Here is a 69,143-nt window from a genome sequence, read left to right on the forward strand (position 1 = left end):
AATAAATAATTCCTTCAAAATTTTACAAAATCAAGTTTTCAACTATTAATTCATCTCCTTTGGAGTGAAAAATATTCTCCTAGAGAATGTCTTCTCTTATATGAGTTTAATTTACACTCATGTATTCAGAATCGAATTAGTGAATCAAAAAAAAGATTTACAACTATTTTATTGTAGTATAAAATAAACTAAGCAAATACGAGAAAGTGGAAAGATATTAATCAAAATAAGATTAAGAATTGATTTTACTAAGATTAAGAGAGAAATTCAAATCAAATTACGAAAAAAAATATTCAATGTCTTGTAGCTTTCTATTCAAAATTACAAAATTACTCTATACTTCGTGATTTGCGACTGAAGATGTTGTAATTAAGTTAATTTTATTAGAATTAGCATTATAGATTTGGAATTGGGACTTCAGCCGTAAGCTTTTAGCCATTTTATCACAAAAAAAAAAAGCTTTGTTATATTTGAAATTCACATTATATAATAGTATATTTTACACATAAATTTAATCAATACGTTTTGATATCTTTCAATTTATTTTTGTCAAATTTAAAATCTATCATAATTATTCTATATAATTATAAATTCATAAAAAAAACTACTACTATTTTATTAAAAAAAAACTAACAAAAAAAATTCATAAGAACACCATCGAAGGATATAGTGCAGTTGATAAGACTGTTCCTTCTCTATTCAAAAGTCTCTAATCGAGCCTGATATGAAAAAAGTATGGGATGTTTTACCTGAATGGAGCCTCACGTAGGTGAATCCCAGTTAGCTGGGCTTTATACCTAATGGAAAACCAAAAAAAAAAAAACATGGAGGACCCTTAGTTGCAGGAGTCGTTGATTCTTTTAAAGATCCAGATCGTGAATATAGATTGAAGTATCAACAAAGCTGGAATAGCTCAGTTGGTTAGAGCGTATGGCTGTTAACCATAAGGTCGGAGGTTCGACCCCTCCTTCTAGCGATTCATTAATTTTTGCATTAAGTGTTATGTTTTTTTATTACTTCAGTTGTGCTCATAAATGTTAATTTGGTCTGCTTTAATATCTGAATTTCTTTGAGATTTAATTAGGTATTTTTCCATATAACAACTATTGATTCGCTCCACTTTGGCATGGATTTTGAAGTTGAAAATTTGAGTTTTTGAAGTTGCGATATCTGAAATTAGAAGTTATGTTTGGACATCTAGGAAAAAAATTAATATTTCGTAAGTGGAAGTTGGGGCTCAAACTGGTTCTAGCCCATTTTAGGGAACTTGAAAAATAAAATCTGATCAAACAGATATTTGCTAATAAATTTTCAAAAACTATCCCAAAAATCTATCTCCAAACGCCATTTGATTCTTTGCGTTTATTTATTCTACCATTATAGCAGTCGACAGACAAATATGTTTGAATTATATCCTCAGTTTAATTTGTAGATAAAGGAAACAAGAGACATGTTCTATAAGACTGAATTTTTAGATTCTGTTTATAAATTGGAACCAACTAGAACGCGATGAAAGACACGAAGGATGATATGAAGATGCATTTTTTGTGATTGTTTTATGTTAATATGCTTCAACATCATTGCTCTTTTATGCTCAGCATATATTTCCAGGTTGTAGACTTGTAATTGCAGAGAAATTGAGCACTATGAATATGCAGGGAGTTGTTGATAGGCTCTTGAATTTGAAAATCGCACGACGGGAACTTGATCAGAAACAGAACGTATTTAATCTGCTGGAATACCAGTGAAAGTGCCCGTCAAGAATGCAGCTTCTTGACCTCACTTGCTATTGAGAAGTGATATATGTTCTCTTTACCAATCACTACATTGCATTACTTGTCCTGTTTTTTTTTTATGGCTGCTGTTTATCATGCCTAATTACTTTGATTAAAAAATTATGGTGAATATAGATTTAACCATGCAATCTCATGAATTACTCCTAAAGGTTGACATCAAACTAGTACTAGTTGATGAGAGTTACTTCGGAAACAAAAAGGTCTAGTCAAATTTCTCTGCTACTATTATCTCAATTCCAATAAAATATAATCGAGTAAACTATGAGTTTGCCATCAGAACTTATAACGGGATTTCAAAACATAAGTAATTTCTACTAGGTTTTTTATCCCATTTTTAGGTTCATTATAGGCTTCTTATTAGTTAGAACTTCCAATAATCTTGGTAGAAATTTGTTATCTTTTTTTTCCGCCTCAGCAAATCATTTTTTCCACAAAAAATCGTGATGTATTGTTTTCCTTCACCTTATAAAAACAGTTTAGTCCTCTTATCTACCTTTGCATTTGGATTTATACTCAACTATTTGGATAATTACTTGTCTTATTATTCTAATGACGTCCGTTTGTCACACTTAGATTGAGAAATTAAACTATGATGAATTGTCTTCTTTGACACTTCTATAAGACTTGTCAATATGATTTTATCTCTTTATATAATATGTTGCAGCCTTTGTAGAAAATTGGGCTTGTATACTTAGCCATGACACTGATGTTTGTGGAGAAAGGGATTTCTCTTTTTAACTTCATCTGGTCAAAGTATGCCATTTATAGTTAGTATATTTTATGCATGACATATGATAAAATAATTAATATATGAACAGCTAAATCTTATACATGTATTTTCTCATAACTAATATTTCTATTATTAATATCTATAAAAAATAATACATAAAATTTTTCATAATTGATTTCTATATTGTTAATACCTACTTAACTCTAACCGTTATATACAAATGGAACGTTCAATATTTATCCATTATTCAGTATGTTTGACCAATAAACATGATGGGCTAGGTAGAAACATTGGGCCTCGAAAATATACAAAACAAAAACAGAATGGGCTGTTAATTCGAGTTAGGCCCAATTAATTCAAACCGCACAACGTCTCATCCGGCCCGTTTATTATTCCTTTAGTAATACACAAGTAGAAAATACATAATGGACTGATAGAGAAGTATGTTGCGGATAAAGTGTGGGTAAAAATAAGAAAATAAAAAAATATCCAATCGCTTTGGCATATTATCAAACGCCTTAAAGTCATCACTTATCTATAAACAGAGAGAGAAGAAACATAACATAAATTATTTTTTTTAAAAAAAAGAAAAAACATAACATCAATCATCATCTCACTATCAACAGAGAAACCACAAATATCCAACACTGAAAGTGGGAAATATAAATACCCAGCAAGCCATCAAATATGAGAAAGATAAGATTACATATATATAATATATATATATATTTAAATATAAGATTATATATGTCCAATATAGTATGTCCAATATATAGAACAACACTATTGAAAAAAAAGAAAACTCACCAGAAATTAACAACAGTTAAATGGGAAAAAATCTACAGTAGCGATTGCCACAAGGAATTACAGAAAAATAGAAAAACTAAAGTATTTGTCGGGAGAAGAGGGAACCTTTAATACCCAACAAACAAAGATGGTAAATTAGTTTAATTAAGAAAGAAATTTGTGAAATAAGCCCAACAAAATTAATACAGTAAGGGGTCGTTTGGTGTGAGGGATAATACCAAATAATCCCGGGATTAAATTATAGTACCGCTTATTTTGTTGTTTGGTTGGTAAGTTCGGGATAATTTATCCTGGGNTGTCCAATATAGTATGTCCAATATATAGAACAACACTATTGAAAAAAAAGAAAACTCACCAGAAATTAACAACAGTTAAATGGGAAAAAATCTACAGTAGCGATTGCTACAAGAAATTACAGAAAAATAGAAAAACTAAAGTATATGTCGGGAGAAGAGGGAACCTTTAATACCCAACAAACAAAGATGGTAAATAAGTTTAATTAAGAAAGAAATTTGTGAAATAAGCCCAACAAAATTAATACAGTAAGTAACAAAGTCTAAATTGCTAAAACATTGAAGATCTAGCTTAATTAGGGTAATAGAAAGGGAGGAGGAGAAATAGAGAATAGTTCCTAAAAAAGTTTAATTGAGAGAAAGACTAGAGTAATTTATTCAACTACACGTGTCGTCATAAATTCACTAAAGGGTACTACTTATACTACTTTTGGTACAATTAATAGATGTTGTGTTCGTCCAAGCCTTGTTGGCTTATTAAATAGGGTAATAAAATAATAATAATAATTTAACTCTCCAAACCTAGAGTTTTTATCTTCTGTCAGAGCAAGTGATTCCGGCACCCTCGCAGATCTGTCCGCCATCGCCGAACGCTCAGAGGTACTCTTCTCATCCATTTTTCTTACCTCTTCATACTGACTTCTCTTCAATTATATGCCAAATTTCAATTTCGTTTTTAGCGGCGTCTTGCAAGTATGATAATCATAGTAAACCGAAGGATATGATACCTGACAATGTTCTATATGTTTCTATTGCATTTTACTCCTTTGATGATAAGTACATGAATTAATTTAATTGAGGTTTGTCATCTGATTGCTGAAGTAATAGATATTAATAAAGAACGAACGGCCAATGCTTAAATATCTGTAATATAGTAATGTTTCTGCGATTTCACTGATGAAATAATTGAAGCAGCTAGACTAGATTTTATATGTCAAAGTCCCGTTCATTTCGATCACCAGGATAGAACTTTATATCTCAATGCTGGTATGGTTTCAAAGTCGTTTTTGTTGTATCGCCGGGATTGAAATTTATAAATCAATGCTGGTATGGTTTCAAAGTCGTTCGTGTTGAATCGTCAGAATGGAGATTATATCTTAATGCCTGTATGTTTTCAAAGTCTTTTTATTGTCAGGATAGAGATTTATATCTCAATGCTAGAGTTTTACATCTCTATGCTTTTATGATTTGAAAGCTGTTCATTTCATATAAGAAATTTTAGAGAAGGAGTGTTGTATTTTTGTTTGTTTAGTTTTGTCAATTGGTTTCTACATAAGCTATATAGTGATGGTTAGGTTTGTATTTCTAATATGTTAATTGATTAGATCTGTGAAGATGTACAAATAAAAAAATAGTCAAATTGATTATCACGAAATGAAATATGACAAGTACAAGTGAACAAAAGGAGTATATAGGAGGATACAATTTCCTATGTCTAATTGGGAAAACAATTTTTGAAAGTATCTTGTATTTTTTACATTCTTTTAAGAACAAAAAATTAGACAGAGAAGAAGCTAAAAGAAAAAACTAAGAGGGAAAAAGAGAGAAAATTAACAGTAGTAAACCAGAGAGCATTGTATCCTCAAAAGAAAGCTGAGAACAACCATCGACAATATCAGTTATCAATTCATCTTTCTACTCTTTCTTATGCTAGTAAGTATTAATCTTCACATCAGTATTTTTTCTTCTGGGTTTTAGTTGTATTAATGGTAGTACAAATTGGTGAGATGTTAGTACTTTTTGAGGCATTACTTCGTCCTAAACTAGTTTGAAGAAAGGCGAAAGTTTTACTATTTTCAATCCCAAATCCGGCAACCTTAGCTATCTGATTTTTATGCAATAACTATACACAATCCAATTTTTATGCAACAATTCACAGAAATAAAAGCAAGGATCCATTCATTCGTCTATTTGGAGCAGAAATAATAGTAAATAAACAAGTAAAAGGTTCAAGAATAATGTATATTTCCAGAAATGAATGAAATAAAGAGATTGAATTATTATTTGGAGCAGAAATAATAGTAAATAATGTATATTCCGTGAAATGAAAGCTATTTTTTCCCTTTCTTTCTCTCTATCTACTTTCTTTCCCCAATCACTGTATCACATGTTGCTGGCTTACTACTGTACTTCACATAATTTGATTATTAATTACACTTAATCTATTTGAATATTGTTTACACCTATTGGTAGAACTGGTGTTCTAATTTTGTAATGCTTGTGTTATGTCTATTCGTGGATTATATCGTATTTGACTTTCTCATTCCTATCACAGAATCTTTTCCAAATATGGCTGCATCGTCTTCTTCTTCTCGGTTGGTTCGTGGTAAGGGGCTTTACTTGCTTTGATTGCTAATATGGAGCAGTATGATATACATTTGTGTGAGATGTGACTCTCATTCTTTTTCAATGATAATATATTAAAATGCCAATGATATTCTCTCTCCCCCCTGCCTCATGGGAAAACGTGATGTTGTTTCAGGCAGATAAACTAATGAAAAAAGGAGTGTATAAGAGTACGTTTTAGGGGTTACAGGCTGGGATACTCCATTTTTTTATCTGTAGAAAGGCAGTTTACATCTTTGCTCATTGGTGGATAGTCTAATGAACTCAGAATAGGTTTTGCATGTACATGTTCTAGTTATTCTCCACACAACAAACTCATTTTATATTTCTTGCACGGAGCAGCTCATAAACAGGAACTACATGTTTTGTCTCTAGTGATATAATGTATTACTGCCCCCTCCCAATTTGTATGGCACTTTCTGTATCCTGAGAGTATGACTAATCTGTGATTGGATTAGATCAACTCAACATTTTATAATTATAATTTAGATTCACAAACTATATGAAAAGTACCACAAATTGCAATTCTTCTCATGTCAACATTACAAAGAAATACATTTTAAAGTGAGGTCAAAGTTTACATAGTTTGGATGTCGAAAAGCAAAAAGGGTCACATATAAATTGGGTAAGAGGGAGTAGTTACATGTTGGACCATTTTTCCCTTTTTCTTTCTCTGGAATTTTTCCATCGGAACCAGAGAAACAATTAAGTAGTGCATTTGTCACTATTACCGACTAATCTACTCATTCAGTGGGGTTTGGTAGTAAAATATTTGAGCAGTGAATGTCATTTTCATTCTTCAAGTAAAACTTAGATTTATAGTTGTAAAGGGAGGGACTTTACCCATTTACTGTAAAGTCTGGATCGTTGGAGATTTATTCTCTCGTGTGAATAAGACTTCTGCTGAATCAATTTGCTCCATTCCAACTTGTATACCCTCATTGTCCTAAATGATGTTTATGGACTCGTTTTTTTTACTTGATACAGCTTTTCATTCTTGTTTCTTTTTAATGTTCTTAAAGGATTTTTTTTTTTACTGATACTTGGTCTCAAAGTTGCAGTGTGAAACTTCTACACCTATAAGCTTATTTAATCATTTTAAAGTTGAACATGATAATTCAATTTGGAAAAAGGAGGTAGTGTGATTTTTATCAGCCATAAAGTCACCAAGAAATTTTGCACTTGGACAATTTTGTGGAAATGGTTAATCCAATATTGATGGTTTTATGTGCATTACGAAGCCCGTTAGCAACTGCAACTGGATAGTATGCTCCCTGTACCAGCTCATTGAATCCACTGCCTTCCTGTGCTATCCACATTGCCTAATCATCAGCTCTTCCTTATTTCCTTGTCTATATGCATGACCTGTGCTTTAAAAAATTTATGATGAATTTGCAGCAGTGGGTCGTTCATTGTTCAGTGGTCTTTGCAACAATGCTGATGGTTTAGTGAGATCAACACACGAGATGATGGGCAATCATTTGTTATTCCAGGTTCGTCTGCTATGCTGTTTAATTCTCACCCCCAATACCCTAATCTTTTTCCAGTTTGCAATCTTAATCAGTCATTTAGCGTGAAATTTGGATGTTGCGTGCATTTTGTCAACGCATGATATTATATAATATTGCAAGCTACATCATTCATAAATCATACCTCACATTATGATAAACCCCTCTTAGTACTGATCAAAAATTTCAAATGCTTATTTTTATCAAAGGAAGCAACTTAATAACATCACATGGTTGAGTTGCTATGAAAAAGGTCTTGAAACTTATGAGTCGACTCTGCTAATTGAGTAGTATTTGAATTGTCCCTTGTTACAATGATTGTAAAGTTTTTCACTTGTTTTTGGTCCTTTCAGCAACAAAGAACTTTCATACAAATGAGGACGAGTCTGAAAGTGGTAGACAATTCAGGTGCAAAGAGAGTGGCGTGCATCCAAGCACTAAAGGGAAAGAAAGGAGCAAGATTAGGAGACACCATAGTTTGCTCAGTGAAGGAAGCTCAGCCAGGTGGTAAGGTGAAGAAAGGAGAAGTGCATTATGGTGTTGTTGTTCGTGCTGCTATGCCAAGGGGCCGCTGTGATGGGAGCGAAGTAAAGTTTGATGACAATGCCGTGGTACTCATCAACAAGCATGGTGAACCCATTGGAACCAGAGTTTTTGGTCCAGTGCCCCATGAGTTGAGGAAAAAGAAGCATGTTAAGATTCTTAGTCTTGCAGAGCATATTGCCTAATGTTTCTGCCTCTTGGTTGTTAGGTACCTCTACTCAATGATTATTCATTCGCGCGAGCCGATTGGAAGACAATTTTGAATTTATTGTATTTGTAGGAATCTGTTGTTTTCCAATCAAATTTCTTACTTTTGCAATGTGGATTAGGCATTTCTTTATTTTTGGATGGGCTGGAATTCCGCAAATCATTAGTGTATTGTTCATACTAGAGAGGCTTGTTTCAACATGCCTGCTTCATTGCTGTAAAGAGTATTTCTGTCTTTTCACGTATCTGTTATAGCTGCGTGTCTTCCTCCTGTGTTATCAATTTACACCTCACTTTGGGTGTGTCATCGTTTATACTCCAGCACTTCAAGGTTCTGCCATTTCCTTCAGCATTCCATCTAGGTAAGACTCTTCGAGGTTTTCATTGAGTTTTTCTTGCATCATCTTTCTTTTCCTCAAAATTGAAGTTCGGGAACCAAATTTGATCTAGGTGTGTGAATATACCAAATTTGATTTGGGTGTATGAAAATTTGCTTCTTTTTCCATGTTATTCCAGTAATTTTAATCGATATGCTTTCAATTTTGGCTGGGTGATTATGGTTTCCGTGTTCTGTTTTGAATTCCCGTTTCAGATTTTGTTGTGTTTTCTCACATGCAGTAAATTTTTGTTGTGTTTTGTGGTTTATTTTAGTTGGGTTTTCTATGCAGTAAATTTTTGTTGTGTTTTGTGGTTTATTTTAGTTGGGATTTCTTTATAGAAACTATTTACAATCAATTTTCTGGGTTTTTGTAATATATACATTATAGCTGTGGTTGTTTAAAAACCATATGGATATCAATCCATTTAAGAAATTCAATTGCTGCTTCGAAACCACTGTTACCTAAGGCTATCATCTCTCAACTGATTTTGTAGACACACAGGAAAAACTTAAAATGCTCAGAATAAACTGCTTTCCTTTATGTTTTCTGGCATAGACCAACTGATGCCCCTTATATTCATGAAAATCTGCCAAAGTTTTACTGTCTCTTTGCAATGTCACCTTGAAAGGCACCTTAGCTTTCTAGATCATTTTGCATGGACAGCAACTTGGTTGACTGTCTGTCTTCTGTGGGTTCATGTAAGCTGCTCCAACTGAGAATCTCCCTTTCTTTTGTTTAATGTTATTGTGTTGCTTTTTGTAAGAAAAGTTTTACCTCTAAATAGTAATCTGCAAAATCATGAACTTTTGAATATCTATACTAACTATCTCTTATTTCTGTTGCATTATATTTTTCTAACTTAACTACTTTTCTAATAGGAAACTCAAATACAAGTTACCATGTACGGTAAAGATGTCACTTATGAAAGAGAGTTTGTTCCTTTCCAAACATATTTGCTATCAATGGCATATGTCACTGAATCAACCAAGGCGTACGGAAATCCTCTTCATGAATTCACCTGGACAATTGATAAGGGCACAATTGTTGAACCAATAGAACAGGTTATACCCCCTGAACCACCATTGTTGCCACCAACGCTGCTAAAAGTTACATCGTTTGACAGTTTCGACTATCAAGCTATAGGCTTCAATTTCGGTACCTCTCAACATATCTTTACACTATACTTATGACACATATTATCCATTTTTCATAACTACTCTTAACTTATTAAAACTATTTACCTTCTGCAAGATATTCTTGCCCTCGTGATAAATGGTTGCCCTCCACTCCATCATATGCCTCAAATGGGTGCAGAATTCAAGAATTCATCATCATCGACTATCAGTAAGTACAATTTTACTTCCAAACTTTTCAAAACTGAAAATTTTGATCATCTTTTCCTTTATAGCTATATACCAACTGTTTTATCTTCCCCTTATAAATTATAACTGATCATGCATTTTTCTTGAATATTTTTGCTGGCTAAACACACACAAAAACTATTATATAAATGGTTAGAAATTGTTTGTTCATCCTATATTATTTACGTACTGCTACATTTTGGTTACTCTCCAGTATTACTGTAGTAGTAGGTTATGCCTAAATACAGAGATAGGAGTAGCACAAAGAAAAGAAGCAACTCAAAATATAAAGAAGAGTTTTTTTGTTTATTCTTTGGTTGAAGAGCACTAAAAGATGTTTTGGAAATAGAGTCTTTCGTATTCTTTCTTTTCATCGAGAATCTAATGCTGAACAGTTGAGACCAATAGAACCTTCAGTAAAGTAGTAAATTAGATTAAGACATTATTCAAAATTCTCTGATAATAAGTTTAGCATTGTGAATTGACACACTTCTAAATAGCTTGTCCGACTTGTAACAATGCTGATCAATTCATATACAAACAACCTTCTGTTAGAGCAGAACACGACAACACAAGTAATGAAATAACAACCATGCCTGAAATGTACCTAATTAAGACATTTATGCCACGTCTGTTCTTTGATAAAAGAGGCTAGAGACTTCTGTATTTCAAAGTTCTCTTTTTTAAATAAAGTTAATCCTTTTCTCTTTCAAAAAGTGAATCACTTGACCTTCATCACCTTGATCTTTCCTTGTATGTTTTCTATGGGTTGATGCCAACTAAGAATCTCAGCTGTTTATCTGAAGCTCACGACAGTTTGTCTCTTCTAGATTCAAAATTCTTCTTTACTTCCTTTGTTTAGTGTTGTTACTCTGTTGCTTTTTATGAGAAAAGTTTTAGCTCTAAATAGTTGTCTGCAAAGTCATGGCAATGAAAGATTACTTGATGTTTTTTTAATTGGCTGTCACATGATGTTGTGCCTACTACTCTCTGGCAGTTCAGAAATGTAATAGAAATCAAAATGCTTATCAAAATGCCTTACAACCAAATTCTACACTGCTGCTTAAGCAACAATTGTAGCACTCTTTTCTCAAAAAAACTTTCTTCCGTAAACTTTTTTCCATTTCAGCTTGTATCTATGTAAGCTAGGATCTATTATAACACTATTTATCTTTTTTTTCTATGTAAACAGGAAAAAACCAACAAAACTCACTCTGTGGGAAGAATTCATAGACCTATATGGGAATAAACTTCTCAAACATCTGAAAGAACTTCAAGATTTCTCAGTAATTCTTGCCAGAAAAGTGGCCAAACCAAAATCATCTTCAGGTGAAATACAGACATACTAACAATATCTCCTATACTGAAACACATATTGCTCAAATTAACACCAACTACTCAACAATCTTCAGGCCTTTTAAATAGATTTGGTACAACAATCCAGATTGATCCCACGTACCCACAAGCTATCGAACTAAAGACATGTATTCAAAATACACCTCTTTCTATGAATAAATAAATGTGTTCACATCTTAACAATTTTAACTTACATACAGGTCCAATGAAATAAAACCACTTCTTAGCACATACACAACAAAAAGCACCACAGCTACATGATCTCTTTTGTTTGTGCCATTTGAAGAACACATCGTGCCTTTTGTCAATATCTAGCAACAATCTTTGGTACATACATCATCTACATCTTAAATTTAGTTTATAGATTAAACTGTTAATTCAATTTACCATTTCATATATATTCCCAGGGCCAAATATTCCATGTGCAAGCTCAATTGTTAATATCCAATGAAACTCAACGATTCTGTGTTTTACTCTGCTCCGACTGCAAGCAAATCTTTCCAAGGAATTGGTCACAGAGAAGATTCTATTGTACAACTTGCCGTCGATCAACACATCGCACACCCAGGTATACACATATCCTTATCTTATCTGGATATACAATTGTTAATATATTTTTTACTTCTCATCCAGTTGAACTATTTTGTTGCTAACTAAATAACAATTTTCAATTAAAAAAGTTCTTTCCGAACATAAACATATTGAGTTTTGCTTCCGTAACAGATGCCAGTTCGAAGTAACCATCCAAGATGGTACTGGTTCAACAACACCTATGATTTCAGACAAAATTGGAGAAGAACTTCTGTCTCTCACTGTGGCAGAAATTCATGAAATACGTTGCATCAAGGTAAAACACTCTACAGCCTCTTTCTTCTTGCTTAAAAATATATCTTACATGATTTCCTTTCATCTTTCAGAAACAATTGTAGCCACTCATATCCATGCAACACAAAGTGCTTGGGAAGACATTCACTATCCAAATAAAGAACCTGTTCGCAAAACACAAGGATGCATCTTCAGAAAAATTGTTCGTCATGTCAATCACCGAAGAAGATATTGCTAGCAACCTGGCATTGCCACTCACTGCACCAACAACTCCAGAAAGCAGCAGACGCAAGCTGAAGCAAATCATGACAAAGGAAGACTAAAGGGGTACTCTCTCTACGAATTTTTATCCAACAATATATTCAATTTATTTTTATTACTTGATACATACTGTATCAGATACAAACATACATAAAAAAACTTTCAACTGGCATAAAAACCAAAAGAAAAATGCTGCTACACACAGAAGAAATAGAGCTACTGTTGTTGTGCCTATGGCATTTTTGAGTCTTTCTGTTCCTCTCCAAAGTTTCATTCTGTTTACCTTATGTTATATGATTATACTAATGTTTTCCTAAAGTTTTTGTTTGCTATATTTGGCTGCTCCATGGCCCCTTAATACTATTTGGGTTTCTTGTTTTGTAATAATTTACTTGTTGCCTTTGTCTTTTGTTAAGTTTAAATGCTTACAGAAATGAAGGATTTTGATTATACTAAATGATATGTGTAAATTATGGCACCAAGATATTTCTATTGGGAATGCAGGTTGGTTTTCACTTGATTAATGGTTTTATTCCTATAATCATTGCCTTCGCATGAGAGATGTTTGTGGAGTGAAATAAGAGGATAAGTTTTCCTTTTTCTGTTCTATTGATTTAGGAGTTTGTTTGTGTCACATGTTGCAATAATCTTCCTGTACTTTATCTAGGCTCAAGGGTGTTACTTGAGAATTTGAAGGAATAGGAGCAACTTTACCTTTAACATTTTCAATAAGTATGTCTACCATGATGCTAGGTTTGTGAATTTGATTTAATCATTTCATAAAGAAGTGTTAGGCTGTTACAGTAGAGTAGGATGGACGTCTGATTATGGAAGATGCATAAAGTACATCCAGACAGAGAATTTTAAAGGTATCAAAGTGATTTTAGATTGTGAAACAGATGTATAGAGCGGTGTGAAGCTTCAGAGTTTTGAGCTGAACAAAATGTTGTGCACAGTATAGGTACCTAACTTGTCCAATGAGTCTTTTCTCTAGTGGTAAAGAGGAGAACAATACCTTGAGGATTGTTTAACTCTAAAACTGTCATTGATTGTTGACGTAATTGTTCACATATTGCTTTTTAGTAACTTGGCTTAGCAACTTGTAGTCTCATCAGAACATTGATTATACAAGGAGGGAGGGGATGTACTGTCGATGACCCACATGCTTGTTGATAATTTGTTCAATCTGTACACTTTCATTAGCCTTTTCTATTGTTTTTTGGACCCATGTTTCCTCAGAATTATGCCTAGATTTGGATGACAACCTGCAGGATACTCACCTTATTGCAACTTAGCATATATTTTTTCAACACTCTATTTCTTCAACAACTGATGTTTTCTCCTTTTGTTATCAGTGTAGTATATACTACTTTTTTGCGATATGACTGGCACCACCCTTTTGTCTACTCAACTACTACAAATGTTGATGGCGGACACTTTTGCTGTTGATAGCATGGACTTTGCTGCTGCTTCTTGCAAACCGCCAGGTACTTAAATCTTGCAATCACACTCCACATTTACTCCTCCCCATAACTACACACTAAATTCTCACAGATCTGGCGCTGGCCGCTGAATAACGCTGAAAAAGGGCCAAAATGCAGCATTATGTAAATATTGTAGAATGTAAATATATCCAATATAAGCGACAGCCATGACAACAAACAAAACAACTGCCAACCATATTTATAATATCTATATCTATATATATATATATGTGCGCGTGCGCGTGCACATGTCTTGCACTATCATTACATTCAACTCACAAAAATATGCACCGTTGGACCCGTGCTTGCACGGACAACTCTTACCTAGTAATATAAAAATGTAATTACATTTGGGGCAATTGATAGCTCAGCGCACAAAGCATCTCACGTTCACATAAGGAACATGAAAGAAATGTAACTTTTCATGGCATGTTTTAGACAATAGAGAAGGAGATGTCTATATAAGTTAAAATGCAACTGACCTCATATAGGGATCTACCATAGCCAAAGATGAAATCAACAGAGCCTTGAATGAAGCAATTGTTGAAATAGTGAAGTCCCTTGTGATCATATCTTTTAAAATTTTAAAATTTTAAAATTTGATGGATTCCTAAGATACGTATATAATAACTTGATTTTAATTGAACCATTCGTAACTTGTGTTATACCTCCATCATTAACAGTACTAGAGCTGGAAATTTTAATAAAAGGATTCGTGTCGTGACCCTAAGTAAGTTTTGAACTACCTTTGCCGCTACAATAAAAAATATTTTTATCACACTGTGCGACACTGATGATTTCATTAATAAGAACACTAGTTACTCCGTGATTGTTATTAGTACGTCCTCTGTTTAATGAAGAAAAGAGGACAATTTTAAATGTCTTATTTTCTTTTTTAATCTGTTCTGAGAAAGTGATTTTTTTTCATATTTAGTACCGTAAGTTTTTAATTTGAACATTCTACCTAGTAAGTTTAAGACCATAAGATTGAAAAGTCTCCCTTTATTTCGTAATTGTATGCCCAGTCAAACTAAGACACTCAAATTGAAATGGTGAGAGTAATTTAATTTTAAAAGCTGGTGACAGTATATGTTAATGCTTCTTCATTTTTTGTTTTATCTGTTGGAGTATTTTGTATGGCAGTAGAATTTAGCCTTCAAGGCTTCAACTACGCACTTGTAAAAAAATTCCATGTGACAAACGAACCTTAAGTAGAATACTGACACGGACTTATGTCATACGCAGGAAATTATTGGTGCATGTATCTTCAATTCGTATTTTAATCGTATGCATATTGGTCTAATCTAATGAACAACTTGAAGTGGGTTCAATTGAACCCACTTGAACCATTGTGGGTCTGCCCCTGGATCATAGAATTATAACAGGATTTCAAAAAATAAGTAATTTCTACTAGGCTTTTATCCCATTTTTAGGTTCATTATAGGCTTCTTATTAGTTAGAACTTTCCTCTATCTTAGAAATTTGATATAATTTTTTTCCGCCTCAGCAAATCATTTTTTTCCATAAGGAATCGTGATGTCTTGTCTTCCTTATAAAAACAGTTTAGTCCTCTTATCTACCTTTGCATTTGGATTTATACTCAACTATTTGGTTAATTACTTGTCTTATTATTCTGATGACGTCCGTTTATCACGCCTAATCACACTTTAATTGAGAAATTAAACTATGATGAATTGTCTTCTTTGACACTTCTATAAGACTTGTATCTCTTTAAATAATATGTTGCTGCCTTTGTAGAAAATTGGGCTTGTATACTTAGGCATGACACTGATGTTTGTGGACAAAGGGCTTTCTCTTTTAACTTCATCTGATCAAAGTATGTCATTTATAGTTAATATATACATTCATTGACTGTCGGCTACTGTTTAACTAAGCAGACAAATCAGAGTTTTGTCGGTTTGGAATGAAGTGTTTTAGTCCTACTGAATTATAGGAGATAAATTTCATTCGTCACATCACACGTTCTGAAAATATGAAGTCATGTATAATGTCACATCAACTTTGAAAATGGAGCCAACGAGGATTGTGGTGGAGTGGTGAGTATTCCTTCGTCCTTAATCAGATGTTTCGGTTTCGAGTTCTCGAGGTACGGAGTCACGAAAGTGTTTTACCTCAATTTGAGACTTTCCTGTGTTAATCAGGATTTAGTCAGACTCCAATGTATAGGATAGAACAAAAGAAAACACTTTGACAAGGGAAGGATTTATAGACTTCTCCCTCTGATTTTGTTTCTCTTCCAAAATGGCCACTGGTAAACTTTTATGACTACATAAATTTAGGGCATCTATTGAACTATTCAAATTAAGTTGGTACAAAAAAAATTTCTTCCTTTGAGTGATATTTTCATTAAGAACACACACATATCAAGTCTACTTTTCTTGTTTGGATGGTTGTTACTTACTGTATTGTTAGTTTAAATATAATATTTATTTTGATTATTATTTACATTTTGTTATATTCATCAGGGTGGATCTACGTACAAGCTTGAAAGTTCCACGATACTCGATGGTCTCGATTGAAACACTGTATATATAAGAATTTGTATAAATATATAACATGACACCCAGAGTTGCACCTAAAGACTCAAAAGAGCCAACGAGCCAAAGCTATTGCTATTGACAAAACTCGGTCATATAACCTATTTAGTCTATCCAATGTACATATAGGAATCACACTAATGTTCAAAGGATATGGTCATGTGGCATCCGGAACTTCAAAATTCTGGATCCGTCTCTAATATTAGAGATGGGTTCATCCATACCTCCTTTGGTAGAAAATTACATTGTTTATACATGGTTGGATTTATTTTTTCTATAAGTTGAACTCCTTTTAACTTCTTCGTTTATTTACTTTTTCATATTTTGAACCCACTTAGTAAAACTTCTGACTTCACCACCGATCACAATTCACAGCATATGATTCATCAATCTATTCAGATGTTAATTTTCATAAAAATAATACAGTACAATACAACACAACACAATATGATACTTTAGGCTATAATTTTTAACCTTCTTGTTAAATGATTTCTCTTTCCTGCTGTGAATCACTGAACTAATAAAACACAAGATAGTTATTAAAAGAACTTGGACCACTTTTTGTTGAGATTGCACACCTTCTTAACATTGCTGCATTTGTAATGTAGGTAAGATATTCATTGCTACACATAAATGGTATCAAAATGGTATCACATGACAATCACCATTAGCTTTTAATTTCTTGCTAGGCGCAGCAATTTTGTGTTCAATTTTCTCAAACACATGTTTGTTACCTTTTATTAGGACTTATCTCTTTAATAAATTTGTACACTTGAATTGATTGATGATATTTGAGTCAAATCGACTAGCCGCAATACAAGACTTTATTTCAATAAAAAGAAAAAAAAAACTTTAGTTTGTGTAATTATTCTAGTAGTATTTTGTATGAAAAAAATAAGAACCACATAATATAGAGAGGATAAGTCGACATCGTCCAAGTAAGAGTGGGGAATTTTGTAATGAAAATGCAAACAACGGCTTAAAGTGCCGCCTTTCTTACCAACTTAGCTAACTCTAAAAACAAAAAAAAAAAAAATCCCACGTTTTATTTGTACAGTTTTGTTAACTCTTTGGAAATAGTTGTTGTGCTACATGTGTTTCAGTCAACCACGTTGTATTTATGGAGTATCTTGGAAAAATTGACACCCTCCTTTTTATATTTTGTTTTTATTTTCATATAATCATAATATTTCACTTGTTTTTTTTTAAAAGAAAAAAAGATATTACATGAAAAACGAAGGATGGGGATGAAAATTAAAAGTTTAGATAACTAACTAATTTAAATATATATGCTAGTTGATTATTTTCTTTTTTTGAACTTGAACTCTGATCCTCAAAATATAAATTTATTTAATTAACGGTTAGACCAGGACCTTGCTTACCTAAAAATACTTTCAAAATTGAACTCTATTATTTTTTTATCACCACTTAATATTTGTGCGAAGAAAATGAATGTAACATATGTATTTTGCTTATAAACTTTTATTATTTAATAATCATTATATTCATTTTAATTTTGGACTCTTATAATTCAATGAAATGAGTTGTTTTGGACTTTTGGCCTTTGGGTGTAAACACTATTGTTAAGTATTTTCTGTTAAAAGTTAAAATTCATCCCCGGGCCACAGCAACATTTGATAATTTTTGTGTCCTTGTCGGAAATTTTATAACCGCCTTTTTTTCCTCTTAAAAAATTTTTAAAAAATTATCAGATTGACCCTATATTTTATAGGACCTGCGAATACTCCACGCTACTTTTTTTTATTTATTTAAATCTAGATACTATGACTTTAATCCTATTTAATTAACCATAGATGCTGATTAATATTCGTTATTATAGCCTAAGCCAAAAAACCGTTTTGGTCACCTTAATGGACGACTTTACTTTTAATTTCTAACCGACTTAGGGATTAAACTTTCCAAATACATGAAAAAAGTCATCTATTTTTCTTGTTAATTTCTCAACCTTTTTATTTGGTTTAAGACTTTTTGAAGTTTAACTTTATAGGCAAGTTCCACGCAGCATCTACTTCTAGTAGTACTAATATAAAGTTGTACTAGACTTTGAAACTTGTACACTTAAAAAAACTGAGCTGGCTGCTACCTCTTTTGCTTTTGCCTTCAAACAATTATATTTCTACTAAGTCTCTTAATATGGAAACAGAAATGTCTTTCTTGTCTAAAAGTTCAAGTAGTAGTTCTAGTGATGATGATATTGAATTGAGGAGAGGTCCATGGACTATTGAAGAAGATAAACTCCTTGTTCATTACATTACTAATCATGGCGAAGGACGATGGAATATGCTAGCAAAACATGCTGGTAATTCTTCTATATAGTCATTTTTGAGTCTTTCACTTTTGCGCGTAATTTTTGTTTTTTTGGGGTTTTTTAAAACTAAAGTTAGCACCATATGTTCTTTTCTATAGGATTGAAGAGAACAGGCAAGAGTTGCAGATTGAGATGGTTGAATTACCTTAAACCGGACGTTAAACGAGGAAATCTCACTCCTCAGGAACAGCTCCTGATTCTTGAACTTCATTCCAAATTGGGCAACAGGTATATTTCTTCTTTCAAATAGACTATTGCAATCAGGGGCGGAGCTAGGGAACCTCCTCGATAGACAATTACAATCTCCTCAGCTTGTGACTCTCTTAGTGAAAGTTCTGGCTCCCGTGTCATTGCAATAGATCTATTACTACTGTTTTAGAATTGTTGTCATATGCCTGATTTCTAGTACTTAGTATGTATATGCGATTACTTAAAAATCCTGTTTTTGATCAAAATTCTGTTTTTCTTACTAATAGATGGGCAAAAATTGCGCAATATCTACCTGGAAGAACGGACAATGAAATCAAGAATTACTGGAGAACGAGAGTGCAGAAACAAGCTAGGAATCTGAAGATTGACTCGAATAGTGCAGCATTTCAAGAAATGATTCGTTCTTTGTGGATCCCACGGCTTCTTCAGAAGATACAGAGCTCCTCTGTTACGCCATCAATTCATAGTTCACAATCAACCCCTCCAGGTTTCAGCACCAGCACCAGCACCAGCAGTAATTCGAGTTCACATTCCTGTAGTATCTATAATTCTCCTAAAATTACTTCAGAATGTCCTGAAATTACACCACGCCAGATAGATGATTCTGACTTAAATTCATTCGTCAAGGCTCATTTTCCATTTGACAACAGTTATGAGATGGATAATTTTGGACAATTAGCAACTGGAAACTTTAATGAGGTGATGGATTATGATCAAATTAGTGGAGATCAAAACAAGTTGACAGGCGATGTTATAGCTGACAGTTTTTGGAGCAATATGGATGAATTTTTCTACCAAAAAACAGGATATGAGCAATTGTAAATAGTACTAGTAGTAGTTGATTTGGCTTGATTGAAGCAAGTTTTTTTAAAAAACTGTTTCTTTTCTCAAGGAGAGAGTAGTACTCCTTTCCACGACTTTTATTTGTTCAGTTTAGAAAACAAGGTATAATTTCTCAATGATATCCTAATTATTATTATTTTTAACTATAATCATTTCAAAACATTAAATTTATTATATTTAAAGTGTAATAATAAAATTGTCATTTTATTTATTGCTCGTTAAAGAATGTGTTAAATCAATACCGAACAAGTAAAAATGACCCGATAGTATTTTCCTGTTTTGACATTTCCATTTCGTAATAGAGGGGATTGATAGAAAGGTCATTCAAAGCAAGAATATTGTTCCTTTTGAAAATTCCTAGTTTCCTCCTTTGGTTCTTATTGAGTCAGTTCATGTAAACAGGGAGATTCATTAATTGATGATAATTGATACAAGACTTTTACTGTGTGTGATAGAAAAATGAAAGCTCCGTTTCATATTAGTTGGTCTTTTTTTTTACAAGCATAAAATATAAATAAAAAGATAATTTTACTAGTTTATCCCTAAAAAAAAACTTTTAAAAAATTTATTAACAAATGTGAATACTTTCAAAAAAAATAATTACAAGAGTAATATAGCAAAAATTAAATTAATACTTTCTTTGAAAAGGAAGTGTTCTACGTGGTTCATAATTATTTGAAAGATACTATTTTTAGTAGCCTTCTAGATAATTCTTGATTTCTTTATTTTTTTAATTAGGATCATGTTTTTTTAAGTTGATGTTAGGTCATGTCATGCCTAATTATATTCTTAATTTTTCTTTGGTCTATCTCTACCTCTCTTAACTCTTGCTACAGTCAACTTCTCACACCTTTTTATTGGCACATCCACGCATATCCTTTTTACATGTCTAAATAATCTCAATCTTGTTTCCCTCATCCTATGTGTTATATATGGGGACACTTTCACCTTAGTCCCTATAACTTCATTCCTAATAATATGATTTCAAAATTCAAAGAATATATTGTGCCCACACATTACTAAGTATATCCTCATTTATGTTGTACTCATCTTTTAAACGTAAATATTTTTTACTTATCAACACTCTACTACATATAATAATGTTGATCTAACTAGTCCTCTATAAAAATTATTTGAAGATATATTCTTATGACAAATTATTTCATATGTAAATCTCTATTTTACTCATCCACTCTAATACGATGTGTCATGTGTTACCTCATAACAACTTTAAAACTAGAAGAAAATATTTCTTATCATATTTCAACAACTTTTACAACTAAATGAAGTCACTTCAACTTTTTTAGAAAGTCTTGAGATTCCACAACAAAAAAAAACAGATTAAAAATTTGGAAACAGAAAAATATCAAAGGAGGAAGATATTTCCGGCCGCCCATTAAAGAATTGTAAGACTTGCATTTTTCTTCTTTTTCTTCGGTCTGTTATGTATACAAGTATGAAACATTTTACAGTAATAATTACTATTAACTCTTAGTGGATGACTGAGTCTAAACTTTGGAACAATTCAATCTCATCAATGTACAAGATTTTTTAAATGAAAAAAGGAAGAAATAATTTTTACAAACATTTTAATTTATTTCTAGTTTCTAGTGCGTCTAGTATCACAAGTTTCTTTCACATTTTTCGTTATATTTAATAGTCAAAATTGATTAAACATTTGACAAAAGTGTTCATTCTTGTTGCTTATGGGAGATGACAGATATTTCATAGAATTAATTGAAATGCATAAAAGTTGATCCGGACACCATAAGTCATAAAAAATGTTCATTCCTTACAAACTTAAAGGATGAAAACTGCTCATGAGAAGTATACTTAAGAGATCATTTTAAACATATATGAAACTTTTTCGTCATTTGCACCTATAATTGTCCTGAAATTATACGTAATCTTAGAAATGGATGCAATGAATTGAGTATTTTCAAAATAGTACAAAAATAATGATATGATGAGAATTAAGTTGACTTGGTGCATAAAAAGATTTTGAAAATAAAAAGGCACAACTTGTCGATTTTCTTTGTAAAAGAATTTGACTATTCTGTTTCCATTTTCCAAATTTCACCACAAATGGAAACATTTTTTCCATACACTTCTCGTCTCTGCCATAATATTCAGAGAAATGGAGATTCATTCAACACTATTTTCATTTCTTTTCATACTTACAATATTGAATTTTAAAACAAATGCCCCAATATGGGACTTTCCGGCGTGAATCTAAATTTAATCGGGCTTCAATGTAAGTATCAAACACCAGGTGGGAAATAACAAAAAATAAAATTTAAAACAGATGTGAGTTAATTACTTAAAAAGTCATCTGAGCTGTGAAACTAACACAGTAATGTCACATTTGATTTTTTCGTAACAATGAAAATAATGTGGCTTGTCATGTTACGTACTCATCTAACTTATCGAACTTTAAAAGAATCCTTTTTTATTTTTTAATAAACTTTGTGCGATGAATGAAATGTAGGAAGCGGGTATTTGATTTCATACATTGCAAGACGATGTTTTAAACAACCACCCCATCTAAAAGTGGATTTGTCCCTAACTAATTAATGTATAAGGGGTTGTTTGATTGCTGGTTAAAGTTAGACAATCGATATGTATTAGTAATGCATGATTTGTAAATAAATGTGGTTATTTATAAATAGAATAGAAGAAAATGATATTTTTAGATTTTTTATGGGTAAAAATTAAAATCTCTTACGAAAAGATCATCAAAATTAAATAAAAATGTAAATGACTTACAAAATCAATTCTTCTTGAATTAGTTGTGCAATGTTTGTAATTTATCATGTATTAGTTATTTTAAAACCGTTTAATTTTGTATGATTAATATAATAGTTATTTGAGATTGTAAACCGGTAATCAAATATCGTATTTTGTTGAATTTTATACATGATAATTCTAAAGCCATCAAATAAGATAGTACTAGTTATGTTTGTTTTAATACATGAATACTTCACTTAGGGGTTATTTCATATTCGGTAGCTGGTTAAAAGCTAAGTTATTCATGTATTAAATCTTGCATAAGTGAAATTATATCTGATAACATTTTTTTGCTATATATAAAATCAACACACCTACCATAATTGATTTGCAAAATGAAAATCCGCATAACTAATAGTCTAATATATGTATAAATTATGAGAAAATTTGTGTAATATTTTATGCATGATATAAGATGGAATAATTAATATTTAAATAACTAAATCCTATATAAAATAATACATGTATTTTTGCACAACTAATCCTTCTATTATTATATAACACTTATAAAAAATACTCCCTCCGTCCCTATTTACTTGTCCATATTTCCTCTTTTAGATGTCCCTATTTACTTGTCCATTTTGACAAATCAAGAAAGGACAAAAAAAAATTTCCTATTATACCCTCATTTAAACTTCTTGAAAATTTAAACTTCCCCCAACATTGATTAGTTATCTTGAATAAATTTATTTTGGAATCATAATTAATAAGGGCAAAATTGTAACTTTACTATGCTAATTATTGTTGCCTTAATATGTGTATCATTTCTAAAGTGGACAACTAAATAGGGACAGAGGGAGTAATACCTAAACTTTTTCATAATTAGTTTCTATATTGTTATTAATACCTACCTAAGTTTAAGGTTATAGACACATGGGACGTCCACTTTTTATCCGTATTGACCAATAAACATAATGGGCCAGGTAGAAACATTGGGCCTCGAAAATATTCAAAAGAATAACAGAATGGGCTGAAATTCTGTTAGTTCGAGTTCGGCCCACTCAATCCAAACCGCACAACGTCTCATCCGGCCCGTTTATTATTCCTTTATAATACATTTAACTCTCCAAACCTAGGGTTTTTATCTTCTGTCAGAGCAAGTGATTCCGGCACCCTCACAGATCTGTCCGCCGTCGCCGAACGCTCAGAGGTACTCTTCTCCTCCATTTTTCTTACCTCTTCAAACTGACTTCTCTTCAATTATACGCCATATTTCATATTCGTTTTTAGCGGCGTTTTGCAAGTATGATAATCATCGTAAACCGAAGGATATGATACCTGAGAATGTTCAGAAATATATATGTTTTCTATTGCATTTTACTCCTTTGATGATAAGTATATGAATTAATTCAATTGATGTTTGTCATCTGATTGCTGAAGTAGTAGATATTAATAAAGAACGAACGGCCAATGCATAAATATCTGTAATATAGTAATGTTTCTGCGATTTCACTGATGAAATAATTGAAGCAGCTAGTCTAGATTTTATATGTCAAAGTCCCGTTCATTTCGCATCACCGTGATAGAACTTTATATCTCAATGCTGGTATGGTTTCAAAGTCGTTTTTGTTGTATTGCCGGGATTGAGATTTATAAATCAATGCTAGTATGGTTTCAAAGTCGTTCGTGCTGTATTGTCAGGATAGAGATTTATATCTTAATGCCTGTATGTATTCAAAGTCTTTTTATTGTTAGGATAGAGATTTATATCTCAATAGCTGTTCATTTCATATCATCATCCTTAAAATAAAATTTAGAGAAGGGAGTGTTGTATTTTGTTTGTTTAATTTTGTCAGTTGGTTTTTACATAAGCTATATAGTGATTGTTAGGCTTGTATTTCTAATATGTTAATTGATTAGATCTGTGAAGATGTACACATCAAAGCAAAAGATTCACAAAGACAAAGATGCTGAACCATCTGAATTTGAGGTGTCTGTTGGACAGGTTGGTTGGTTGTTCCTTTGATAGTTCCGGTTATTGTATATCTTCATTTCATCATTTGATAATTTTGTTTCTGTGAAATAAAGATTGTAAGCTTTTGCTCAACAGGCTTTGTTTGATTTGGAAAACACCAACCAAGAGCTGAAAAGTGAATTGAAGGATCTATACATCAATTCAGCAGTGTAAGGGTCCTGTTTACAGATTCCGTTAGTAAATATGTATCTGACTGCACTATGGCATTTACTCTGTTCACTGCTGCTGCAGTCAAATTGATGTATCAGGAAATAGGAAAGCTGTTGTTATTCACGTGCCTTACAGACTGAGGAAAGCTTTCCGCAAGGTCCATGTCAGGCTTGTTAGGGAGCTGGAGAAGAAATTCAGTGGAAAGGTAACCCATTAAACACTTCCTAGTTTATGCTTCCTGCTGTTACTTCCTTTCAGTGTGCTTTAAAAGTTGTCTGTTTAGGAATCTGTCCCATCAGATGATCAGAATTAACGACATTTTGTTACTCCTTATTAATAAGACGTTTTTTGACAATGGTGATTTTCATAGCTAACTTATGCTTAATTCTGATGGTGATTCATCTAATATAATATCGCGTAACTCACTTGCTGGATTCGATGAAATATCTCTTTTATGATTAGGCAAAAATTAGTCATATACTCTATTTTATGTCCTCTTTACACCATTCTCGCCAGGGAATATCTACTATTAATTGTGTACTCGAAAGTCCAATCCTTTATTTCATGTTCTATACCTTCGGTTCATGTGCTACTTTTTATTAGTTTTATTCATTCATCTGATTCCTGTGCAAACTTAACGGTAATTATTTAAACATTTCATTTTTGGTATTTTCTGTACATTTTAGATTATAAATTAACTAACTGATGTAACATAAATCTGAAGTTATGCTCTTGCCTGCTTTTTTAATTGGATGACAGTTTGCTTACAGTGTAAGATGTGGCTACATTTTCATTTTTGAGTTGTCCTATATATTCTCTTGGTGGTTTTTGAATAGCTTAGATCATCCATTCAACTCTTTACCAGGAAGGGGACATTCTCTTTTAACATTTCCTGTGTTTCTTGTAGGACGTGATCTTCATTGCCACCAGGAGGATAGTGAGGCCCCCAAAGAGAGGCTCTGCTGCTCAGCGTCCCCGCACCAGGACCCTTACTTCTGTCCATGATGCCATGTTGGAGGATTTGGTTGTCCCTGCAGAGATTGTAGGGAAGCGAACTAGATATCGCGTTGATGGATCCAAGATAATGAAGGTAGGTTGCTGGAATTACTGGTAGTTGTATCTTGTTGCTACTTTTTGAGTAATCACTCCTGCTATGAGAAACTTTTTACAGGAGAAGTAGCTCTTTTGAGTTGAAAGTGTCCATTTTTGCTGCTTATTTCTAAAAATATTGGAGTAACTCCTTGCTCTATCTAATTGGAAAGAAAAACCATTATCAATCTTTTGACACTTATCTTCTCTTTTATTTATAACTCCAAACTTTCCTCACTATCTCAATACTTCGTTGTTGTACTTGTTTTGGACAGGTCTACTTGGACCCCAAGGAGCGTAATAACACAGAGTACAAGCTGGAGACTTTTTCTGCAGTTTACCGGAAGCTTTCAGGCAAAGATGTCGTGTTTGAGTACCCCATCACCGAGGCTTGAAGATACAAAATAGTGATGTTTGATCTCTTTGTTGCAAAACTACAAAATTAGTGGCTACTTTATAAAGTTTTGGCGTTTAAATTTTGTTTTGAAGGCAGAGAACAGTATTTAGACAATTATTGGATCTCGTTGAAACTTTGTTACAATGCCCTTAGATTATTCGGCTTGTTTGTTAAATCTAGTGTTGTGCTCGTCCTCCCGTTATGTGCTGTTGTACCTAGGATTTAAAGTCTTGTTAGAGTTTCATAATCTGGTGCTTGCAAATTATTTATTGGCATACTTCGCATCCGTATCATGTTTATCCTTTGGTGACCCAATTGTTTGTCTCCATTAGGTTTTACATGGTATTTGTGACTTTAGGTTAATAATTGTACCATATTTTTTTGGAAAAATTACCTAACACATCTTATTTTATCATAATTTCTAGAATTTTCTACCATTTTAAAAAATTTCAAAAATTCCCTTTTGATTACATCACTTCTTTTTGGATACTTCCTTCCCTTTTCTTATGGATACATCCTTTCCTCTTTCTTTCTTATACATCCCTTCTCTAATGGATATCTCTACATTTCTCTCTTGTTCGGATGTTCCTCTCTCTGATACATCCCTTTCCTTTTGCATACATCCTCCCCTTATGTATTCATAAGTTTTGAGGGATTTTTGTAATTTGAAAAACGGAAAAGGGTCAAAATTGTCCTTGAACTATGTGAAATAGACCACTTATACCCTTCATTACATTTTGGGATAAAAAATACCCCCGCAGTTATCTCAGGAGACCACAAATATCCTCAAGAGTTAACACCCCAATTTTTTAGTGACGTGGCAAGCCACATGGGACTAATCCCTCCACCTAAGCATTGCCAACTAAGATTCACTACAAAAGAACTTGACTTTTAGTGGCGACAAAGTCGCCACAAAATCCCAAAATATTGCCACTAAAGGTTATGAGTGATTTTTAGTGGCGACTAAGGCTCCAACAACCATTCGCTAGTAAAACCTATTTTTTCAACAAAAAAATATGATAATTAATTTTCGATTGCGACCTAATTTTCTAAAATAAATAACTTGCATTATCCATTTTAAAAACATCCAATATTATTACGAAAAATAATCAAAATTACTTCTCGATTCAAATCTCCTTCTATATATATAATGCATCATTGTACATTTTATACATTTACATATGACATAAAAATAAAACATATAGTGTCTTCAAACTCTTACTTAATCGATATCATATTTGGTTTTTTAAAAACAATGAAGAAAAAAACACAAAATTAGAATTTAATGTTAAAAACTTTTAGTGACGATTTTCTGGGCTTTTGTGGCGACTATTGTTGCCGTTAAAGGTCTAGTTCTTTTGTAGTGAATCCTAGTTGGCAACGCTTAGGTGGAAGGATTAGTCCCACGTGGCATGTCACGTCAACAAAAATTTGGGGTGTTAACTCTTGAAGGTATTTGTGGTCTCTTATGATAATAGCAGGGGTATTTTTTATCCCAAAATGTAACGAAGGGTATAAATGGTCTATTTCATGTAGTTCGGGGGCAATTTTGACCCTTTTCCGTTTGAAAAATAGCAAGAAAATAATGTAATTAGCTCTAAACACTATGTAAATTATACTTTTGTTCTTTTTTGTTTAAATGATCAAGAAACTATTGTGAATTAACTTCCGTTTACTATTTTAATCTACGTGATGTAGATATAAAAGCTGTCCATGGGATATATGGATTTTCTAGTAAAGGCTTATTTGTTACTATTGAATTTGTTATTTGTTTAGAAGATTAACTTGTGGAATTACATTGGGGTGGGTATGTTGTTGTTGTAACTTGTACTAGTAGGTATGACCAATTGAAACTTAACAAAATATCCAAAACTAGAAAGCTATAGAGTTCTATGAAGAACATGAAACTGATATGTACAACAGCAAATGTCAAACAGACCAAGTCATGAGGAAATGTATCATACTGAGATTCCTTTTGGTGTATGAGAAAGGAAATACATGCTCAAGTGAAAAGAACAATGTTATAATTGTATCACTATAGTACTCTGATTCTCCTCTTGCCGCACCCAATCATGTTTGTATTGTAAGTTATGCTGCAGTAATCCAGCTTGCAAAAATGATTTGGCAAATACAGTCCCATAAATAGTAAGAGCCAACCAACGTAAGGGGTAAACGAATGCTCTTGAACGTGTATGAATGGAAGTCCCTTGAATTGTGTCAAGTATCCAGCTCCTCAGCCTGCAACTCTGTTGCTTAGGACACTTAATATGAAGGCCTATATAGTTTCTTCATTTTTGTCGCAGGGAAGAACAAAAGAAGACAACCCAAGCACATGATAACAAGTAATAGACTGGGCAAAGGGAAGATGTTTGAATTGGAAAATCTTCCAAAAGAGTGATAGACTGGAATTTTTTTTTCCTCCCTATGCTCATTTTTAGATATCCATAGGTATAAACTCTTTGTAGCTTGGAAGAACTAACTAAAACTAGTAATATATGAATACCATGAAAATAGACTTAAACCACGGCATACCTAAAACAAGTTATATATGAGTAGCATCAAACTAGACTAAAATCATAAAAACTTGTAATGAGCGGTCTAAAGCAAGCGTACCTCAGGACAAGATCACCAAACCAAGATATGTGGCTCCACAGAGAAACAAGAAAGAAATGAGTCCCCTGCAAGTGACTTTCCCTTCAGTAAAAGTTCTATTATTTTAGAAGTTCAATACTTTTTAGGTTGTAGGTGTGCTCACCAGATGACTCCCCAGCCAACACCAGTACAAGGACAGGGGCACACTTCAGCAAACTTCTCAGCATCACTCGAGTTAACTCTTCGTGATATCAGATCATCGTATATATCTGCAACAATTCAATACATGTATAGGCATCAATATGCTAATGTAGAATTTTATCAAATGAGAAAGTACGTGAAACAGTTGTGTATCTCCAGAGCCTACCATATACAGAAAATAAGCTGTTCATTACACCTGCATATCAATAACACTTTAATGAGCGAAAATGAGTCTAGACATTGGAAAAACAAAATCAATGGTGCATGAAACTTAGCATAGGTAAAGGGATTGAAAGTTACCAATGAACAAAATGATGTACCGCAGAATTTTAATCTTTGTTGTTTCTTGCAGAACCCATACAACAGCAAGGAAGAGAACAAATCCTGATGGTTTGACATTTAAATATCAATTTGGCCTAGTTCTCATGGCCTAGAAATAGTAGAAAAACCTTGCAGGGTGAATGATCTTACCTATACAAAGGCCCCTGAGTGTCCACTGCACAAAAGAGATGAGACATGTTCAGTAAGAAAGGTACTGCAACTTCAATGTAGAATCATGCATATTAAGAGCATTATCATTTAGAATATCCAACATCAACTAGCTCGAAATAAATAACATCTCCGTCCTTTCCAAGGGATACACTTTTAGAAATTTATTGAAGTCATTTCAAAACACTTGCTTCTTTTCTCTTAGTTATACACCGATAGTATCAAAAAATATCAATCCAAGATGCTCTGCCATTAATTATACATGTAATTTCATTGACAAGATGAGTTTGAGACGCTCTAAGGGAATCGATTGTGACTCACATTTTTAGCCACAAAAAGAACAACAATTAGAGTGACCACTAAACATCCTGCTGCAATTCTTGCTGAAAGGAGCTTGGTGGACGCAAGCACTAAAACCATTCCCCAAAATGCTGAACCAAGATCTATAAGGAGAAAATAGAGTCGATTCCATGAACCAAACAAGAGTGTCATATGAGTTAACATCAGTCATTGAAAGAGAAAACTCATCATGGGCATCTTACAGTAGTTTGTAATATTATTTGGACATAAGAAATTACTGAACATTATGCTAGTACTAAGATTATTTACATATCAAATCAACCGAACAAAACTGAATAAATAAGTTCATAGTTCATGTTGATAAGAAATTTGCTGCACACTGAAATTAAAATGTAACCAGGGAAGTTATAGAAATATACATCCAGCTGGCAAGATGAACCAATATACACCTCCACGCGTTTGTGTGGTGCCACCTTCATTAGCATGAACCTGTATTCCCTCAACCTGCAGGTGATACAAGCATCACAAAATAAGCTAAAATAGGAATGACATAAGGCTGAAGATGGGACTATTTATTGACTGGTATATATGTCCAGATGTATAAGGCAATGGCGTAGCTAATTAACAATTAGTACAGACAACAGAAAATGTTTCCCAGTTCAGTCAGAAATATATCGGGTATAAGGAACTTGAAGCAAGCATTGAAGACAGAATATGTTCAAGGTACTCTTTTTCTTACTTCTGCTATGAAGCATGATAATACGACAGTTCAACCTATGATTGTATATTACCTGTTATGAACCAACATACAAATATGCCCCTGTGGAGGCAAGCAAAGAGAGTCTATTGTGTATTGTGCTTTGGCAAAGTCTATATTTCTCACCTCCGATTCTTCTGGCATCTCATCCCCTTCTTTGTTACTGTTCAATTGCTTAGTTTTCCTATTGTAAAATCTCTATTTCAGTTCGTTAAATATAATCAATCTCGTTGTTGTTGAATATTTGAAGTAGTGTTTACTTTATTAGCTAACAACAATCAGTCTTTAACTTGCTTTAATTACTACAGCCATCAACTCTCAGGAAGTATGAACCAACAGTATCATATGCTAAATATTAAAATTTATAAAAAAAAAAGAGAGAGGGGGATTTTTCACATGTCCGCAAGTAAGTTTGCAAGCTATAGCATGACTAGCTTCATGAATAAACACGGCAACGAGCTTGAAAGGTAGTAGCAGCACTGTTCTCCAGAGCTGCAAGAAAAACCAACAGATTGTCACCAAGAGGAAAGGCCACAGATAGACTAGTAAGTCATAACAGCTTAAATTTCCAAAAAAAGAAGAAGTGGAAGACAAATTAACTTTAACTGTTAATGATTTACTATAACTACAACACTAACACACCATGAACAATCAAGAAAATTACAAAAATTAAATTCATAATTCATTGCTATGGGTCCAACATGAATCAAATACTTATTAATCCGTGCTCGTGCTCGACTCTTTTATACTAATTTCACTTGGTTAAAGAATCAACCTTTAGCTGTTCCCCTCCCTTAACACATTAGTAAACTTCCTGAGTTTAGAAATTATAGTAGGCAATAATACACTTTATTCAGCACTCACAGCTCAATGCTTATACTGATGAAAAGGTGCCAAACCCAACTCACAGTTTAACATAAACTGCAAATGCTCTTTTGGGGTTAAGAAGCTTCTTACAATAAACAACAATTAAAGCGGAAAACAGAGCATCCATAGAAAGGGAAAGGATCAATCAAAGCAATACATATAACATTCCCACAATTAAGATCTATTGTTAAGACATCCAAGAAAGTTCCTTTTTCTTGAAAAAAAGAAGATAAAGGGGTTGTTTTTTCATTGAATTTGTAAGAGTATGAATGTGATCCAAAAGTAAAAAAAGGAAGAAACAAGAAGAGTAAGTACAGCAAGAATGACAACAGCACAAACGCCAAGAGTTGCGAGAAAAACGATTTGTTCATGCTTGCAACAATGCTTCAGCTCCCAATTTGGCATGCTTTACAACATAAATTTTTTTTTGTTCAAACTGGTATTTTCAGGGCAAAAGGGATCAAGAATCTTTTTTTCTCAAGTGGGTGTGAGTGCAAAACTTTTAAAAGTGACTTTGCTCCTTCTTTTTTGTTTCCAGCTTGAAAAGTAAAGAAATTTGGAGGTGATGAGTTGCAGTTGGTGAACTTTTACACAATTAGCGGCTTTTTTTGTTTTTGTTTGTTGTGGTTAAAGGGCCAGAGTTCAGAGACTGAATGGGAAAAGAGCAGAGAGAATGAGATTGGCTGATACTGAATCCCAGAATGGGAATGGGTGTTAGTAGTTTATTCTGACTCCCCTCGTCGGTGCTATAATTAACTGCAGTGTGGGTTCTTGTTGTTTTAAAGAAATTGAAACCCATGCCACATGCACCCAATCTCTCTACTCTGTCTACTTCATATTAATTGAATTATTGGTGAAACGATACACTTTAGAAAAAATGTAATGTAATTAAAATCTCATTAAATTATAGGGTACATGACGAGAAGTCTAACAATTTTTTTGAACTTTGAACAATTTACTTATTTTGGACTATAATGAAAAAGTCTCAACAATTCATTGAGGGAGTACACTTTGTCTACTTCTACACTCAATTTAATTAACAAATAGTACTGACATAAGTCGTCTATTTAAGTTTATTGAAAATTGTCTTGGGAAAAAACATTTTGACTCGAGCATCCACTTTCTCGGATCTTGGTTTTGGATCTCATACACAATATAAGATTAAAGAAACAAAAAAAATACTGTATTACCCAAGACATCTCCATATTTCATTTTTGAAAATCTAAATTTATACAAGAATCCAGACTTGAAAGAAAACGCCAGATGCCTGGTCCCTGGCATCAGATAAGCCACAAAAATACTATGGTACTTCAAACAAGTGCAGTATCAACGAGAGAACAAGAGAAATTCTCTATGCTGATAAAGGTTTGCTTTTGTTCTGAAGTTAGGAACAAATTTTACATACAGTAAACTCACTCAAACACATGGTGATCTAAACAATAAGGTAAATACAAATTAAAAAAGTGGTAAACAACAAACTCGTTACAAATTTACAATACAAATGGGGTCATCTACCTTCGTTCATAGAAGAACATGAGATTGAATTTCTAGAAAAATCCTCAACAAAACTACTGCCTCCGGAAGCCCTAGTAGTACTAGTAGCATTTGTCACACCAGTTAATGTACTACTAGCATTAGTAGTATTTTTGGTGAAGGCACTAGAACTATCAGTTGTCCATCTGCTCACACGGCCTTGAATTGCAGGTTTCCCAGGTCTTGGTAACTTAAATGAATCACTTGAAAGAGAGAGATTGACAGAGTTCATATCTGGCCTATCTGAAACAGTAGATTGACAGCATAGTAGTCCTAACTGAATACACATTACTGCTTCATCAGCATCATAGTTTTCTAGGCTGGAATCAACCAGCTCCAAAGCTTTCCTTTCTTGAAACAGTCCCCATGCCTGTAAAATGAGAGGAGTAAACTTGTCAAAGCAAGATAGCAGACAGTGGACGGTAAAATAGCAGAGGCTTTCTATAATTTTTCCTTCCTAGAAATGATATATGGAACGTTTGCTGGCTTAACCCATTTTTTCAGCATCTGAATGAAAACTAGTTGACTAGTTGTTGGACAGACTGTGCTCTAAGATGTACTGCTTTAGGGATGCTCATGACGAGAATTTTGTATTTTGATATAAGTTTTGAATATCCGGTTTCCAACCCCACGTTGTTTTAGTATTTAGTGATACTCAAGTAGGAAATAGATTCAAAACTCATGAACCAAGCACATTCAATCACATCAGCAAATACTCATATATTGAAGTTTCTGGACTGGAACTTACATAGCTTAAGAGGTCTGCCTTTTGAGGACCAAGCCGCCCATCACTGTTCTTCCTTCCACTCACGATCTCCAATAGCAAAACACCGAAGCTAAACACATCTGCCTTCACGGACAAATAACCATGTAATGCATACTCCGGAGCCATATAACCACTGCATTCAGTAGAAGCAGCTCAGATGCCAATTAGGGGAGGAGGAAATGGGGCAGAGGAATCTTTTTTCCCCTTTGGAAAACAATACAANCTTCACGGACAAATAACCATGTAATGCATACTCCGGAGCCATATAACCACTGCATTCAGTAGAAGCAGCTCAGATGCCAATTAGGGGAGGAGGAAATGGGGCAGAGGGATCTTTTTTCCCCTTTGGAAAACAATAAAAGTAAAGAAAAATAATACTCACTATGTACCAGAGATTTTAAATGTATTTACATGGGTGCCGTCCTCTGGAAACAGCCTAGCCAGACCGAAGTCTGAGATCTTTGGATTTAATTGCTCGTCCAGTAATATATTACTGGCCTTAATGTCTCTATGTATGATTCTTACAGGGGCTTCTTCATGCAAATAGAGAAGACCTCTGGCAATACCAGTAATTATTTGGAATCTCTTCGTCCAATCCAAAGATGGAGACTTCTCCTTAGCTGAAAAATCACATTTTGTTAGTTTTCCTGACCTGATGGTATTAAAGAAATTCTCGGCATCATGAGTGTTCATTTTACCGAAGAGGAAGCAGTCGAGGCTTTTATTTGGCAGATACTCATACACAAGCATCTTTGCAGGTCCTTCTATGCAACATCCGAACAAAACAACCAGATTTTTATGCTGAATTTTCAATAATAGTTTCACCTCATTAGTGAATTCTTTTATTCCCTGTCTTGAATCTACGGATAACTTCTTTACAGCAACCTCCTGACCATTTGGCATCAGTCCCTGTGAAGAAAGTTAATGAAACATAATCAAGATAGACTCTGGATCTCCTCATTGAACTAAACAAACTGTAGCAACCATATGAAGTTCATTAGGTCAGACAGCTGTGTCAATTATTAACTGGAGTTCTGGAATTTCAAAAATTTTAGTTTTCACAAACTGATGAGATTAGAATGATTTCTGATGTATGAAAACTTGTTAGTTATTAATGAATACCATCTTACAGGTTCAGTTCCTAAGCAACAGGAGTCCGCGATGGTACTACATGGAGAATTTGCATATCATTACTTCTACATAACATATGTTCTAACTTCTAAATAAAACAACAATCTTAAGAGGAAAGATTATATTATACAGCACTTAGTTTTAAATACATGCGAGTAATAATAAGAAAAAAGAATGTAACATTATACTTATTAAATTTAAATATATGTTCTGAATACATAACAATTACAAGAGGAAAGCTTAAATGAAGTATATTATTAAAATATGAGATAATTTAATTAGTGAACCTCGCATTGCTTTTCTAGACAGGAAAAAATCCTATATCGTGCAGCTTCTTATCGTTTCAAAACCATTAAATACAAACATTAGTAGAACGAAATGAGAATTTAGGGATTCATGAATAGGAGAATCGGAGTCACAAAAGGAATATTAATGCAAAATGTAACAATTATGCAACCAAACAACCCCAATTGTTCCCCTAATTGGATACTCTTTCCATACCTAATTTGGATTTACTTTTTTTTACGAGCAGTCTACTGCACTAAGCTTCCGTTATGCTCATAGGGAAAGGCCGGACTAAAAGGTTTTATTGTAGGCCATCTTAGCCTGCATTTCGTTTACACAGCTCGAACCTAGATCCATGACAGCAACTTTGCCAATTATGCAGTATTAATTTCATAAAAGTAATGCCAAACGAAGTGAATTTCGAGTGTTCTTTTTGAGTAAAAACGAACTATGGTTACCTATAGAGAAAAATCAAAGTCCGATAAGCCGCACGTACCTTGTAAACGGGTCCAAACCCTCCGTGACCAAGCTGATTAAGGTCAGAGAAGAAGTTAGTAGCAATTTGCAAAGCGCGGAGCTCATAGAACAAATCAAACGATTCTTCTCCATTGTCATCTGCTTCGTCTCCGCCGCGGCGTTTCTGCCGTTTCTCGAAACAACTGCATAAACTTGAGAGGAATCCCATAGAAAACAGAAACATCAAGGAAGGATGCATTCAGTTGTGAGGAAAGTTAACAGCAATTTTTTCCAAATTAAAATTTGTACACAAATTAAGATGCGTGTTGAATACTGCTTATAAAGGTTGTTAAGTCCCAGCTTGAAAGAGACTGGTGATCACGTGGACTACAGCTGCCGGCCGTATTCAGCTCTTATATACTTTTACAGGGATGTACGGATAGTTTGAATACGAAAAGACTATACATTTCCAGCAGAAAAACACATTTTTATACGTATTGCGAGTCGTATGCCAAATTGATGTTTATATCTTAAAATTTTCATGTTGAAACAAGTGCTTTTTACATAGAGCTCACACGAAGGATAGAGATATTCAAAGGATACAAAATAAAACATTCAATCTGTTCGTTGTCCTAATATAACTTTTTTTTTTAATTGCTGATTTATCGAAAATAATTCATATATTTCGTAAAAGTAAAAAATGAGATTTGTGTTTATTTATTGCTTGTGTCACAATGAAGGCAATATATCATGTGGGTAATAAGATTGCGTTATTTGAAAATTAAAACACATATAGAAACACCATTAGAAGGTTATTTTATTGTAATAACAATTGATTAAGAAGCAAAGTCGTTGGAGTAGTTGAAGACTTGAAGTATTGACTTTTATTACATGTGCGTGGAAAGTAATTAGTAGCTGAAGACTTGTAGTCAATTTGACGAAATAACTTTTTGATCTTATAGTAATATTTTTACTAATTTTATACAAAATAAATAATTATATAAATAAAACTTTATTTGTAAAAAGGATAAAGTTGAGGGACTTTTTGTTCGTCGTATTATTCTGTTACTCATTCCTATTTCAAATAAATACTTATTTTGACTTTGAAATATGAGTTAAAATTTACCAAGTACTTTTTTAGTGTTTGTTGAAAACAAATCAGTCACCTTTTTTTTTTTTTTTTTGATGAGTCTACTTATATGTTGTTTTTTTAATCTAAAATGTACATGTAATTGCGACGTTGTTAATTAAGAAAATTAAAGAAGAATAAGTGAGAAGTTTGATTTTGAAAAGTAATTAGTAGTAGTTTAATATAGTCATAAATAGATTAATCGTATATATTGGGAGGATAAGTCATAGATTAAAGCTGAAAAAGTTCTAGAAAATTGTTTAATGGCCCATTACAATTTAGTGCATTTTATTTTATTTCATTTCCAATAAATAAACTAATCTATCACCAATGCTTGACCCCAAAAAATACTCTCATAAACATAGATAAAATACATAGTGCAATTACTTTTCTTCATCATATATAAGTTGTTCCTTTTATTTTTTATAATAAGAAAAAAGAATGTTACTAATTTAACTCTTAAAGAACTTTTTTAGACAATTTTCAAATTTACTTACACTTTCCAAATAATTATAATTATAAAGATAAAATAAAAATATATAATTAATTTTATCTTGATTTTATAAATTGACAACTAATTTGGAATAATTGTTTTAATAATATGGACTAGTATGGAACAGGGGAGTAATAACCAAGTCTTAATTTATACTTAACATTATAAAAGTACATCCGATTGGTGTTTGTTAGTGTCCCATTTGGTGTCCAATATTTATATTGAAATTTGAACTCGTGGAGAAAAGTTCCATTAAGTAAAATATTTTCTAATAATAGCAACTATATATTTAATCTAACTCAAACTCAATTTCTAATTAAGGACGAAAGATAATTGATTATTCCTCTACAACTGTTATTGGTTGCATTTGTTAGTGTCGATGTTAGAGAATGCACCCCTATGGGTTGGAGAATCCCTTTTTTTTCTTTTTAAGTTTCTTTTGTTTTATTTTATTTGTCTTAATTTGATTGAGTATGTAACTTTTTTTTGAAAAAATGTAATCTAAAATTAAGAATGTGTATGACGTATTACAATATCTTTTGAATTTTATGTCTTAAATATATCACGTAGAATATAATTTTATAAAATTGTTAAATATAAAAAGTATTAATTTCTTTTTTAAAAAAAACTAACTAAAAAAAGAGAGAGTTCAGAGTCAACATATTTTAATGCATGTTGAGTCGTGGAATTTGTCAAACAATGATTAAATATTTTTGTGATTGATATCTAATACTGGTCAATCAAACATTAATCCTAAGTGTCGTTTAGATTACTTTACAAATATATTTAAAATATGGTAGGTCTAATGCTATTTCAATTATGAATTCTCAAGAAATTGAATTCAAAATTAACTTGGTTTATATGCGTTGACTAGTATGAAAAAAAATCANCTTTGTTTATATCAATGCACATTGAAATGAGTTACAAAAAATACACATACAATATAGGAATGGTCATATTAATTGTAGGGTAAAATGGAAAAGAATTAATTAATTCTATCCTAATTTAATAAGTGCTCCAATAATATGAAAAAAAAATTTAGTAAGATTCTCATCTAATATGGGACGGAGAGAGTAACAATATAACTTTATTAATGTTGGGCCCGGGCAGTGCCCGGGCTTTCTTTACTAGTATATATATATATATATATATATTCTTTGTACCTAAAAATACCTATAGTTTCTTCTCGTTGGCTAATTCAATAATGTAACATGACCCGAAACTTACTTTTTTTTATTTTTTTTATTTTGTTTTGGGATCCTCTTTTCCAATCTTCCGCGGAAAAAAAAAAAAACAACCTAAATAGTGAAGTTTCATTGAATCAAATTATAGAGTATGTTAGACCAACTTATTAACAACTAGTAGTATTTTATTTATTTTGAAAAATATGAGAAGTACTTTTATTAATATTTGATAAGTATATTACATTTAGTTGATTTTTCCAAAAAATACGTTCAAATATTAAATTACGAAAAAAATAACTATCAAAGTTCATTATAACTCGACATTGTTGCTTGTAGTCTGTTGCCTTTGGCTACCACGGAATTCTTGTAAGATGAATAGTTTCATAAGACTTTGTTATTTTTGTGCACTTTTTTTTTTGGCACAATTACCTTGCTAGATGATACACAAATTTTAAATAAAAAAATTACCTCCATTCTAGTCATGTTAATCTAACAATCCCAAACATTTGCTGGAGTGATTGATAGGCACTAAAATGAAGATATACTTTTTATTTTGTCAAAAAACTTATTGACGGGGTTCATTTTATCTTTCTTCTTTTTGCGAATTTTTACCTCATCTATGGCGACGGCCTCTGTGGTACCAAAGTTGATTTAGGAGGAGTATGAGAAAACGATTTGACATAATTTTCGAAAGAAGCAAAAGAACTAAGGAGTATTCTTGAATCCTGATCAAGCCCCTGAAGCTGGAAGATTGTGCATCCAATCATCGAGCGACACATCTACACTATTTCCTTCTATCCCACCTGATGATTCATTTGATTTTTTTGAGCAATTGCAGATTTAAAAATTTATATATCATCTCAGAAAATGATCGTGCAAAAGGTAATGATCAGTGATATTATTGATCACTATAAGACTCATGTTCAGAAATTGAAAGTCATACGAAGAAGAGATATGATTAAAAAGGAGGATATCCGAGTAAGGTGAGAATGACTTTAGTGGAAGGACAAAATGTGGGAATCGAAACAGAAATGGTTCAGATATGTGAAAAGGGGATGTCATATGTCCTAATGCGAAAGTGTGAGAAGTTGGGTATAGATGGTTTCATTAGAGGCAGAGGTAGACCCAATAAGTATTGGAGAGATGATTAGATAAAACATAACACAATTCTAGCTTATCGGGGACATGCCCTTAGATAAGAGGTTGTTGAGGATACAAATTAGGGCAACACTTTGTGTGTCTTGTTATCCATTCATACTAGTGGTTGCAGTATTGCTCTTGTAGTATCTAGTCCTTCCATTTCTATAATTATTTATTGTTTTGTACTTCAATTATCATATTATTTTATCGTAGTTTCTATTTTATGATGTTTGTTACTATTTTCTTATTCTTGTACTTTTACTATTTTTTTTGGACTACTTTGGACTTTTTCTCCTTGGGTCGAAATCTATTCGAAACAATCTCTGTATTTTTGAGATAAATATTAGTTTTGAGACTATGTATTGTTTATTAGTAGTGTATATGTTATTTCTTGTATTTTTTTCAAATTACTTTGAAATTTTCTCCCTTAAGCTAGGTCTATCGCATATTTTCTACCTCTTAGATTAATATAAGATATGTATACATTTTACTTATTCTAAACTCCAATTTGTAAAATTATATAGAGTATGTTATTATGTTATGCTCAAATATAACTTGAAATGAATTATAATTTCAATATACAATGGGAGTAACCGAGTAATATATAAAAGGACATATGGGTACATTATTATATAAGATTTTTTTATTTTATTTTTAAAAAGAGTGTGAGTATCAATGTTTATTCAACCAAACGAGCCCTAATATCGCCTTTCCACATTTGCCCCTGTAGGATTCATGAATGACCTCTGTGTTCTCCTCGCCCGTGCCTTCCCCAATCTCTACCTCTCTCTCTTCCAAGCAGGGGCAGCCATTGAAGACTCAATTTTCTGTGTCTGATCAACGTTACGAATTACGATCTGCTTCAATTGAATGATAAGGAAGCAGAAATAGAGGAATTAAAACCTCCAAATTCTTCAATATGATGACTCGGTCGTCGTCGGGGCAAATCAACATCGCAGCGCGTACGAAGAAACTCGATGTGGATAATCGAATCGCTTTGAAAATTTACTATCGCATCGCAGATAATGTCCTCAAACAGGTCCTCCTTTTCCATAACCTACTTTATGATTTTGTACTTTTTATTTGAATTTCCGTGAATTGTGAACTAAGTTAGTGAATTTTCGATCGATTGTTCAATGATCAAAGCTATATCATTACATGTGCAACTCCTAAGCATGAAAATTGAATCACTGATTTTTATTTGCATACTGAAAATAATTGGTGACTGTAGGGTTTTCATTGGAGAACTATTGGGAGTATTTCGTTGTTGTTGTCACTATCATTATTGTGATTTTATTTATATATAATTTCTTTAATTGGGAAACTAATAGTAAGCAGACTTCCATAATTGGAAACAATTTTTCGCAACTCTCTAGGATTACCACTGCCCAGGTTTTACCATTGACTTATGTAATGCCTTTCTAGCTAAAATAAGGAACCGTTGAACCACGAATGGAGTGCTAGCTGTTTAGGTTTTGCTGAAACAGAGCAAGTGAAGCTCTTCCACTTTGGTGTATTTAGGGCAACACATGCTCATTTCTTAGGTCAGTACTTAGGTCCAATGCTGGATTTTCATTAAGATTTGGCTTTGCATCAAGGTTAGTTCTTGGGTCTGTTCTGATCCTATTCCAATTCGAGTAGCATATATGATCCCCTTTACTCTAGTTATACTCTTGTTTGGTATAGTATAGAAGAACAGGCGATCAAAGATGTCAAAATGTTATTTGAGTTTTAAGCAGATGCATTAGCTAGAATTAAGCTCTGCCAAGTATTGGTATACAATTACATATTTGAAGTGACCGAATCTCCCTAAGATAGTTGCTTCTACTTTGTCCAATAACTATCACATCTGTATGTTGCTTGTTGCTTTTGATGATGTTAGAGAACCTTGCTAATTCTTTTATGCTAGCCACAATTGATCCCTTGTTTGATCAACCCACTGCCACTACATAATTGTTTGCTATACCTGGTTAATACTCTGGAGCCTTTTCTTTGCATTCTTAATATTATCGCAACTATAGCATGGTACTTGTTTGGTGGTGCAATTGTGTCTGTTTGAGTTGGAATTTTCTGTTCTGATATGCAACTGGTTAGTAACTTCTCCATCATTTTATGACTTCTTATGTCACTCAATTGAATGCCTTTTGGTGCTAAAGTGCTTTGCTGCTAGGAATAGTTTATAAATACCTTTCTGTATGAGTCCAAGTTCTTCTGTGTTCTCTACAAGCAACATTGCAGGAAATGATATGGTTACGATATTGTAGGCTGACATTTTTCGCGCAGAGGGAGACGTCATAGATTTGTATGTCATGCTTCTTAGATTCTCAAGGTGAGAAGGGAAGTCACATGATCCAAAATTAATGTCAGAGACTGCATTAAGGTTTATGTTTATTATTGTGCTTAATTCTGAGGTGGTTAGATGCTAGAAGACCTTCCTTTCAAGTTTTGAGTACCCAAACTCTTTTTTTTTTTTTAATTTCAGAGTTGACCAAGCCGCCCTATTGGATAATAGTATTATCTCCTAAGAAGAACATTTCTCAATAGTGCATGCATCAAAGTTCTTTTATTTTTTACCTCCGAAGTACTTGCTAACATAAGATACAGAGAAGCATTCAAAAATACTGTCTAAATTTTATGCTCGAGCCTTCCAAAACTTTCTTTGATTCACCAGATTTCTTAAAAAACTGAGTTTTAGAAGCTTGTTAAATACTTAAATAAATATTTTATTTGTTTTTAATCCACATTCTTATCCAGTGGGTTAGTAGGTTAATTTACATATAGAAAAAGTTTTTGGTTTCTCTAAATTGTTAAGTGCAGGAAGTTTGTAACTGAAATTAAAGATGGGTTATGTCTGATAGAGTAACCTCAAGTTAGGGTAATCAACCCTTGAAGTTTTTATTTTATATTTAAATTAGAAACCTCTAGATTGAATTACTAAGTGGTTTCAATGATTTGGATGTCTTAACTTTGTTCTGAATGCCTGGCAATGTATTTAAATTACGTGTGTTTTTCTGTTTAAGTTTGGTCTCTGAGACAATACCATGCCATCGAGATTATCGAGCATCACTGCAGAGCAACAAAATTTATTTGAAAAAGGTAAGACAATTGATGCCTTTCCTATGTGTTCATATGTAAGCTTTACCTAATCTGACTTTCTTATATTTGATCTCTAGAGATTACTAAATGCTGTGGCTGAGCTTGAGGATTTGAAGCCAATAGTTCAACAGAAACTTGAGGCTCTAAACAGAAAAAGCACATATCAAGTGAATAAGGGGAACAATCATCATCAAAATAATCTTTTAGGATTCTCAGGGGAATATTCTCCTGGCAATAAGCAAAGCTTTAAGGCTTGGGGGACAAATAAGGTATGCATCGTGTACGTTCTACTTCCTAGGTGTCATTCAAGTGATTTCGTTTGGCTGCCTTGAATTTGGTTGTAATGCATGCAAGTCTGGTTTTGTGGGTTCTATTTGTCTTTCATATTTTCTAGAAAGTGTATGGTTACTGGTGTGCAGTGCTCCAAGCACACTGTATATAACTATAATAACAAAAAATCAAGAGATGCACTGAAGATTGAAGATGTTGAAAAACTGTTTGTTTGAAGCTTACCAAAGCGATAATTGCAATTCCACTAACTAAGAGGCTTGCCGGAAACGAAAATTTTAAATTATAAGAAAACTGTGGTGTATCATAGCCATATGTTGTTTCTCTTACTTAAAATTGATTTTTTTCGATAACCGAGAAATTCCCAAAGGCCAATGGTGGACAATGGGCTCAGCCCTTTACCTTTCTCCACTTAAAATGTTGAGATTATGGTTGTGTTAGATTGCCTTCGAAGATTTTATTTAAGATAAGGTGAAAGGTTGTGAACGAAATGCTAGATTCATTGGTAGTTGGAACTTTTACAGCTTGTATTAATGGTCTATTTTGATGACGTTGTTTCTGCATCTCACAGATAGCGGTGCCTGTTCGAGAATTTGGGTATCAAGTTCCAACAACCACACAGTTTTTGCCTGTGAAGCCTGTAGATGAGCATATCCGCCGTTTGTACGTTTCTCCAATAAAAATTACTCTGTTATTTATTGCTAGATGCAATGTGCCCGATCAATGCACTTTAATGGCATGGAGTAGTTGCTTAGTTCTGGCTCTAGTCTGGGGTCTCTTTCTAAATCTGAATGTTGCATGTGGAATCTGTTCATTTTACCTTGCTTAAAATTTACTGAAGCCCTATGGAATCACTTATACTGTTATACATGAACCACCAGCAGACTTTAGTATACATACCTCTTTGTAGCTTTCATCCTTAGAGTAGTGTGTTTATTATTACTTGGAACCTACAAATTATGAAAGTAAAAACTATGGATGTCAAGAATAGTTTCTTTTTATCTTAATAAAGCCTTGAGTATCAAATGATAATGATACATTTTGCATTGTATACTGGATTAAAAGATTCCTGAAGTAAATGCTGTAGCATTAACTTGTCCACAAAGCATAGCAAGCACACATCTACATGCTGAAATCATATTGTATAGCATTTGCAAATTAAAATCTCTTCTTAGGCTGGCACAATATGTGGGTTAGAAACAATGATGGGCAAGGTAGAATGCGTTAGTCAAGGTGAAACTGAGCTTATGTTTGCCGGATGTCAACTATTTATTCAATGTTCTTCTTTGTTTATTATGTTGCTTTTCTAGGTCACTTAGTATTCCGCGTCCAACGGATGAAACTCTGAACAGACATTCCATCTTGGGTCCGAATGGACTTCGAGGACAGTTGCAGCTTCCAGCTAGTGGCAGAGGGGTATGAAGGATTTTTTAAATTATTTTTTTTTGTCTTAGATAAACATGATTATAGTCCTCAAACTAGTGACAGAGGAGAGTGAAGGATGTATTCTTATAACTTTGGCATGGTAAAATACAATTTTAATCCTTGTAAGTGAGAAGTCAATGAAATCCTGACTCTTAATCAAGATGTAAGTGTTCTAGTCTCCAATGTCTTTTATGTTGAATTCATTCTCATGCATCTCTGCAATCAAACTCTTGCACAAGGTCAGAAGCTCTTGAGATTGGATCATGGGAGGATAGGCATAGATTGAGTGTCCCGGCAAACAAACCTTTTTCAGGAATATAAGGGTTTAAGTCCTGTTCAAGTAAATGTAAGGACTAAAGTCTAACAAATAACAACTTCTGTACTTAAATGCAGGTGTCTTATCCAAGTAATGTTGACTTCACCCCTGTTCTGATCCCCAGGTGAGTTTCTTAGCTAATTGATTTCTTTTCAACATGTTTTATCATTTGTGAATTTTTTTCGCTGTTACTACACGTATTAGTAATAGCATTGTCCGGGCTTATAATGCATTCCTGAGCTACCAATAGATAATATTATTTACCGTATAAGTTTATTTCTCAGTGTGCTTGTATTTGGCTTTTGAGTATAATTCTTAATCCATAAACAGCCTCCTGAAGCAGCCTCTGGAAAATGAATCTTCTGATAAGAAGGATAATATCAGTTCAGAATGTGGGAAACCATGTCAGGAATTGATGTTACCAGTCAACAGTGACAAGCCAGTGCTGCGTCTTGAGGAACCTGCTTCATTGATTTCCTTTGATGCAGAAGAAAGCCCTCTACAATCAGAAATCATTAGACAACCTTCTCCTCCACCTGTTCTTGCGGAGGTACAAGATTTGATGCCAACCGCAGCATGTCCAGTTGAAGAGGTGGAATGTGGATTGGTTAAATCATCACCTGATGGTCTAATCTGTTCTGAAGATCCCCTGCAATTGCACATTGTGAGATTTTTCTACAATTTCCTATTCAATTTTTTGGTTGTTCATTTCCTTGTCCTCTTTTCTCGTTTTACATTATAAAATACTTTCACCTATTCTCATTTTGTAGTCAGCATCTGTGATGGATACTTTCATGAAGTTAGCTAAGTCCAATACTAACAAAAATCTTGAAACCTGTGGTGTTCTTGCTGGATCACTAGTATGTCCCATTAACTCTTATCATTGTGTTTTCAGTTACTATCTCTTTGTAACAGTATCATCATCCATACTATTGCTTGTTTCAGAAAAACCGAAAATTTTATATCACAGCTCTGATCATTCCTAAGCAGGAATCGACATCAGATTCGGTAAGTAAGATTCATTTATATTATTCATAAAAAGAGTAATTGTATCTTTCTTTTGATGTGTTTCCTTGGATAGTATCCTGATCAAATTCTTTCTAAGCAGTGTCAAACCACAAATGAGGAGGAAATATTTGAAGTTCAAGATAAGCAATCATTGTTTCCTCTTGGGTGGATTCATGTAAGTCTGTTTTGCGAAGATCCTAGTCCTTGATGAATAACTCCTGAATTACGACGTCATGCTAAGTATAAACTATTGTATCAAGTCCCAGTTCAGTTTCTGTGATCTAGTGGAGTTTGCTATGCTTTTGTAAGAAAATATGTGGAAGAACTATCAAGTAGCGGGTAGAACACCTAGAATACTCAATTGCAATTTATTGAGTCATAATAGGAAATGTATATTGAAATGTTGTCCATGGTATCTTCTACAAGTTATTTTACTGCATCTTTTCCCGTAAAGTCACAAGTAATGACTCTTGACTTTGCACTCTTTTTCAGACACATCCAACGCAATCATGTTTCATGTCATCCATTGATGTTCACACCCAGTATTCATATCAGGTTTCTGTACTCTTAACTCTACTTCCTCAACCGGGATATGCCTCTAGTTTGTTTACAAAAACTGAGGCAAAGTTTATATTGCCCATTACACCTGAATTTATGTTTAATTATTGATATGATTTCATCACTGATCCTGGATTCACTTATTTCCTTTACTAATGATTAAGCAGATTATGTTGCCTGAAGCAATTGCAATAGTAATGGCCCCAAGAGACAGTTCAAGGTAAAGTAGACTCAATCTCTGGTGAAGTAGATTTTGCTCTTAGTGTAATGCCCTTTTTGGTGATGTTTGGTACATGTTTTGTGCATTATACAATCATTTGATAGGGTTTATATATCTTACTTGATGAGATTAGTTACTCAACCTAGCTAATTAACCAAAAAATATTTAGCTATCTTCCACGATTGGAGAAAATAGTCCTGGTGTGGGTGGGATTATTTGTTGAGGATTGTATCCCTCCTACAAGTGAGAAATGACAATCTTCCCTTTTATCGCTAGTTAATGATGTTCATCTAACTAATGTGTGGTATTCTATTGTGTGTAGAACTCATGGAATATTCCGATTGACAAATCCGGGTGGAATGACTGTTATACGACAATGTCCAAGGCGTGGTTTTCATCCGCATGACCCTCCTCCTGATGGTAGCCCAATTTACAAGCATTGTACAGATGTCTATATGGATTCTAACTTGAAGTTTGATGTCATTGATCTGCGATGACTCCGATCATTGATTAATGATTTGAAAATACATCTTTTTCCATGGTGCTTGTTTATTGATTAATGTTGGTTGGTCTACGAGATTCAATACATAATCGGTGAATACTCAATTTGATAGTTGTTATCGGGTAACTCTCACCTTTGAAGCTGCAGATTGCGTGCAGGTAAAGGTTGTAAAACGTTCATGCCTGGCATTCTTGCAGATATAAATAGAACTGCATCTTTGAATACGCATAATTAGAACAATTTGTGTAAATAGAAATTCTTTTTCAGGCATCATCGTGTGTAAACTTGCAAAATGGTCAAAACTATTGACGTCATAGCTAGTGTAACTGTACATCAGTTGTCACATGTACTTTGTGAATATAGTTTTGTTGGTTCAGAATATTTTTTACTTTATCTCTTCATCATTTAGAATGACGGAAACAGTCTCTCCACCTCCACGAGGTAGAGGTAAGGTCTGCATGCATTCAACCCTCCCAGACCCACTTGTGGGATTTCATTAGGTATGTTGTTGCATCATTAAGAATGACTAAAAATTCAAAGAAAGATTTTGCTTCGGTCAAAATATAAATAGAGGTTGAGAAGAAAAGAAAAACGATTTAGGTTAGAATTCTTTATCCAAGACTGACTTTGTTATTGAATGATTTAACAACTTAAATTTGGAGAACATTATTTGGTAGTAATCTATATTTTGCTATATGCCATCCTACAACTTTATGGTGCTCAAATTCCAATGATCTCGTCCATGATATTTCCTATTTTGTTGTCCAGGGCCCCTGATTAATATAGGAGGAAGTGTCTGTTCAGAATATCTGCAGTGTAATCCTTCCTGCCTTTTGTTAGAGTCGGCAGTACATGTCTGTATTATGTAGAATCTTTTTTTTGCGCAGCTGTTGCTTTGTATGTTCCCTTAAATCTTATCTTCTTTTTGTTTGGGGGAGAAAGTTGGGGTTGAGTTCCAGTTTGTTTTATCGTCTTTGGCTGAATTGAATAGTCTACTGTTTGTTTTCTTGTGGTCGAGGCATTAACTTTTGGGGTGGATTGATTGGTGGGGTAAAGCAAGGCAGACTTAACCTTTGTGGTGGAATTAGCCTATTTGGATTGATCTCTGCCCATGACTCGTATTATCTGCTTTGGCTCAAAAAACCTTACAGATTTGTTCTTTGGACTAAGCCATCATAGAATCCAAAAGTGAGTGAATTGTGTGAATTTATGCTATGCCTTGTAAACCACTTCATTTTCTTCTCATTCTGATGTAAGATTTGCCTAAGGTGTTATGTGTACTCTTTGAATTAGCACTGTCGGGGGACAAAAAATAGCACCTTGATTTGACATACCTTTTTGTTTTGCTTACATCTTTGATAGCAACCAGTGCATACTTGATTCTGGGACCCTGTAATCTTGTAAGGTTGTGAATGCCATGAATTGTGGCCAACCCGCTGAGTATTGTATGGCTTGGGAATCCACAACTTAGGTGTGTTGTTGGGTCTAAATTGCATAATGTAGACAACTTGGTCACATGTCAAGTCTTAAAATATGGTTCGTCTGTCAAAAACCTGAAAAATTGACACAACCTTTGTGGTGAACGAGGGCTGTCATTGATGAATGTATACCTCCCACTTATGTCCATCAGTTCTATGGATCTGGACTTGTAATAGTCAGACATCTTTGCTATTAATCTTAGATTTTCGTTAATCATTACCATCATTGTCATTTTCCAACCTAAATTATTTTTCTTTTGAATGATTTGGAATTTATATATGTGAAATTGAATTGCTTTTCCATGACCCAACAGGCAAGGAAGGGAAAGATACTTTTTATGGGATAACTTCAGATATTTTTTTACTGTGAACATTAATTTCTCTTGTAACTTTTGCTATAAGGGGTGGTCCAATGATAATAGATTCTCTGATACTGATAGAAAGGGACTCTATCGATTCAAGCCTTGCCTAGTACTATTTATATTTTTAGTATGATTTACAGACTATTACGGGGTTTTCCTGTACACACTACACACCAAAGAGTAGCTGATGTGTTCCCTTGTCAAGAAGGGATTCGATACATTAACATGACCGCTTGTAATTACTCGTTGACCCCAGTTCAACGAAAGATGATAGAAAATGGAAAACTACCTACTTTTTCTTTTTTCCAATCAAGCATATAACATTTCGTGTTACTTTATTTTTGTCTGCCTTTTCCTATCACGCTTTGCAAGTTATTGCTAGACACCAACAAAAAAACTCGAATCACGTGAAGCTTGTGGGTTTTTTTGTTTGTTTATTCTTGGGGGAGGGGATCTAGGATATAGAACCCAGTAACTTCTAGCACATCTTATATTTATATCGGAAAATTTATTAAATATATAAGAAATATCTATTGGGACTTCAATGACAAAGAATCACTTGGTCTAGTATTAGTGACAGAACCCCCTTAAGCTTTATCGGCCTCTTGTATGGGAGTTTGATTCTACATAAAAAAATAAATCTTTTTTATTTTGAGATTATTGAGAATTCATAAATTGGCTCCTTGCTATATTCAATGATTATGTTGGTAGTCTCTAAATACCTCCATTTTAGTGATGTCAATTCAATTTTAGAACCTTCCAAAACTGATACAAATCTACAATGTTGGCAACAGAATCAATATTAAACTAGTTTTAGCAACAAAAAAAAACCTTTCCATGTTAGTTCTAGAAGGAAGTAGTAAGACCTAGCCAACGTACAAGTATTGCATAGCACAATTGTGAAATCTTCCAATGTTTATTGATAAACTGTCAAATAAAAGAACATGTATTCTTTGCATTCTTTGCTTAATCTGTAGTTATCATGTCATTGTTAAGAAGAAAATGGAAAGCATGTCTTCTACATCAGAATCAGACCAAATATACGTGAAACTTTCAACAATCTTTCAACTAATCCCAATTGAAATCCTATTAATGATTATTTATTAGTCATATCAAATTATCAATCCACAATAGTTTCTATTATATTGGAATTTATCCAAGGGAAGTAGTAACAAAAGTCAAACAACAATAAATAATAAGGTAGAGTATATTTCAGTTCTTATTTTGGGGAGTCACCAACAAATAGTGACATTTAATAATATATAGTACAATATAGCTAGTGCAATTAATAAATGCAATCTAAGAAAAGTAGCATGTATGCAATCTTATCCATGGTGGAGTTGCATATATATTTGAGGGGTATCAATTTTTTATCAAAAAATTATATTGTGTTATTGTGTATATATTATGTATTGACGCTTTTTAATTTCTATACGATTTTACTTCGTTATATTTTGACATGCACCGCTTAATTACCACTAATTTTATTCATACTTAGTGAAAATGAGAAGTTGTTTCTGATAGACTCTTGATTTGTTGTGTTTAGGACAAATAATTGAATTGAATTAAGTATGACCCAATAAATTCACCTTTAGTGATAATGATTGTCATAATTTAATTTTTATAGAGGCATGACAAAAGTCATCATAGAGAGCGTTGAAGTTAGGTTTGATGTCCTTGTAGGAATAAGTAGTGCAATTGATTTTATTTGCAAAGAAAGTGATTAAATTAAAGGGAAAATGTATCTTACTTAATTCCAATTTATCTTAATTAACTATAAACAAAAAAGTTGGTAAAGGTACAATCGAGATAAATTATTCGTGGTGACCTAGTTATGTTGTAAGCAATTACAAATCAATGATGGATTTTGGATTATCTAGAGAAAGGGCCCTGTAATCAACAATTTCCATGTTTTTCTTGATCATGTTTCAATAATTAAACATACTTAAACCTAATTGTACAAGCCATCATGACTCATTTTTTTCTTCTCTATATTTATATTTTTTATTTTCTATATTTGTCGTGTGTATGTTAAAAAAACATAGCACCTGCCTAGTCAATAAGTAATTTATATATGAAAAATTCATTCATCTAAATTCTAAGCCTGTTATCTCGGAAAAAATGGTAAAATAATAGTAATAATAATTAAGTTGGTGGTTGGAGTCAGCAGACACTAAAAAGTCAAGAGAAGAAAGAAGTTAATCCACAACCTCCCTCTTTTTAACTCAACGCGGATTCAGAAATTTTAAATTTATAAATTTTGAATAATCATAAATTTTTTATTTGTTATTCTGAATAAGTTATGTAATTTTTTAAAATATAAAATATAATCTTTATCAAAACTATTGAATTTATAATTTTTATTGTGACTCGAACCTTACNTTTTAAATTTATAAATTTTGAATAATCATAATTTTTTTATTTGTTATTCTGAATAAGTTATGTAATTTTTTAAAATATAAAATATAAAATATGATCTTTATCAAAACTGTTGAATTTATAACTTTTATTGTGACTCGAACCTTACTTGAGATCTCTAGTTAACAATAAATAAATCTTTTATCACTCCGTCACACTTTTTAATGGTAGGATCTTGTGCTTCAAGTTAGAAGCCAACGTAATTGAGTAGCAATAGTCTAAAAATTGGCATGTGGTCAAATTACTCAATTGTATTTAGGCCTATGACTCAAACGTGTAGAGACAAAAGCAATGGAAATAATATAACATGTATGTTAATGCTTAGTATAAATGATGTATGTTGCTTCAAAGTGTTAATAAATCGTTCATGGTTTCTACTTATTAATATTATTATTACCCTAAGCTTTTTCACTATAATTTGATATTTGGACATTGACATGTGTTGCACATTCTAACAAAGCAATTAAAAGAAACAATTTCTTGCTAAAGAATTAAGGTATTTTCATGAGTAATAGAGGCTAATTATAATTAACATAATGACATAAAGACTCATTCAATGTTTCATAAAAGTAGTTCGTTGCTGTAGTAAGAAGGTATCTCTTTTCCCCTTTTAACATCCTCCAAAAGTGTTAAGCGTGCATACTCATTTTGTAGGGAGTAGACATGTTATGTTATTCATACTATTAAACCCGAGCTTTTAGAATTGAAATAAATTTAATAATGGATCGTGAAACTTCAGTAAACTTTTCTATCCAATGAATGAAATACCCTTCTTACGAATTCCTTTAGCGTCAATATATTTCCTATTCATTGCATTATTTGTCTCACTTTATTTTAGATATTGACCTAAGAGTATGAAATTTTTTAGACGAGTATAGAAATTGTTGGAAAGGTCAAAACTCTCTCAAGGCTACGTGAAACGGAACAATTTTACCCTTCTTTTATAGAAATCTCACATTTATAATTTGATATTACAAAACTGGTTTGATTTTGTCCTTATGGACTAACAATATCAGCTAAATCGCAAATTTAGATCATTTACAAAGTTCGATATGTTTTTTTTCTTTTTTTTTGAAGATATTTTATAAATAACTTATTTAAATTCAGTGAAAATAATGAAGTGTCACTAAATATGAAAAACTATATACAAAAAGAAAGAAGGAAGGATAAATACATGAACATGTGAACTCTCTTAAAGTACATGATACAATTTCTTTTTATTAATCTTTTAAACAGAATGTATAATATATCTCTCAAATTATATTGAAATTTGACTAATTTATATTCAACTTACATAAAATTTATCCCAAAAAAGTGAATCAATAACTAAAACTCGAAATCGAGATATTTAATTAAAGAATAAATAACCCTATCCATTATCCAAGTAGATTTTAGTATTTGTTTTAGACAGAAAAACCACTGATCATTGTCAAACTACTAGTGCCCCAAAATTCCAACCACCTATTTAGCCTCTTCTTCTCTTTCCTTTTGACTCTGCAACCATTCTCTGAAAAATTTCCTTTTTAGTCTGTCAGTATTCCCACATCACATTTGAATATTTGTCTTCTTTCCCTTTTCCTCTTCTCTCCTCTTTCAATAATTGAACCAAAGAAAACAAAACAAAATAAAAAAATGGCCATTGGTATGATATCTGAGCCTCCAAGCTTAGTTACAAGTCCAAGAATCTCTTTTTCCCACAATCTTTCACCTTCAAATCTTACTAATATTCTTCACAACACACAAATCCAAGAACCTGTTCCTTCAAATTCTGAATTTGATTTCTGTATCAGCAATACAGAAACTTCATCAGCAGATGAACTCTTTTCAGATGGCTTAATTCGCCCAATTCAACTTCAAGAAAAGTTTGTCAATTCTTCAAAACAAACCATTTTATCAAAAAAGACTCAATCTCTTCCACCCCTTCCACAAATTGACCAAAATGATCAAAACCCAAAACAAGAAATCAAAACAGAGCAACAAAAGAATCATTCTTTTTGGGGTATTAAAAGAAGCAGTAGTGTTCATTGTGTTAATACACACAAGAAAAGCAGTTCGTTTTGGTCATTACCTTTATTATCTCGAAGCAATTCAACTGGTTCAGTACCAAATTCCAAGAAACAGGGGAATCTGCAATTAAAGCAAATCAAGAATTCATCAACACCAGCAAGTTTTTACACATTTCCATCATCTCAAAAACCGCCATTAAGGAAGAATTATGGAGCAGCAGGGACTAATTATGGTAATGGTATTAGAATTAGTCCAGTTCTTAATGTTGCATCACAAAATTTATTTGGATTTGGGTCTCTGTTTCGCAATGGGAAACATAAAAAGAGTAAGAAATGATATTGTTTGTACCGATTTGTAGTGATCACTATATGAAATGCATCACAGTTTGTTATAAATTCAAGATTTCTTGATTATTTTTTTGAGTTATTTGAACACAAGGGAAAAAAAAATGTATCCAGAATATCTGCAGAATTGGGCACTATTTTGTCTTGTTTGGCTATCATGATAACAGTAATATCTAACATTATGAGTTTTAAGCATGCGTTTGGGCATAGATTTAGTTTGAAATTTTGAAAAATTAAATTCTTAAAATTAAACTTGAAAAAAAAAAGTATGTTAAAGTTAAATTGTGTTTGAACGTATATCACTTTTAAAAAGTAAAAAAATGTGAGTAGATTTTTTCCACCTGGTTTGAATATATAACCAAATAATATTTTGAAAAAAAGGAAAAAAAAATCTATAATCAAACACTTCCTAGGATCTAGTGATTGGTGGGGTGGGTTTGTAAAGTGAATTGGGTATTTATAAATAGGGATAATTTATTTATTTCTGAGCTTACTAGTCACTATATTTACGTCTGTTATTTATTTTTGAGCTCACCATAAAATATATATTTGACTGATAGTATAACAAAAGTCGTATATTTATATTGAAAATACAGCAAAAAGTATACTTAATAGTACAAACATGAGTATATTTATCCCAAAAGAAAGGGTTTTTGAAGTTGAAGTTGTTGCATAGGTAATTTGAAAGTTAAAGATATTTTTAAATTGTATATTGTGTATATCACTTGAAATTCGTGAGTAGAAATCTATTTTTTTTTCACTTGATTAGAATGTATAACTAAACAATTTTTTATTTTTTTTAAAAAAAATCCACATTCAAAGATGATTTTTTGGTGGATTGAGTTAAAATGTACAAATTCATATCATTCATGTAATATCCCCCACTGTCATTGTCTAAGGAGACACAAGGACATAGATATAAACCCTATTTTATGATTGTCTTCTCTGGCTTCTTCCTTTATAATTTATCTTGAACATATCTATCTATTATTTCATATAAATTTCAAGATTACTTTTAGGTCTGTCCTTTCTATTTTTTTTTATATAATATAATATATCATTATAGTACCATATAGTGATTAGGTTCAAACTTTACTTTAAAAAGTGGTTTACTGTGTCCATTGCTGTTTTTGTCTTATTTTGTGAGATTAAGACAATATAGTATATATCATCCATATAAAGTCAAAATTATGATTCTTACCAAGTTCACAACTCAAATATAATTAAATAAATGAAACCAAAGTAGGTGAAGATATATTTTAGTAATATATATTACTGGAAATTATGTTTATGTGTGTATCATGGCTTCTTCTATTTTCCTAGTGTTTCACTTTTGGATGATACTGAAAAATAACTTATAAAGAGCCCTTGACAGCTACACAAATTCCAACATATATTTAACATGTTAAAGTGATCTTTTCACCATATATCTAAGTTTTAAATTTGATAAGGATAGTTATTCGATATCTATATTGATAAGAAATAAAAAAGACTTTAAATTAGTTGAAGTACGTTGAAATTGGTCCTAAAATTTTTATATAAAAGAAAGGGACAAAAGAGCTCTTGATAGTTAGGCGCCATTCAACATAATTAACATACTCCTTCACCTTTGAGGTAGAGGTAATGTTTGCATTCCCTATACCCTCTTCAAATCTCAATGTGTACGACTACACTGAGTATGTTATTGTTATTATTCGGAGACTATTTCAAATAAGTGTTTTGCTTGTTAGACTGACCCATTTTTTCGTCTTAACCTAAAATGTAAAATTTGAAGTTTGAAAAATAGATATTAACTCAGATTTTTGAAGTTCTTACTCATTAAATTTCAACTCTATTTTCACTTCCAAAACACTTCAACTTTCAAATACTATTATTTTTCAACTTATTTTGACTATTAGTACTATCTTTTAAAAATATCAACCAAATCGTGTCCAAACTCACACTTAGTATATTATATATTGACAAGCAGAATGGTTAAAAATATATTAGTAATAGTTAAAAGTAGCTTCATTTAGGCCACCAATATTGGTAGATAATTAACTTTAAATCATTCATTATGCTTTGCACGACTAAATAAATATCCAGCCAGAGCCATTCAAAGAACTTTTCATTAGGTGGTCTAAAAATAGGGAAAGAAATTGCATTTTTAGGTCAAGGGACATAGCCAACTAGTGAGTTACTAATCATAATGTAAAAGACCATTAGGGACAAAGAGAGGACAATAATATACGTAGGTATTTAAATAGAGTAGGTAAGGTAACCAATGAGGATTGCGGTAAAATGCATTTGCGAAGGTAGAGGGTTTATTTGAACACCGAATTCATTTCCTTGAAAAAAATATACTAAATGTATGAAACTATTTTTTTTTATATATTTTTACCGTAGATGTTGAATTTCCTGCATTCTTTGTATGCTTACCTTTTGAATTTCCTTAGTGATAATTATGAGTTTATGACTGTTACTAATAATTAAATTGGTAGGTATTTTTCATTCTTAACGGTAGATTTCTGATTCAAACCCTAAAAATTGAGTCTATTTTGTTAGGAATTATTTTAGCCTGACGTGAAACTTTGGTACAAATATAAATTTAATCGAACTTCAATACAAATAAGTAACGAAAAAAGAATAAATGAGGAAGCAGAGAGTATAGTCATTGGATGGTGTCCTTCAACAGTCCCAGTATCATTACGAGCACGTTCTTAATTTGACTCATATAGTACTACCACTTGGTAAAATTTGTTACTATATAGTACAAAAATAATATAGGTGATCATATATATAATTTTGGTAGTATAAATGATGAGATTGACTGTAGATATTTGATAAAAAAATTAATCAAAATACATACAAGTTGATTTGAACATCATAATCATTTAAAAAAATTATTCAGAATAAAATGTTTTTACTACTTGAACCATAAATATACATAAAACTCAAACATCCGATTCTTAAGAATAACAATATTGGGATAGTTAATCACGAGATTAAACAATTACCAAATGTTAGAATAACAATATTGGGATAGTTAATTACGAAATTAAACAATTACCAAATGTTAGAATAACAAACAAATTAATCAAACAAGACTTGCGTGGTGAGTGAAATTAAATACACAACTACATCAAGGATATTTAATAATTTATATATTTATTATTTAAAATGGTTTTACTCTAATTGTATAGTGCAATTTTAGGGACAATCAACTGAATCTTTCACAACATAGATTCAATTTTGTCTTCCCTCAAAGGAAGCTGGTCTCGTTAACATTAAATTTTTGAATTATGAGTTATATTTCATTTTTTTTAAAAGACGATTATAAATTTTAAATTGAATATAAAGTTTAGTATCACAAATTTTTAACTATTCAAAAATTCAAAATTATATACCTTATATTCAATCATACTTACCTTATACCTATATAATAATAATAACTTCAATTTTCAAAGGTCCAGATTAGTAATCAACAACCTTATATAACATTCCAACATGAAATTATACGACATGAACTATAACAGTGTGGCCTCAATACTCCACAAAGTTCTAACTTCTAAGAAACAAATTATTAAAATTTGAATTATATAAACAAACTAATCAAAATCAAACTTAAAAAGTTCAATTCAATCTAATTTATAATATAAAATGTATTTTTTTAAATTCAAAGAGCAAAATAAAAAATAATAATAAGAAAAATGATAAGAAAGGAAAAGTCATTCGCCTTGGCGCCAAATAAGACGATTCCAATTACGCGATGAAACAAGCAAACCCAAAGAAATCTCTACCTTACACGTTGCAGGCAGGAATCGAATTGAACGACAGAGATTAAACCCCTGCTCTGCACGAATTAAGGCCAGTTTCATAACAGCTTTATCAGTCTCGTAAAACGCTCACTGCTTTCAATTTTTGTCATCTCTGAGAAGGGAAAAAGAGAGAAAGAGAGAAAAGTATTACTGTTACAGAGGAGAAAGAAGAAATCAAAGCTTTCTACTGTGATTATTACTTTAGTTTGAGATCAGAAATGAGGAGAAACCCAAAAGCTTCGATCGACCCGATCCGCACGAGCAAGCGGATAGCCAAAGCAAAAAATGTGATGAATCCAATAGTCGCCATCGAAGCAATAAATAAGAAGAACTCCAAAGTTGCTGGATCGGAAGTAATTACAAGGAAGACAACATTAGTTCCAAAAATTGCTGATGAGCCAACAATGACGAAGAAGATCAAAGCCTGCAAGGAAGCAGCCGATAATAAGGTTCTGTATAGTATTCTTTTTTCCCCTTATTTTCCTCTTGTTTGATTTTTGATGCTTTGTTTTACCTGCATACACTTCAGTATTTTTGCTTCTTTAAGTACTACTTTCTCCCTCCTGCTTTTGTTTGACGATAGAAATTTAAAGTTGTGTATCGACCTACATTTTTTATGAAAAAAAAATGAAGTTTTGTGATCAGAAGTCCAAAAACCCCAAAACTTGCTCAGTCCCTTGGAAATCAAATTTCATGGAGGTGTTAAAAAAATGCCGCACATCTTATCTTATTAAGTAGAAAAAGGGTTTGAGAGACCGCAGAGGTATTTTTGTCATTTTCATTGTTTTATTATTGAGATAACTAATGTCGATACTATTATTTCACTCTCGATAACTTATCTCGTTACTAATTAGGAGTGGGCATAATTTTGGCCAACCCGAAACTCTAACCTAAATATAAAGTTTTTGGATTTTTAGATTATCTATTAGACTACGATGAAATATTTGTACCTTGTAGAGAGTTTGTTTAGTTTTGGGGAGATATTTCACATTATTGTAATAATTTCTTAAGACAGTATCCAACGCGACTCAAATATTATTTTCACTTGTTTATCAATATACAATACATTGTGTTGTATTGTTCTTTGTTTCTCCAGCATAATGTGTCTCTTATGAAGTTGTTTTAATCACTTGCTGTACTCTTATGTATCTGAAACCTTCTATTTGAATTCTGAACAGAGAGGTAAAAGGCCCTTTGCAAGTAAAGTTCCACAGACAGATACCAGCTACAAAACTCTGTATTTTGACTCGCAAAAAAAGGTATTGCTTCTTCATTAGTCCATTTGTTGAGCAGTAAGCTGCTTTAGTGAGCACTGATTCGGACAATTTACTGTCACCTCTAGGTTGAGGATTTGACGGAGCTAAACCATAAACAAGCCATTGATTTGAGCTACAGGAGTGGACAAGTTGATGCAGTAAGCACTACTCTACATGATTTGTTAAGCCTTGTTTTAGTATTTTGCAAGATACGAAGACTAATAATAATAATCATATTTTTCCAGTACGAGTATATAATAGGAAATATGAAGAATGTGGTGGCCTTCTCTAATACAATGAGAGTAACTGATGCAGAGATGAACTTGTCTAAAGGAACTGCTCCAGATGGTCCTTCGTTGAATCTGAACCATCTCGAATGAGAACGCGTGTTCATCCTCTATGGTACTGAATGTTTTTGGTGGCCATCCATTTATTTGGTGGTGCTAATGTACATGTATGTTGAAATTAACAACCCTTGGGTTGGGTCTTTAACTCTTGTTAGTTTTCTCAGGCAGTATCTGATGTTTTCTTAGCAACTAGTAGTATGGACTCTTGTTGGTAAAGCTGAAACTGGATCTTGAAGGTAATTGAATGACATGTCTTGCTCTTTTTAGCAAGTCTGAACTATTTGTGATTCATTCTTTCTGTCAAATGAGGAAAGCCTGCCTTCATTATTGATGTCTATTACACTTCCCCGTTCTATTTTAGTCGTCGCTTTAGCTTTTTTATGCTTGTTAAGAAAATAATAAATACAGTGTATAACTTTTTTTACGCTTATTAAGTAATCAAAAAATATAATGTTGATTTCGTTAGGTTATGCTTGGTAGATAGATATTTTTGTCAAATATTTTGCCTACTTTTTTTAATGCTAAGGGTATAGTTGAAAATAATTGTCAACTCTAATTTTGAATTTCTAAAATGACAATTATTTTGGAACAAATTTTATGAGCTAAAACAATAATTAAAGTGGAATGGAACACAAGAAAGAGTTGCTTACATGGCTAATGTCTCTCGTTCCAATCCTAATGTTGTTGGTTCGAGTCACCAGGATTGATGTGCAAGGTGTTATCCACTTAAGCAACTCTTTCTTTTTTACCGTAAATCATTTCAAAATTGCAATTAGCAAACTTGTTTGTGTGACCAATAAAAAGACGACAAAATGAAAATTTTTGTAAAATCGTCTAAAAATAGCAATTACTAGTAAACTTGGTTGTGTGACCAATAAAAAGACAACAAAACGAAAAATATTGATTTGGATTAAATCAAAACATTTAATAGAACAAAAATTTGAGAACTGCCTTTTCAGTAAATATTCCATCACATATATGAGATAATTTATTCCATCTCTAAGGTATAAGATAAATAGTCCAAGAATTACCTAATACCTCCTATTTTGTTGCATGTGGAATTATTATACATCTACATGAAAGTTTAGTCTTTTCATTGCAAGATGATACTATCCTATTTTTTGAATGATGCGTAAGAAAACAAAGACGACTATATAGTTACGCAACAAATACTTTTTATCCTTGTATTGCCAATGAATTCACGTGGATTTACTTAATCCTATTGAAGGCATGCATATTCAATAAATAGGAAGAGGATTTTCATGAAGTTATTATATTTAAATATGATAGATTTAAGAACGATTTTGTTTTCATTGATCAACGTAATGAAGATTCTATGTATGATTATTTAATTGCAAAATAGTTTGATAAGAATGAAATCTGCATGTAGATGCACTTGATAAGAAAGAAAATGAAAATTTGAAAATATTATGAAAATCGATCATACTATTTGTGTGTTTGTGAATATGAAATATTGCTATATTGTTGAAAATTAATAATACATAAGAAAAAAATGTTTACTATTATTAGTGATAGTATTTAATGGTAACAAACAGTCGAGCTTTGTGGTAAACACTAGGAACATATTGATTAGTACATTTATTGCAAAACATCCTCAAACTTGTGTATTAACAGAAGATGTTATACATATTGTTAATGGGATAATACGTATGCGTAACCCAAAATAAATTTGTGGTAGCTAAGTTTGCAAAAGCATAAACTATTAGTGGCAAATTATTGCAACTAGTAAAGGCATTCGCAGAAGTTGCTACAAATAGCACTTTTTACAGTCGTTAAAATTTGCTGCTAAAAAGGAACTTGTAGCGGCGACTAATAGAGCATTAGTGACGACAATAGTCGCTACCATAACTTTTTTGTTGCGACTTTATAGCTATTAGTGGCGACTATAGTTGCTGCGAATACTTTCTTTTCGCGACGACTGTTATAGCTATTTAGCGACAACAAAGCCGTAAGTAATATCTACTTTTACTAGCGACTAATAAATGAATTCACCGCCACTAATACAAGTTTTTAGTGGCGACTTAGTAACACTATTGACGAAGAAATCGCTACTAATAACACACTTTTAGCGGCGATTTTAAAGCTATTCGTGGCGACTATACTTGCTGCTAATACGGACTTTTAGCGACGATTCTTTTTGCTATAACGACGACAAAAGCCGCTAATGCATACTTTTAGTTGCGTTGAATATATGTATTAGCGTCGACTAATAGAGGTATTTGCGGCGACTAAAGCTGTTATGAATGTTTTTTTTTCATGTGTATTAATAGTTGCTTTTTGTAAATTTATTGAAGACTCCGTTTAGCCTAAACTTCTTCTTTATGATTCAATCAGAGACAGCTTATGCATCAATAGTTTCCACGTTCATCCTGGCTAACAATATTTATTTTGACGTTTTAATATTTATCAATGAATTATTTGACATATTTGCTAATTTTTCTAAAATTAATTGCAAACTCCAATTCACCTGAAATTTGGTGGGTCCTTTGAAAACGACCAATGGAAATCGGGATCACTAGATCATACCTGGTAGGACGAAAAGATTTTTAGCATTCCCCAAACCTTCGGTGGCATATTTCTTTTCCTTTATGATAGTCATGTTGCATTTGGCCACACTTTTAGACTTCATATGTTTTCATTTTTTTAGTCGTCTCAAGAAAATTCAACTGTCTTTCATTATGAAATTGAATATGCCTTTGTCTTAGCAAAGTAGTAATGATGAAGAAAGAAAACTAGTAAAGTGACATTTTTTACTTTTTGATAAACGGAGGATTCCACATCATTAGTAGCATTGCCCCCTCTTTCACTATATGCTACTAACAACAAATTAAGGTTCCCATAAACTTATAGGCTACTAAAATACTTTGACTTATGAAAGCTCACAGAAGCAATGCCACAATACAGTTGTAGTTAACATTAGTTTTTTTGTAAGCTTAACATTATGTATTATAGGCTCTCAAGCTCCATAAGACCCCTATGAATTTTCTGTCAAAACTTGTCACTTCTGAGCTTAAGTTGGTACTAAATCCAAATTAGCTTGCACCATATGAGCTTTTAATATCTCAATAAACATATTTGTTTAGAAGACTACTTTTACATAGTACAGAGTCTATTGACACTAGAGCCGGGGGGGGGGAGCTTAGCCGTCTGTACATTTTAGAAGAACTACTTGTACTTTTTTTTTGCATAGTATAGAGTTTACTGACACTAGAGGGGGGGGGGGGGGTTGGGAGGCGCTTACCCGTCTTTACATTATTTACAGGTTCAAAATCTCATTGAACAGAGTAGAGAATCCTAACTCCTCGGTCATTTCAGGTAGGGCAGTCAGAATCTGTTGTGGGCAGTGTAATGACTCTGGTGTTGTAAGATCCGCAGAACCCACACTTGTGATACAACCAATGGAAGGGCGTTCGACATTTCTGTTCACAATCATTGCAAAGAATATCCTGTATATGAAATGTCATATTAGATGGATGATTTAAGGAAAATACGGGTTCATCACATAAGTATCATCACCTAGCACCAAATTATATAGTATTTGCTATTATTAGAAGTTAGAACAACTACCAAACAGATCATCAAAATTAAGTACCGAGTAGAACTTTTTTTCCCAATAAGTACATTATTGATGTTGAGACTCGAGACAGCTCATAACAACAATGTCACCTTGTGGCAACAACAACTCACAAAACAAAATCACTCTTCTGGTTGCCATCTCTTCTGCTCCTTCTAGACTTCTTGAAGTTTTATGGAGCAAACAAAAGAAATTACTCAAGAAGACAACCAAATAATCATGCTATATATGTTTTTTCATCCCACCAACGTGACCGCAGAATCATACTATACATGTTCTCCATCCCATCGACAAATTGAAAACCTTACCAAATATGTTAATGCAAGTCCAAGAACTTGAAAGAAAATGTGAAATGGAAAAGTTAATTAAGAAGGCAAACCTGCCAATGATTCCGGTACTCCTCTGGAAGAACCTCATTAGCCAGCAGAGCATCGAGCATTCCAAAATAAACCTGGCAGGCAAAATGTCAATTACTGTTAAAATATCCAATTCTCTCAGACGTCCTTCGCACTAATTACACCTTCAAGGACAATTTTATGAATTACAACAGCTCAGCAAATAGAACCCATCCAACCAACCCTCAAAGACTGCCCCCCTCCCAGGAAAATCAAGAACACAAAAAGGAGAAAAAAGATGTAGCGAGGAGAGGCACGACCCACAAATCAAAAGAAAATGATTGAATTTTCAAAAAAAATGGACACTCTTCATAGCTGCTGTATGATACTTTCAAAAAGTGATCACAAAACCTCAGACTACCTAACACTCAACAACAAAGAACACAAAACTTCACACTTTAACATGCACGTACTCCTCACTTTGCCAGCGATCGTGCTTGGAGGCAGCAACGATAAACATTTTAGTCACATAGTGCAACCTAAAAAGAATATTATAGAAGGAGATCACTAGAAAATTCTCTTACCGCCATATTACCCATGGATTTGCTGCATATCGGGCAAATGTAGTTACTGGAAGCATATGCCTGGCAGAGAGAGCATGATTAAACTTAACCAAACTTAAAGTGAATTAGTTCCCAAAAGTCTTTAGAAGTCAGAGCGTATGCATACTATATAATGTGATTTGAATTTTCACCTGAAAGCAAGCCGAGTGCATGTAATGCCCACAAGGCAGAGGTCTAACTGTTGCACTGGAAGTAAACAAAAACTCACAGCAAATGGGACAATTTGTTTCTAACGCCTTCTCCAAACACTTGTGATCAACCAAACCTTTTCCCAGACAACAATTGCATTTCATGCAATGATAAAAATCAATTCCAAGACCGTGTCCAACACGACAAAGGTTGCAAGAAGGACAGTGATATATCGGCCTGATACACAAGAGAATTATTCAGTAGAAGAAAACTGGCTGCTCTCATACATCAGTTTTCCAGAGAAATAGAGGATGTGTCAATCCTATTTGTTTTCATTGTCAATCCCATTCCTGGCTCCAGAGAAATAGTGAACATGTTGTTATGGGTGGGTCGGTTCAAATATTAGTCGTTGTTGGGATTATAATACAGAGATTGTTTATGCCAAGAATAAAAATGAAGGGACTGTTATACGGTGAATACTATAGTAAGTCTATGCATTAAATAATAATACATGGAATGTTACAGGGAGTACTACTTACATTTTTATATGCAAGTACTTTACCCGCATATTGCTAATACACAGAGGCAGACCAACATGGTTCAGTAAGGGTGCACGTGCACCCGTTAACTTCGAAAAAAATCATGTGTATATATGATATCTATCTTAAGAAACTAGAAAAATTAACAGTACACCCATAAATAACATAAAAGTGCCCTTGTGTAATTGGTATAAGCTAGTGATGTCACCTACAAGACCCAGGTTCGAACCTAGCTATTACCTATTTTATTTTTTTTATTTTAAGTTTAGCTTAGAGCTTATATTGGTGCACCCGAAGTCTTCAAAACCTGGGTTCGCCTCTGCTAATACACATACTCTTATTCCATATCTATCACACACAAAACAATACGTAAATTCTAACATAACTTAATGCTGGTATTATGCATTAGTTAGGACTTCTTCTTATACGGCCAACCAAAAGCTGCACTAGCTATGCATGAATTATTTTTCCTAGTCCCTCCAACCAAACGATCCTTTAATGACCTATGTAAGAGCTAAACCTACAACCAGGTGATATTGTCAAGAACTACGATACTTCCAAGGTCATTAGATGACAAAAACAGATCATGCAATTCTTCCTCTGCTAATTGAGGTATACTTAAAAGATGCACTCCAAAGGATAAACCCGTGAAGTAGGCTTTAAGCAACACATTTATGCAAAACTCTAAAATAAAAATCTGAGTGGACTCGTCTACCTCTCGTCGTCAAAGAACTTGCATATACTGCAATAGTATTTTGCCATGGAAAATCCATTGCATGATGGTGTCGTGCAGCTGGGTCTAATTGGTTGAACTTTTAAGCAACGCATGCACATCATCTCTAGTGTCGCTTTCCTAGAAAAAGAATAAACTTGAGATAAAAAGAACCCAACTACAAGCTCAAGCATTTCTAGCTAAAGTTTACCTGTCCATTGAATGGTCGCTCACTTCATCATGGCAGAATCTGCATGCAAACAATTTTCCACAGCAAGCTGCAAGAAGTTTGCAGTTTCTTTTGTAGTGTTCACATCCAAAAATCTGCTTCTCCGTATCTCGAAAAGACGGTGAACACCCAACAACATCTTCACAACGTGAGATTTCTTCTGTTGATGCTTGTGATTTCTGCTGAGAGGCTATCCAACGGCTGAGTACATGGAAAAATGACCAAGCTGAGGTTTACTATCTCTATTTATCTACAGTTCAAGATGCAATACATAATAATAGCAAAAGGAAGCACCCAGACAAACCTGGTCATCAGATTTTGAATTAAATAAGATTTCCTCCTTGGATCAAGAGTTGAATCCCAGTGAACTTTTCTAATCTCCGACTCAAGTTCTGTTTGATTCATACGGAAAATGTCTTTCCAACCGGGTTTGAACATATGGTCACTCTGATCCAAGCCTTCATGTGAATCAACACCTGTCTTATCAAGGAACAGTTGTTACCTCCATTAGATGCAATAAACGGTCAAGCCATAAATTAAGCACTAAACTGCAAATCCAAGAGCAGTATATGCAATGAAATAATTAATGTCATAGCAATAACCTCTGTTTGTATAGCTATTTTGCAAGGCTTCAGGCTGCGAAGATACTTCTGGATTTCGTCTCCAACATTCGTTGAGCCATTCACTGAACATGGTGTTTCTTGTAGCCTGCTTTAATGTGTCCATCATCTTATTCTGCTCATCCTGAGTAAGAGCAGAAGTTACCCAAGGCAGCATTGACTGAAGTACTTCAGCCCCTGTGCTTCCAATTATACGACCAACAATTATGTCTTGTTCCTCCATAGAGAAATGCTTGCCAAATAGTGGCCACAGCTCATGTTCTTCTCTGAATATATGCTGATCCAGGCTAACTCTGATTGATTTACACATTCCTTGAACCTTTGTGGCAAGCTCATTGTATTTTCTTTTGCAATCCCTATCATACAGGCCAGTAGACTCAAGAATACTCCTCCCAGACTCCTTCAACCCTTTGTGAAGTTCCGAAAGATTAGTGAGGGCAGATGATATGTCTTCAAACAGCTTCTCCTCCTGCTTATGGTCCAACATATAGGAATGAGACACATTGTGGAGTGCTTCTTTAGATTCAAGTTCAGGGAAAACTATCTCATCCTCGGCATTACTGTGGGCTCTGTACAAACCCCAAAGCAACCGGAATCTTCCAATGAACTGCCGAAGAAAAGTCTCAGGACAGTCACTAAGCTTACCAGATTCAACATCAAGATACTCCAAATCTTTTTGTATCGCCTTATGAAATTTGAATATGGTGTCAATGGGATGCACTTTATGGTTGGGTTGAGAAGAGGTACAATCTGTCTCCCAGATAAAGAGGCTTGACTCAAGAGAAGGAGCAGCAGAGCTGAAGGTCAACGAACGAAGAGATTTTGGTGTGGATATAGTAGTTAGTACTAGATTATTATCACTAACCCCCAATCCTGGGACACGACATGACTGATCATTGCAAGATATATTACAAGCATTTACACCCTTGGACAAGTCCAATGTATCATCTTTTGTGCAAAGAGAAGTAAGGTTTCTTTTGAATGGCCTCTTAGAATCATCAGAATGGACAGAGAGAAAGCATGGACAAGGTGCTCCAGCATAATATTCTTCAATGTCAGCAAACCTTTTAACAGCGCAGCAACCAGTGACACTAGAAGACAAACATACACCATCTGTACGTCCTTTACATGCCCAGCCAGATAATAGGGTCACCAAAGCAGTATCACCTTCTGAAGCTGCAAGAGCAGAATTCAATCACATAATTCAGGAAAAAAACAAAGCTCTTGGCATACCAACTGTTCTAGCAACATAACTATTCAGCAATACCTGCTAGCTGCAAGTTCTTTAAGAAATTTCTGGCTTCATCTTCAGACAGTGCTCCCACTAGCCAGGGTAAGACTCGTTCCATCAACTTCAATGGCATTAAACACAAACTTTGGAACAAAAGTTTCCTCTGTCTGTCCCGGGTAAAATGCTTTCGAGCAAGAGGAAGAACCTATATGAAGGACAATACGGACATCATTTAGCTCTGAAGCATATTTTGCAGACATGGAGAGAAGGCAAGCAATAGCTACAAGATTATGTAGAAAGTAGATGCGAGTTCAGATGGAATTTATGGAATAAGCAGACTCTGGAGGTTATTGAACCTACAGAGCAAGTTCATATTTTTGGGAATTATTGCCTGCCAATTTTATTCACATATGGTCATGTAAATATACAATTAGACACATAATAACTAAATAATTTCAGCAAGAAAAAAATAAATTTATAATGAACCCTACCTGAACTTCTTCATTGTGAAAGTGTTGTTTAATTGTCTCAATAATTAAGTCAGCCTGAGAATATAATTTGGAGAAAAATTCAGCAGCTGAGGCGGAATTGACTTCTGTGCTTTGAATGCTCTCGATCAGGGAACGTAGCTCATTAAATTGAATTTCTTCCTCAGCATGCTCTTGGAAGAAGGAGAGCCCTCCATCTACAGCAGGAAATATGACCTTGTCCTCTGCAATGCTGCCATAAGGTAAATCTAAAGAGTAAAGTTTATGTTCAAGACAGGAAGAAAAAACTGGTTTGTTGTGGATATGCAAAATTCAATCATCAGCATTAGTAAATTGCTCATATTACAGTTTCTAACATTAGGCTCATTCATCAATAGTGCAGGATATATAATTTGAATTGTTAGACAAAGCTCCAAAATGTCAAACCACAAGCAAGATTAGCTGCCTGAACTTCTTCAAAAGATTAAAGACTAAGGGTCATTTGGTTTGAAAACAAGTTATGTTGGCTAAGTTATCCTGGTATTATTTCTTATTGACTATTTGGTTTATTGTATTAAAGATAACATGCATTACATAATTTATAAGAAGAAGTTGTTAGTTTACAAAAATACCCTCCACATTCTTTAGTAGAAAAAGGGTTTGAGAGACCTTAGGGGTATTTTTATAATTTTCATTGTTTTATCCCGGGATAACTAATCCTGATAAATTATCCAGATACTAATTACTAATCCTGGAATACTTATCCCAGGATTAGTAACCAAATAAGGGATAAGGCAGTACTAAATTTTTATCCAGGACTATCTATGCTTGTCCAGCATACCAAACGACCCCTAAAGGTATTACTTTACCAGTCCTTGCAACCACCTTATATATGTAATTTTTGGTTTTTCCAACTCGAACTTGAGCAGTTTCTTTTTCCTTTATTTTTTTTTGTTTTTAAAGAGAGTAAAGATCTGTAATACTTAACAAACTGTTATTGGAGTTGTAGAAATCAGCAATGTTCTTGTCCCTCATTAGCATACAATACAGAAAAGATCCAAAGGGTGGTTTGAGCTCAACATCAAAACCCTTTAAGACTGTTGAGTGACGTATCAACCATCAACTTTACCCATTATGCACAAGCAAAATGTATGGCTTTATAGACAACAGGCAATTTCTTTTCTTTCCCAAAAGCTCTAAATTTTCAGCCATAAACAATAAGTGAGGCATCATAGAATTTGATGAAATAAAAATCAATCATGACAGGACAAGAAAACTCATCAATTATGTCTTTATGCTCTTTTATTTGAACGGAGATCAAAATAGAAACGACAGCATGGTATACATAGTATCTTCAATGAAACTGTAGTGTCATAAGATTTGACGAATTTCGATCTATCAAATAATGAGATAAGAATTTTTATAGACCAATACCTGTGAAATATGCAGACTTGAGCTATAAACTGAAGTCTCGCATAAAAAGCTGTCAAACTAGATAATTCTCCCGCCAACTCAATTCTTCTAGCCTCTGCTGCTATTTCATCTAACTCTCTCTTAATAGCATTATGCCAATGCAATACTTCATCAATTGGATTTCCAGAATCAGTATCAAAGGTATCACCCTTTAGCCTGAATTTTCTTTTCCCAGGGCTGGAAGATTCACACACACACTTCTCGTTTCCT

General features: G+C 33.1%; 9 protein-coding genes and 1 non-coding gene across 14 annotated transcripts in view; 7 read left to right on the forward strand and 3 right to left on the reverse strand.

Annotated features, from left to right (window-relative positions):
* The first annotated feature begins 902 nt into the window (after positions 1-902).
* TRNAN-GUU (transfer RNA asparagine (anticodon GUU)) lies at positions 903-976 on the forward strand. The gene has a single exon. It is a non-coding gene; the product is annotated as a tRNA-Asn (tRNA).
* Positions 977-4,173: 3,197 nt separating this feature from the next.
* Positions 4,174-26,385, forward strand: LOC125860133 (40S ribosomal protein S7-like). 2 transcript variants are annotated; one of them, XM_049540035.1, is made up of 6 exons: positions 4,174-4,226; positions 24,485-24,569; positions 24,675-24,748; positions 24,831-24,954; positions 25,657-25,839; positions 26,114-26,385. In XM_049540035.1, the coding sequence occupies exons 2-6, from the start codon at positions 24,495-24,497 to the stop codon at positions 26,231-26,233; spliced, it is 576 nt and encodes a 191-aa protein (XP_049395992.1). In that variant the 5' UTR covers positions 4,174-4,226; positions 24,485-24,494; the 3' UTR covers positions 26,234-26,385. The 2 variants fall into 2 exon arrangements, with proteins under 2 accessions (XP_049395992.1, XP_049395991.1); XM_049540034.1 differs by lacking the exon at positions 4,174-4,226 and adding an exon at positions 23,687-23,774.
* LOC125860134 (50S ribosomal protein HLP, mitochondrial-like) lies at positions 4,175-8,240 on the forward strand. 2 transcript variants are annotated; one of them, XM_049540036.1, is made up of 4 exons: positions 4,175-4,226; positions 5,902-5,952; positions 7,371-7,465; positions 7,834-8,240. In XM_049540036.1, the coding sequence occupies exons 2-4, from the start codon at positions 5,916-5,918 to the stop codon at positions 8,206-8,208; spliced, it is 507 nt and encodes a 168-aa protein (XP_049395993.1). In that variant the 5' UTR covers positions 4,175-4,226; positions 5,902-5,915; the 3' UTR covers positions 8,209-8,240. The 2 variants fall into 2 exon arrangements, with proteins under 2 accessions (XP_049395993.1, XP_049395995.1); XM_049540038.1 differs by lacking the exon at positions 4,175-4,226 and having other exon boundaries at positions 7,374-7,465.
* LOC125860126 (transcription factor MYB62-like) lies at positions 18,554-19,947 on the forward strand. Its single transcript, XM_049540025.1, has 3 exons — positions 18,554-18,775; positions 18,883-19,012; positions 19,261-19,947. The coding sequence occupies exons 1-3, from the start codon at positions 18,610-18,612 to the stop codon at positions 19,814-19,816; spliced, it is 852 nt and encodes a 283-aa protein (XP_049395982.1). The 5' UTR covers positions 18,554-18,609; the 3' UTR covers positions 19,817-19,947.
* Positions 26,386-28,079: 1,694 nt separating the features above from the next.
* On the reverse strand, positions 28,080-31,857 carry LOC125860131 (uncharacterized). 3 transcript variants are annotated; one of them, XM_049540032.1, is made up of 10 exons: positions 31,757-31,857; positions 30,971-31,066; positions 30,237-30,321; positions 29,839-29,960; positions 29,500-29,524; positions 29,329-29,412; positions 29,195-29,224; positions 28,991-29,096; positions 28,849-28,913; positions 28,080-28,473 (listed from the first exon to the last, which is right to left on the reverse strand). In XM_049540032.1, the coding sequence occupies exons 1-9, from the start codon at positions 31,844-31,846 to the stop codon at positions 28,850-28,852; spliced, it is 702 nt and encodes a 233-aa protein (XP_049395989.1). In that variant the 5' UTR covers positions 31,847-31,857; the 3' UTR covers positions 28,080-28,473; position 28,849. The 3 variants fall into 3 exon arrangements, with proteins under 3 accessions (XP_049395989.1, XP_049395988.1, XP_049395990.1); XM_049540031.1 differs by having other exon boundaries at positions 28,080-28,481; XM_049540033.1 differs by lacking the exon at positions 30,971-31,066 and having other exon boundaries at positions 28,080-28,481.
* A 1,039-nt stretch (positions 31,858-32,896) lies between these two features.
* LOC125860124 (cysteine-rich receptor-like protein kinase 43) lies at positions 32,897-35,917 on the reverse strand. The gene is made up of 5 exons (XM_049540022.1): positions 35,653-35,917; positions 34,439-34,649; positions 34,123-34,360; positions 33,723-33,873; positions 32,897-33,344 (listed from the first exon to the last, which is right to left on the reverse strand). Exons 1-5 carry the CDS (start codon positions 35,869-35,871, stop codon positions 32,949-32,951), a joined length of 1,215 nt encoding a protein of 404 aa, XP_049395979.1. The 5' UTR covers positions 35,872-35,917; the 3' UTR covers positions 32,897-32,948.
* Positions 35,918-40,266: 4,349 nt separating this feature from the next.
* LOC125860122 (AMSH-like ubiquitin thioesterase 1) lies at positions 40,267-47,352 on the forward strand. Its single transcript, XM_049540021.1, has 14 exons — positions 40,267-40,597; positions 41,823-41,887; positions 42,579-42,654; positions 42,732-42,923; positions 43,514-43,605; positions 44,253-44,358; positions 44,761-44,807; positions 45,014-45,347; positions 45,454-45,543; positions 45,629-45,691; positions 45,792-45,866; positions 46,184-46,246; positions 46,417-46,469; positions 46,792-47,352. The coding sequence occupies exons 1-14, from the start codon at positions 40,478-40,480 to the stop codon at positions 46,964-46,966; spliced, it is 1,551 nt and encodes a 516-aa protein (XP_049395978.1). The 5' UTR covers positions 40,267-40,477; the 3' UTR covers positions 46,967-47,352.
* Positions 47,353-52,759: 5,407 nt separating this feature from the next.
* Positions 52,760-53,637, forward strand: LOC125860130 (uncharacterized). Its single transcript, XM_049540030.1, has one exon. The coding sequence runs from the start codon at positions 52,862-52,864 to the stop codon at positions 53,570-53,572; it is 711 nt and encodes a 236-aa protein (XP_049395987.1). The 5' UTR covers positions 52,760-52,861; the 3' UTR covers positions 53,573-53,637.
* Positions 53,638-57,500: 3,863 nt separating this feature from the next.
* LOC125859916 (uncharacterized) lies at positions 57,501-59,013 on the forward strand. The gene is made up of 4 exons (XM_049539773.1): positions 57,501-57,826; positions 58,556-58,636; positions 58,720-58,791; positions 58,879-59,013. Exons 1-4 carry the CDS (start codon positions 57,596-57,598, stop codon positions 59,011-59,013), a joined length of 519 nt encoding a protein of 172 aa, XP_049395730.1. The 5' UTR covers positions 57,501-57,595.
* A 3,011-nt stretch (positions 59,014-62,024) lies between these two features.
* Positions 62,025-69,143, reverse strand: part of LOC125858531 (zinc finger protein BRUTUS-like) — a 12,405-nt gene continuing 5,286 nt past the window's right edge. The window contains exons 4-14 of the mRNA XM_049538333.1: positions 68,895-69,143; positions 67,485-67,713; positions 67,030-67,198; positions 65,745-66,938; positions 65,447-65,618; positions 65,125-65,343; positions 64,917-65,054; positions 63,665-63,899; positions 63,495-63,554; positions 62,955-63,026; positions 62,025-62,447 (exon numbers count right to left, since the gene is read on the reverse strand). The exon at positions 68,895-69,143 is cut by the window's right edge and continues 116 nt beyond it. Of these exons, the coding sequence (XP_049394290.1) occupies positions 62,313-62,447; positions 62,955-63,026; positions 63,495-63,554; positions 63,665-63,899; positions 64,917-65,054; positions 65,125-65,343; positions 65,447-65,618; positions 65,745-66,938; positions 67,030-67,198; positions 67,485-67,713; positions 68,895-69,143 (2,872 nt within the window). The 3' untranslated portion in view covers positions 62,025-62,312. The remainder of the gene's footprint in view (positions 62,448-62,954; positions 63,027-63,494; positions 63,555-63,664; positions 63,900-64,916; positions 65,055-65,124; positions 65,344-65,446; positions 65,619-65,744; positions 66,939-67,029; positions 67,199-67,484; positions 67,714-68,894) is intronic.

Source organism: Solanum stenotomum, chromosome 3 (assembly GCF_019186545.1).
Source record: "Solanum stenotomum isolate F172 chromosome 3, ASM1918654v1, whole genome shotgun sequence".
NCBI classification, from domain to species: Eukaryota; Viridiplantae; Streptophyta; class Magnoliopsida; order Solanales; family Solanaceae; genus Solanum; species Solanum stenotomum.

What these genes read in the sequence shown, in the direction of transcription:
- LOC125860133 (XM_049540035.1), top strand. Translation starts at nt 24,495, where the DNA reads ATGTACACATCAAAGCAAAAGATTCACAAAGACAAAGATGCTGAACCA. An exon ending in CTATACATCAATTCAGCAGT is followed by an intron (nt 24,749 to 24,830) that starts GTAAGGGTCCTG and finishes CTGCTGCTGCAG; the next exon opens with TCAAATTGATGTATCAGGAA. An exon ending in AGAAGAAATTCAGTGGAAAG is followed by an intron (nt 24,955 to 25,656) that starts GTAACCCATTAA and finishes TGTTTCTTGTAG; the next exon opens with GACGTGATCTTCATTGCCAC.
- LOC125859916 (XM_049539773.1), top strand. Translation starts at nt 57,596, where the DNA reads ATGAGGAGAAACCCAAAAGCTTCGATCGACCCGATCCGCACGAGCAAG. An exon ending in AGGAAGCAGCCGATAATAAG is followed by an intron (nt 57,827 to 58,555) that starts GTTCTGTATAGT and finishes AATTCTGAACAG; the next exon opens with AGAGGTAAAAGGCCCTTTGC. An exon ending in ATTTTGACTCGCAAAAAAAG is followed by an intron (nt 58,637 to 58,719) that starts GTATTGCTTCTT and finishes TGTCACCTCTAG; the next exon opens with GTTGAGGATTTGACGGAGCT.
- LOC125860122 (XM_049540021.1), top strand. Translation starts at nt 40,478, where the DNA reads ATGATGACTCGGTCGTCGTCGGGGCAAATCAACATCGCAGCGCGTACG. An exon ending in CAGATAATGTCCTCAAACAG is followed by an intron (nt 40,598 to 41,822) that starts GTCCTCCTTTTC and finishes ACGATATTGTAG; the next exon opens with GCTGACATTTTTCGCGCAGA. An exon ending in TTCCAGCTAGTGGCAGAGGG is followed by an intron (nt 44,359 to 44,760) that starts GTATGAAGGATT and finishes ACTTAAATGCAG; the next exon opens with GTGTCTTATCCAAGTAATGT.
- LOC125860126 (XM_049540025.1), top strand. Translation starts at nt 18,610, where the DNA reads ATGGAAACAGAAATGTCTTTCTTGTCTAAAAGTTCAAGTAGTAGTTCT. An exon ending in TATGCTAGCAAAACATGCTG is followed by an intron (nt 18,776 to 18,882) that starts GTAATTCTTCTA and finishes TCTTTTCTATAG; the next exon opens with GATTGAAGAGAACAGGCAAG. An exon ending in CATTCCAAATTGGGCAACAG is followed by an intron (nt 19,013 to 19,260) that starts GTATATTTCTTC and finishes TCTTACTAATAG; the next exon opens with ATGGGCAAAAATTGCGCAAT.
- LOC125860124 (XM_049540022.1), bottom strand. Translation starts at nt 35,871, where the DNA reads ATGCATCCTTCCTTGATGTTTCTGTTTTCTATGGGATTCCTCTCAAGT. An exon ending in CCTCGACTGCTTCCTCTTCG is followed by an intron (nt 34,361 to 34,438) that starts GTAAAATGAACA and finishes GTGATTTTTCAG; the next exon opens with CTAAGGAGAAGTCTCCATCT. An exon ending in AGGCAGACCTCTTAAGCTAT is followed by an intron (nt 33,345 to 33,722) that starts GTAAGTTCCAGT and finishes CTCATTTTACAG; the next exon opens with GCATGGGGACTGTTTCAAGA.
- LOC125860134 (XM_049540036.1), top strand. Translation starts at nt 5,916, where the DNA reads ATGGCTGCATCGTCTTCTTCTTCTCGGTTGGTTCGTG. An exon ending in TTCTTCTCGGTTGGTTCGTG is followed by an intron (nt 5,953 to 7,370) that starts GTAAGGGGCTTT and finishes ATGAATTTGCAG; the next exon opens with CAGTGGGTCGTTCATTGTTC. An exon ending in GCAATCATTTGTTATTCCAG is followed by an intron (nt 7,466 to 7,833) that starts GTTCGTCTGCTA and finishes TGGTCCTTTCAG; the next exon opens with CAACAAAGAACTTTCATACA.
- LOC125860130 (XM_049540030.1), top strand. Translation starts at nt 52,862, where the DNA reads ATGGCCATTGGTATGATATCTGAGCCTCCAAGCTTAGTTACAAGTCCA.
- LOC125860131 (XM_049540032.1), bottom strand. Translation starts at nt 31,846, where the DNA reads ATGCCAAATTGGGAGCTGAAGCATTGTTGCAAGCATGAACAAATCGTT. An exon ending in GTGCTGTTGTCATTCTTGCT is followed by an intron (nt 31,067 to 31,756) that starts GTACTTACTCTT and finishes TTTTTCTTGCAG; the next exon opens with CTCTGGAGAACAGTGCTGCT. An exon ending in GCAAACTTACTTGCGGACAT is followed by an intron (nt 30,322 to 30,970) that starts GTGAAAAATCCC and finishes TATCACCTGCAG; the next exon opens with GTTGAGGGAATACAGGTTCA.